This window comes from Mangifera indica, unplaced genomic scaffold (assembly GCF_011075055.1).
Source record: "Mangifera indica cultivar Alphonso unplaced genomic scaffold, CATAS_Mindica_2.1 Un_0015, whole genome shotgun sequence".
NCBI lineage: Eukaryota > Viridiplantae > Streptophyta > Magnoliopsida > Sapindales > Anacardiaceae > Mangifera > Mangifera indica.
Window position 1 is genome coordinate 93,683 of NW_025401107.1, and position 72,089 is coordinate 165,771.

At 32.9% G+C, this 72,089-nt stretch overlaps 2 protein-coding genes across 5 annotated transcripts; both read right to left on the reverse strand.

The window, feature by feature from the left end:
* Positions 1–611: 611 nt before the first annotated feature.
* On the reverse strand, positions 612–17,878 carry LOC123205775 (vacuolar protein sorting-associated protein 53 A-like). 4 transcript variants are annotated; one of them, XM_044622811.1, is made up of 25 exons: positions 17,510–17,876; positions 17,254–17,317; positions 16,952–17,046; positions 15,759–15,815; positions 15,422–15,572; positions 15,021–15,091; positions 13,566–13,690; positions 12,966–13,126; positions 12,735–12,876; positions 11,932–11,995; positions 10,910–11,095; positions 10,766–10,807; positions 10,202–10,306; positions 10,070–10,129; positions 6,582–6,659; positions 5,076–5,183; positions 4,907–4,972; positions 4,436–4,513; positions 4,225–4,358; positions 4,047–4,140; positions 3,569–3,646; positions 2,750–2,812; positions 2,191–2,259; positions 2,011–2,106; positions 612–1,139 (listed from the first exon to the last, which is right to left on the reverse strand). In XM_044622811.1, exons 2-25 carry the CDS (start codon positions 17,300–17,302, stop codon positions 843–845), a joined length of 2,469 nt encoding a protein of 822 aa, XP_044478746.1. In that variant the 5' UTR covers positions 17,303–17,317; positions 17,510–17,876; the 3' UTR covers positions 612–842. The 4 variants fall into 4 exon arrangements, with proteins under 4 accessions (XP_044478746.1, XP_044478745.1, XP_044478747.1 ...); XM_044622810.1 differs by having other exon boundaries at positions 17,254–17,331; positions 17,510–17,875; XM_044622812.1 differs by lacking the exon at positions 17,254–17,317 and having other exon boundaries at positions 17,510–17,875.
* Positions 17,879–37,887: 20,009 nt separating this feature from the next.
* On the reverse strand, positions 37,888–40,578 carry LOC123205764 (MAP7 domain-containing protein 2-like). The gene is made up of 2 exons (XM_044622793.1): positions 40,107–40,578; positions 37,888–38,299 (listed from the first exon to the last, which is right to left on the reverse strand). The coding sequence occupies exons 1-2, from the start codon at positions 40,515–40,517 to the stop codon at positions 38,129–38,131; spliced, it is 582 nt and encodes a 193-aa protein (XP_044478728.1). The 5' UTR covers positions 40,518–40,578; the 3' UTR covers positions 37,888–38,128.
* Between the last annotated feature and the right edge of the window lie 31,511 nt (positions 40,579–72,089).

Sequence of the window (72,089 nt, forward strand, 5' to 3'; positions counted from 1 at the left end):
CCATCATTACCCAAATTTAGTCAACCAGCTAGTTGAATCCCACAAACAATATTGGATTGTCAGATGGTCAAACAAAAGAAAGTTGCAGCTGCTCAAGTCTTGATTCGATAGTTGGGTCTTCCAAAAGTCGAATCACTATAGGAGTCTACAAAGGAGACGAGGAGTCGCTTCCCTAAAATGGATCAAATATTACATATTTGATCCATTTTAACCCAAACAATGTCTTTGTACACCAGCTGTCATCTTAATGAAGCACACCGTTTTTAGAGGTGTGAACGTAGAACCAGGTATGAATCATATGAAAATTTTAATTGAATAATTTTTGCATTAAAGCTTACGTGAACAAGCTATTATTTAGGATTCTAGAATTCATTTTACATATATATATATATATATATTCTATTTAACGAGAAAAGATGTGAATTTGAGTACTTAATTTTTATCTTCTTCTCTCTCTCTCTCATCTCCCAAATTTTTGTCTGCCTGTGGTTCTCTCACCAATTCGTATCATTTGCCCCTTTAGAGTTTTGCAGTTCTCAGATTTTGTTCCATTATTTTAAAAGCACATGGAGTATAAAAATGTTTACCAAAAAATAATCAACCCAGAAAAGTAAAAACAAATACAAAACACTTTAGCACCCATAAAAATTTTCAGAAATTCAAGCTTTAACATGTTTGTTTCAATCAGAAGCACTACAAGGGGATATACAAGTAAGCCTGCGTTGTCTGTGACAGGTGGTAAACACAGAGATGGAAATTATTAGCTATTGAGAGAATACATATATATTATCTACAAAAAAATCTGATTCAATTTTTTTCAAAAAATATTGCAACTGAGAATGTCATGTGTTAAAGAGTTTCCTGAAAGGTCCATCCTTCCTGTCTTTGGCAGCTTCAGTTAAAGCAAGGAACCGCTTGAATCCTGTTGTGGCCGCCCCTCGTCCAAGGGCAGCTGCTCTTGTCAGTACGTCTTCTCGCGAAGCAATAAAGCCAAGTGAAGCATTATTTGCAATCACAGAAGCTGCTGGAGCGGCTGGGACAGCCGAAGCAACTGATGGTGGAATAGAAGGTTGTGTAATTGCTGGTCCATGTTTGTTGAAGTCATCCAGTATAGTCTGCTGATCAGCCTTTTTAAGACCCTGTAAATGCCATACTCTGATTAAGCCCATAAATAAAAAGTTAATTGCATGCATCATGAAACATTTAAACTTGAACCATATCATACTACTATTATCTTGCCCATAAAGCATATATCCCCTTGGCAATACAAATGAGTAGAGAATCTTCGATAACACAGTTGGAAATTCTAATGAATACGTAAAATTATCTTCAAGACTGATCAAATACATCCTACTATGGCATTAGTATTGAATTCCATTGATTAATTCAAACTGGCAACTGTGAAACCACAAATCTTCAACATCTTCAAAAGTCAAAGGGCATTCTTAATAAAATCACTGCACTTATCAACTTCGAAGAAAATTCTTTTCTTTGAAAAAGAAAGAAAGAAAGAATGTTTTCAACTTATCATCTCTTTCAATAAATCTCAGTTAAATGGTCATTCTTGGATATAACTTTTTCAAGCTTCCAGTCAGTAAAACCATTCCCTTAGGAAAGAGTCACCCTCGCAGGTCTCTGATGGATTTGATAGAAACTGACTGACATGGAAAAGAACCTCTTGAAAATCACGCAGCGATCCTCTAAAAGGATTCACCATTTATTCACTAATATAAAAGATATCTAATCTAATTCAATTTTAACTACTATTTTATATGGTAATTTTATAACTTGTAAATAAGTACAATCCTCACTCCTATTTTGTACTTCTCCAAGGGTCACTAGTCTCTTTTCAGTCAAAATGGGTTGTTCCATTTAGCTAACCGTATGTAACATTTTTGCCTAAAATGAATAAAGATCCCTGCCTAAAAAATTAAATCATCCAATATCAAATCACAATTGTAGATGTTTGAGAGAAATAAATAAATAAGGCATGTGATAGTTGGCTATAACCTTAAGCTCTAAAATACGCTGAAATTCCATTGGTGTTCCCTCTGGTAGCAATGCACGATATGTATCTGCTACAGAATCTACTGGGGATAGTATTACCTGTAAATTGAAACCAAAATTTAAATTGAGAACAAAAATTTTAATCGGTCAGAAGACAAACCCATCATTAATTTGGTCACGAACCTTCAGAAGTGCTTCAGCTTTACTCATTTCACGGCTCACAAATTTTGAATAGTTAGCAGCACTTGATGACTGCCAAAAAACAGAACTGGGTAAGTTTAGATTTGTGTATAAATTAAAGAACAAAGCCCTGGCAATGATACTTTCATGGATTCGCAATGTAATCACAGCGAAAGCATATGATATAAAATGGTAATCTAAAACTAATTTTATTGTTAAAGTAATTTGGAACTGGTAAAATATGTTCTTTTTCATCTATTAGATTATACAACCCCCATATTTCAAATACCATGGCAATCAATTCAATCCTCATATTTGTCATTCAACTTGATTGAAAAGAACAATTCACATGTTCACTGAAGACCATATTTACTTTCTATTTTAAGTCGGTCCCTTCTTCAACTTGAATCAGTTACTCAGTCAAGAGGACAAACACCCATGTGTGTGGTGGGATGATGACAATGATGTTGGTGAACGTTCAACAGAGGAATACATAAATTTTCGTCTAGACTCTTCAATCGTATCATATAACTATAGATGTTTATTAAGAGCACCAACTCACCCGTCGAGCAAGCATAGGTATGTCTAGAAGAATGGTTTTTACAGCTTGTGTATCCAATAGCATCTGCAACAGGATTACAATTTATCATCAAGGCACATGAGTGAATCACAAAGATCAGAGCCTATAAATTATGCATTTTTAAGGCATGATTAGTGGCAAATCTTTTTACAAGTATCAGTCAAATGGCTATGACAATTCACCAAAGAAAAGAAATAAGTGTTGATACAATAAGAGGAAGCCTAATTCTCATGCTATGCAAAAAAGATTGATCCAGAAACTTTGCATTTATTTGTCATAAACGACAAATAAATACAATAATTGCAAGAAAAAGAAGCAATTCAGTAGCTTTGCTCTTTTAAAATACAAGTGATACCAAGTCTCACTCATTTGTACAGAGGTTATCAAGTAAAACTCTTAACACTGAAAACAAGGAAAAATAACTTAAGAAAAGAAAACTGATGCTAGGCAATCAACTACACTTCAATAATTCAGAACGATATACAACTGCAACATACCAAGAAATAAAGCTTTTTCAGCAAGAAAGAACATGCACACAAAATCATTTTAGTGCGTGAGAAGCACATAAAAATAATGCGAATGTCAAGGTGAATATCCTGTCACTTTTCATCCTCTACGCCTTGAGGAAGTAATTAAGGATCTACGAATCAAGGCACAACAGAGATTAAATACAAACCTCCCAAATCTTCAAGATAAAATTTCTTTTAAAGCCATGGTTGTACTATACCCTAGTCCATCTTCTAGCTAGAAAAATGCATAATTTGACATATAAAAATTATAGATGTTGAAAATGGTCAGTACCTGTTGGGCTCCAGTTTCTGATATGTGCTTGCATTTGAAAATATTGGCATAGAATCGTGGACCAAGAGATGAGGCCAGCTGCATAGATTAACAGAAAAAAAAAAACAAAATAGCAATGAGCTACTGTATAATTTTACAGAAAAATAAGTCGAAAAGATGTATGACATGGTATCATTTTGGCAGAACATTTGAGTATTTTATGACTTTCAGAAGAAAATAAAGTGCACCTTGCAGCTTTGAAAATGAATTAAGCTGAGACTGGTCATAATTTTAGATAAAGTACAACATTCAATTATGAAGTTTGGAAAAATAGATGGCAGTAAACAAAGTTTAGAAGATCAGCAAACATAGCAATTAAGTATAAAAAAGGGCATAGAAAATATAAATCAAATCTAATATACTCAAACATAACATTCCTTATCAACATTTCTTATCCTTATAAGGTCAAACAAATATTGGTAGTCCTCTGTAAAATCACCTTATCCAAGAAGAACTGAAAGTAAATGGGGGACAGAAGGCTTCCAAGTGCGGGAATGCTAGTGGTAAGGATCATATTTATACCATTAACATACCTGCAATAAAGTGGCATGGTTACACATGCAAATGTCAGAGTTTAAATTAATTAGTGTTCCAAGATTTTAGAAAAACTATCTTACTCGGATTGGTCACCCACACTCTCAAGGCTACCCCATGGCACGCGTGTCATTGCAGCCATCTCAGCATCAAACTTAGTTTCCAATCCTAGAACTAAGGTTACTAATGCTTTTGTTATAACTGCTGAAAATTCATCCTGCAAGATTTTTTGAGATTGTAAAGAAGCAAACAGTACAAAAGCATCAACCTGAACTTCATGAAGCAGGTTAATACCTGAACTTCAGACATATCAACCCCATCTGCCAACTGTGAATCAATTATTTTGGACACACTTTCAGCCAGTTCTCCAGACTGCCAAAACAGACCCGAGTTACTAAACGTTTTTTTAGATGCTTCCCTTGTTTATAGCCAAAGTGCTATGCAGGTACATAAATAAAAAGATATACTAAAATTATGCCAGCAAGTTATATCAAATCATCAACAAAGAACATAAGCATCATGGAAATTTAATATTTAAGAGAACATACATGCCAGCACCTCAAAAAGCATGGCTGAGAATACTTTGCCTTAATTCAACAAATGCAAATCAAAGGGAGATAATAAACAATATAAATTTTCATATCTGAACCCAGAACCTTTTTCTAATACCATACCAACAAAATTTTTATATGTCACAAAAGCTGGATTAAACATAAGTTCAAAACCAGTTACAAGAAGCACCAAGAAACAGAAAAACAAACTAACCGTTTTATGGCAATACTCAGCCGAGTTTACAATATAGCAAATCAATCTTTCATCCTTGTCAGAAGTCTGCTCAAAATAGTAAAAGAAAAAGCATACACAAATTAGTATTTGATACCAAAAATAGAAAAATCACCAAAAGGATTTTAGAAAAGAACTTAATCCCATGCACCTTTATCTGTCCATCCATACCAGTGGCTGCTGCAACAATTCCTGTACCACCCTTAGGAAGTCTTGCAAAGAGCTTTGCCGCATATGCTTTGAGTATTTTTTGGAATACCTAACACAGGAGATGCAATTATGGTTTTTCCTTTTGGTGTTGATAATATAAAGCTCATCTGCTGCAAGGTTGGTGGAGATCATGGAATTCTAAATTCCATTCCTATTGAAATGACATCCTCTTTCCCCTACAGCATTCCCATATACGTGTTCCATTTCCAAGAAAATTTAAGCATAAAAATTCTCTCAAGTACTATTAGTAAATTTATACTTTAGTTAAAACACCTCTGACTCTTTAAAGATGTGTGCTCATAGACACTTAATGGAGTAGAGAGAAGTTGTGGCATAACACTATCAAACACTGATATTCTTTTTCTTTTTTCTAATTGAAGAAACAAGATACAAGTTTTATTATTTGTCAAAATAACCAAAAAAAAAAAAAACCGGTGAACCAGCATCCACTAATGCCAAAGACCAGATCTTACAAAGAGAAAAAGAACACAGTGATCCCAATTTTAAGTTAAAACAAACTCCCAGTCTCCATGGATAAAGAATACAGTAGTATTCCAACATTGTTTAGAACTAAAAGACTACATCTGAAGGACAAATTTTATCCACCCGTCCACCAAAAAATTCCTCTAATTTTCTCAAACAAAATGACCACGAAAACAGCTACAACACAAATCATTCATATAACCAAAGCTTTTTCATCATCAATGAAAGCAGAATGACTTTCAATGAATAACTACGCACATGAGCCCAGAACAGACAAAGATATTATGGGTTCCATGAATATATTAAACCACAAATTTGAAGCAGTAGAACAAACATGAAACAAGAGGCTAGTGCTTTTCCCCTTTTTCTTGCACATTGCACATTATTTTTTCCTGTAGGAAATCATATAAATAGAAAGGAGCATAAAAGTTGATTAGATATCCACAAAGTATCAAATTACCCAAGGAGGGAGGCAAAAACTGTAGAATGAATATACCAAAACCATCCCATGAGTTTAGAAAACAAGGTTTCTACTTCCAGACAAACATATGCATCAGTCCAAATTTACTTTAAAAGTATAATCAACCAAGCAAGAGGTAGAAAACATTAGCTTTAATCAAGCAATATCTAACAAATTAACTAGCCATGTCTAACTGGCAATGGCACAGTTATGATCCAAATTGTGTACAACTTCAAACATGAGACATCGCAAATTGTAGGTCTAGTCCTCAGTGGAAGCAAAGAGCATTTGAAAAGGCTCCCTAAGCTTTGTTTAACTTTTTATGAGCACTAAATCCATTAAGATTTTCTCTTTCAAAGATGTAGCAATTCAAGATTATATTAAAATTCAACCTGAGGTTAAAATATTTTCTTATTTTGGTATAAATTATAATCTTACAACACATACAACAAATACAACACAAACATAATTTAAGAGATATAATGACAAGTTTAAAGAATGAACCTTGAACAAACTGAATAATGTGTTGCCTTTTGTAAGAGCACTGCACCGCTTTAAGCTTCTCTTGATTATAAGAAACAACTGCAATTGATGACCGAGGGCAACCAAAACATACAGTGAATATGATAATTGGGAAATCATATTGTATTACATCTTTTCCAATAAGAATAAGTTTTATTAATGCATCCAAAACAAACTGCATGAAAGGATCTTGAAAAATTACAGTTCAAATTCCCAATTTTACCAACTTGGCATTCAGTGTTATCCTAATATTTGCAAGTTATTTGCACCAAGGATGAACTAAAATTATTTAACACCAAAACACTTAACCACAGAGTTAATTGTCAGTAGTTAAAGGGATCTAGTTACTTAGGTTATTAACTATATCAAGACAGCACCAATTCTTTCTTGATATTATTCAGATATACAGAAAGAAAAAAGATCGGACCAGAAATCAACTGATACTAATAAATCACCCCAAGGTTTAAAGAAAAAAATAATCTTAGCAGAATACATGTTAAGCAGCCCCCAAAAAATATAGGTCAACCCAAATTTTGATTATGGTTAAGGTGAATAAAGAAGAATGATGCATCTATTAACTCGTTGAGATTGAAGGCCAAGTGCATACAGGTTACTATAGAGCAGGGTCAGGTTGGACTAAAGCAGTGCTAAGGTATAGATAGCATATTTAGCTGAATAATATGTATTAACAGATGCATTGGAAGCATTTGAATACACACACACACACATTTACATACATACATACATATATATATATATATAAAAGTTAAGACAACCTGATTTAATTAATTTTTTTTAATCTATCTATCTATAATGTATTTTATTTACTGTTCATCTTTCTTGCATAAAAATTCGTGACAACAAAGTATGTTTACCATTTTTGTGTAGTTGCATCCAAGAAAGGAAAAGGTGGGTAGGAGAAGAAACTGAAACACCCTTTTCAGTTAAGAAATTAAAATTTTGAATAAAATATTCATTTATTCTCTTTCCTTATGTATATTTTCTCTATTCTTTCCTAAAACGAAAACTTTCATTTCAAATCAAGACTCTTAATACAAAATTGCAAAAGAGAATCAATAATTGGCATATTCAAGATGAACTGTTGATTGTTAGATACTGATTACAGTTCTGTGTTAAAAAGTCCTAATTTCAAAAAGATTTTTTTTTTTCAAAGAGTGATGAAAAAATATAAAAAGAAAAGAGAATATATGAATATTTAATCCAAATTTTTAATTTTTCTGTATGAAAGGGTGGACCTGCATTCTCTCTCCCACCCACCATTTTCTATTTTTTCTCAACTGCAATTTCACAAAAAGGGTAAACGAATGAAGTCCTTACAATTTATATGCAAGAAAAAGAAATCGATACATAGAATACATATATGAATGTACCCCTATATTTATGGAAATTTTCAGGTCAAGACCATGTTCATTGGATTCACCTGTAAAATATTTTATTTCACTCAAATGATGATGAATTCAATGTCATTTAAGCACAATCCTAAAACATTTAATATCCTAATTTTCTGACTAGAAAATTACTGTGTGCGCACTTTTGTGCCCATGTGTTTTGTTTGTTTGCATGTGTGTGTATCATGTTGGTGACTTGATAGATGCCAACGTGAAAATCGTAATAAGGCCAATGGATTCATTGAAGAACTAAAATTGATCCAACAAAATATCCAAAAACTCTTAGCTAAATATCAAAGAAAGACGCGAGATAATAATTGAAAGTGGATCATTTCATAATTGGCTTCTAGAATATTAAATATATAATAAATTTAATGAAAACAAACTCTTTTTCCTCTATTTCTTTTTCTTCCTTCCACTCATGTCACTTGCTCTCCTTTCACTTCTCTCCATTTTTTTCAAACACCGTTTATAGGAAAAGGAAATTTGAATTTTATAGATTAAATGAAAGAAACCTAAGAAAAAGATTGTTAATTGACACAAAATTGTATCATATCATTTTGAGGAGGGTAGGTGTTGAATTGGGAATAAAATCATTTGGTAGTGATTGGGTTGGGATTAGAGCAGCCAAGGTTGATTCATAGAACACAGAGAGATCAATAGGCTCCAGTTAGTCATTGTGAAACTACATATAGGGGATCATGGGTTCTGATAATTAGATACAAGAATAAAAGTATGACCCATTGATATTGTTTGTTTGTTAAACAGTGAAATGAGAACAAAAACAAAGATATTGGATTAGTAACAAATGTCCAAAAACATTATTCACATAATAATTATCTCTTCTTTGTTGTTGTTGTGTTTTTTGGTTTCTGAAAGTAATTTGCTCCTATGATTTAAAGAGTTTGAAGAAAAAGAAAATGGGAGATTTGATGGACACAAGAAAGTGGTGAGAGGGTAAAGAAGAGAGGGCAAGATAAAAGAATTTGTTTGAATAAATTTAATATTAAGATACTGTTTTCAAACTAAATGTTGAATAATGATCCCACCTTCATTTAATATTCCATAAATTTCTGTGTTTTGCTTTGATATTTGGTTAAGCCTTTTCTTATAACTTGTTAGACTATTTTGATTCTTACAATCTGTCTGCATTTTTGCTTCTATTAGGTCATCAACATAGAAACATCTTGATATGCACAAAATTCTCTAGTTAGGCCCATGCTTAAAATCTTGTTGGATGGCACTTATTTTCACATATAAGAATATAATTGAGATTAAGTATAATCATGATATAACTATATGCATAGTTAGGATGCCTGATACTATATTATATAAAAGACCATTGGACTTTATCACTAGATGAAAATAATTGATTAAATATAAGAATCTAACAATGTTCAGCATGCATTAAACATGATCATGGTATAATTAACGTAAGAATGTCAGAGGAGATAGGCATCTAATTGATGATTGCATCCAGTAAGAGTCCTAACAAGTAAACAAACTTTAGATTGGCAAGAAACATTTTCCTCATCTCCCAACCTCCACCATACTCCCCACAACACTCTAGTACAATTAAAGATTGCATCCAGTAAGAGTCCTAACAAGTAAACAAACTTTAGATTGGCAAGAAAATTTTCATTGTCTCCCTACCTCCACCATACTCTCCACTCCTAAACTCTAGAACAATTAAATTCCTGGTGTGAATCAGAATAGATTCGATATTCTCTCACAAGAGTATATTTCATTATCAACAAGCTATTAGTGGCACAATATAAACTGATGCCAATTAATTTATATTTTTATCTTTACAGTAGGTCTCTAGTAAATTAGTCTGTGGAGTCCCACAAAATTATAATGCAAGGTTCACAATCAAATGGATTCAAGAGCCAGATCAAACAAGATTTTAACACACCAAACATATCAATAAATCAATTATGGAGGTGCACCAAGCTGAACTACTAAGCTAGAAAGAGAGCTTCACATGATGATCCACAGCTTGTAAGGACACACTGCACACATGCCAATAGAATAAACAAAAACCAATGATTAAATACTTACTTGCATGCTACTGCTCAGAACATTATTTTGACTTGCTTCTTCAATATCCCATGTTTCGTCCTATTACAAGATAATTATTGGAGATAAGCGCAAGAACTATCCAAAATGAAAAAAATGTCACATCCAAATTACCTGAACAAGCTTCTCCAGATTCTCCATCAGTGTCTTTTCTTCTAGTTCTACATAAACAATCATGTGCGGTTCAAAGCAAGAAGAGATAATCCCTCGGAAATTGAACTGCCAATGATGAGGAAAGATTAATTTAGGAGTTATCTGAATTTTCATAAGCTTCAAGCTTGAAACAAGAACAAAACATTCATAATACCACTTAGAGAAGAAAAATTTACAGTGGCAACATATCAGTAAGAACACCCACATCGGATTCATTACAAAGTGAGATATCTTCTCAATGACAAGAGCTAAAATTAACTACTAACATGACAAGAAGGCCAGAACTTCAAAGAAAAATGAATTAATTGGTGAAACCTGTCAACATAACCAAAATTTAAGGAGAACACCTTTTTTTTCTTTTTTGGCTAGAGGTAATAAAATTTTGTTCTATGAGGGAAAACAAAAAAAGACCCAGAAACACAGGCCTTTTTACTCTATTGCAGCATTTAGATTCAAAGATATGGCTCAAGCTCACAGTATATTTAAAAACTACATCATAATTATCCATCTAAAACAAGTACATACCCCAGCCCCTGGCACTGACAAATCTGTATTTCCATCCTTTTCCTGTCAATACAGAATCGAAAGGATCAATAAGTAAATAATACGGCATGGATCACTTACTGAGCAAACAGTTTTTCAAACCATATAGGAATATAGGATCCATACTTCAGTTTCACTTCCCTGATGAACAGCAAGCTTTTTTTCATACTTCTTTCGAATATCTGATGCCTTTTGACTGTTATCTTCTGCTCTACCTATTTCTTCAATGTCAGCACCAACCTCTCTGCTGATACTGCCTCCTCCAAATTTCTCAGCTAATTCATCCTCAAATTCTAGGGTTCGTTGTAGTGCCTATAAAATTTAATAATGCAAAAAAACACCATTAAGAAGAAAATTTGACCAGAAATAAAAGTGAAAGGCATCTATATAATACTGCTACATGTATGAAGATAAGTTATGCCTATATGTGAAAATATAAACCCAAGCTGGAAGAACTCCTCTTATACAGAAGACTGAAAAGGTGAAATAAGACATTCGAGAAAGCGAATCCCAGTAGCCACTGAAGATGCTCTATTATCAATCAATTATCTCTTTTTCCATAAATGTATCCTTCTTATATAGCATCAAGCTCTGTCTTCCAAGTAAAACTTGTTTTAATCTATGTCTCTTTGGTATAGCTCTTTAACACATCCTGCACCTAAGCTACGTGCAGTATGGAAGAGACTATCATCCAGGAAAGTAGTAGCCTCAAAAGACCAAGCTTCATCACAAGGATAGAATGGTTATATTCCCAAGGTATTCATTGAAGGATCCAGTTGGCTTGGCATTACATAGTTCCAGCTGTGCACAATCAAGAGACTGATATGCAATGAAAACATGGGTTGAATGCTCAAAATTAAAACCAAAACTTTTATCTAAAAAGTGTGCTTGTGACACTCGGTTGTAAGCACTACAAAGATGAAGTGGGTATAAAGCATACACCATTTTTACATTTAAAAAAGACAAGAAAATGTATGTTCAAGCTGAAACTAAAATCACAAAATGCCACAGAATGAAAAAACATGACACCAAGCATGCAAACTTACATGCAGATTTGAATATCCAACCACATGCAACATGGAAATATATTATATCAAAGAAATAATAGAGGACTTTCATTCACCATTCAGACAGAGTATGTGTAGTACCAACAATAATGTTCCAACATCTGGTTTTTCTTTCAGATTCTCTAGAATGTCTTCCAGCTGTTTCCTGAAATCAGAAAACCACCAAATCTAAAACTTCTACAGAACGTATAAGCTAACAGCTCTTTGATAACATATAGGTTAAAGCAGATTTTTAACAGCCTCCTCAAATTTCCATAGCCATATAGCATCAGCCCAAAGAAACAAGAATATGTCATGCCGAACCATTTTCAGTAGCTATGCCAATAAAATTTATCTGAAGATTGAAAACTCATCCCAAAATCAAGCATTATTAAGTGCTAGTGTCAGTTTCCAAAAAGACTTTTTTTTTTTTAATTTTGCAAAAAATATATCTGAGATTTGTAGATAGCAATTTTTTAAGAAAAAGCAAAAGCAATGTTGTAATGTAACAACAAAATTCAATATTAGCAGCAAAGGGAACCTTAAATTGTTCCAACCTTCCCTCCCCCTCCCTCTCAATGGACACACATGCACATAAAAATGTTTACCTTACTTATAAAAAGTAATTATACCATATAATTTGACAGAAAAGAAGTATTTTTTGAAACTATCACACTTTCCTGCCAAAGTCACACCAAAAAGAAGAAATAGAAAATTGTTCTGTTTTAGATTTTCTCCCATTTCCTCTATTCCTAGCATTACAAATTTTTGCTTCCAAATGTGATACAAAATCAACACAAATTCACATTGGTTTTTGGCTTTTATGACACATTTACAAATTGAAGAAGCAATCGATTGATGGTATGATTAAGAAGAATTAAGAATCAATGTCAAAGATGACATACCTTGTCTTCTTACAGAACTGAATACAGAGTCGATAAGAAACATGCCATGACAGAGGAAAAATCTTCCATATTTCCTCATTTGTCCTCATACGACGTTTGATCCATGCATATCTTCGTTCAGTTTTATCTAACTTAGCTAATTCTGTCAACACAGCAAGCATCAAGATTTCAAATTCTAGGACATCAAAATGGACCTTCACAAAGTATGAACACTGTGATAGTCTCACAAACCAGCCCCTTCAAAAATCTGTTCATATGAAGTTAGCTCCCGGCGACAAAAGTTATTTACCAACTCTTCCCTCACAGATGGCTCCAAGGCATCAACAACCAAGCAAGCATCAGATAACTGCTGCAGTAAATTACCTTCTTCTGTCTCTTTGCCAGTACCTAGGCTGAGATGAAAAGAGAAAACAAGTTGGAAAAAACTCCAAGAAAATAAATGTCAGAAAAGCTATCCAACATGAATATCAAAAAGAATTCTATGATAAGATGTCAGAAAAGCTGTCTATGTATCAAACATTAAGAGAATAAATGTCACTGACAAAAATTCAGCATAAGTTACTAACTTATATGTTAAGTCCGTCAGTGAAAGGCTAAAATATATAATGGGTCTTTTGCAGAAATAGCCAATTTTTTTAATTAAAAACTATAGATTTTGTATCATAGCTACTTTCAGATGAAGTAACAAAAGTGGACTAGTGTATCATCATGAGGACAAAAACCCTGAAGTGGGGTAACCACCCTATGCAGAAATAATAATTAAAATTAGCATTATAATAGACCACTTATATATTATGAGAAAGGGGAGCAAAAGATTAAAAGTTTGCATACCTTGAGAAATCAGAAAACACATGTGACTTAAGTATTTGTTTTATACTCTTAAACTTCTCCCTAAGCTCTGTGATCTTTGGGATATCCCTGTACGCTTCAAAATGACTACATAACTGGTTTACAGCCTGAAATGCATCACAACTAGCATTAGTAAGCATAATGCCTTCTCATAAAAATTAAAATAAAAAAGCAAAGCAGTTTTAAATTAAAATGCCAGAAAAAATATAATCCACAGAAAAATGAAATATGGTAAATAAGAGGATGTAGTAAAGAGCTAACCACAATATAGAAGAAACACCCAAAATAAAAAACTCAATTCCCTTTTAGCCCAAACTTCAGTCAGTAGAACAAGCTTCCTAAGGATTGGTTCATTCATCTTAAGCAATCTAGATCATATTCAGAGTAATGATGAAGGAGATAGGGTCAGTCAAAGAGGATCTCAGCAACCAAAAAAAAAAAATTAGAAGATGCTGATGGAAGTAATGGAAGGGACAACAACAGAAGATGCACCAAAAGTTTCCTAAGAAATACCTAATGATTAAAAAATGACGAAGGTTCAATTGTTTTGATTATATTGAGGAAAATGGTTTAAAAGAGACAGGGAAGGAGTGATCTCAACTCAAGAAAGATTCATAGGAACTGTGGACAAAAAAGATGGTAGTGGAGGAAAATAGAAAATAGAGGAAAAGTATGACAAAGACACTAATGACTCTGTCAAAGAACTAACAGAAAACAAAATTGCAGAAAAATATTGAGGCCTCACATCAGCTAATCTTGAAAGGATTAAAGTGTCAGGGTCTTGAAGTTCAATATGAATATAGTTGCTTGAATTATAGGATGGCTGAAAAAGATAAAAAGAAAGTGTGGTAATCAAGGAACTGATCACAAGGACTACCACAGATACCATCATTCTTCAAGAAACCGCAGGAGGGAAAAAACAGAATAGTCATTGTGGTATCCGGGGGGCAAGAGCGAGGTATTTCTCCCCGCAATAGAAAATTCAAGGGGTGAGATATGCCAAAATATTCAAAGGTTGTAGAATCAATCTTTGGGGAATCTGCTTCCAGTAAAATAATAATAAACAATGGCAAAGATTAATTCTAATGGCCCAAGTCTAATCAACAAGTAGATAATGCAAGCTTCAAGCTACACACAAGCATTCTTCACCTTCAAGGATTAAATATGGTTCTTTAAAGGCTAATAAGCTAGCCCAAACTATTGATGGTGATGCTATTGTTAGATAATATCCTTGTTGAGTCTTGATATATTGATTGTATTGTGTCTAGTATAATACTGCTGGTTCACATCACCTCAAATACTTTTAGTAGTATTTTATCATTTCTTATTCCAAAACAGGAAGCAAAAATACATCCAATGAGCAACATGAGAAGCAAAAGCAAATCATCTCTGACCTATAATGGGGCTTAAAAATTAAATAATTGACCCATTAAATACCTCCAGCTGTGCAGCTGCCTCCTTATATTGCCGTTTTGAAGCCATTACCTGAAGCTGCTCAACAGCAGACACTGACATAGCATGGAAAAGAGTGTATTGATTAAGTGACAGACGAAGAAGGCAATTTTAGCACTGAAAATTAATATCAAAGAGTAACGTAGATTGAAAGAACTTTAACTAAGCAATGCTCACACTTTCAGACACATATCCAACATCAAAGATATTTTCATTATAGATATGTTAAATTTATAATAGATTAACATTCTCAGGTAGCAAAAGCCAGTTTTCATTCTAGATTAAAATTTTTGACAACCTCTATCTTGATGACATTTCACAATAAGAACACAGAAAAAATTTCACTATAAAGGGATAAAGGTATAAAGGTAACATAATCAACTAACCTAACATCGTAAGGCGATGAAGAGCTGTAATTGTAGTTGTAATATGCTTCTTTGCGAAGTCCAACTTCTTAATGTCACGGCATATTTCTTGAACCATCGTTTCACTCTGTTCAGCTTTAGTTTTTATTTCACGGATCTTATACATGAGTTCCTGTATTAACACCAAAAAGCTCAAATCAAAAGATCCCACATGCAATAATAGAGGCTTCAGTTTTTGAAAGCTAAAGCTAGTAAAAGGAGAGACAAATGCAACAGTTAAACTTTTCTTTGAGTGACCATATTGTATAACTATAGACATATTCTATAGTAGTTTTAACTTTATACAAAAGGAACTGACCTCCACGGCATGCGTAGCAGCAGCAAGATCTTCCTTAGCTTTGGTTCCTGAGTTACTCTGAAACCACAGTAGCAAATCCACAAAGAACTATTAATAATAATATTATATAATCCTTTTGGATGCATGAGTTTAAGGTGATTGTATGACACTCTCCAATTACTCCATTTGGTAGAAATTCAAAAATAAAGGACCATCAATAGTTTTGGGAGTTTGCATAAAGGTGGAGAAGGCTCAGAGTAACAGATTAAGTCATACTTCAATTAGGGTTTAAACACACTGTCTAGCAATAAGGTTGAGACATACTGGCACCAGAAGTGAAAAGAAAAATTAATAATATCCACTAAACTATACGAAGGAAAAGAGCCAATAATTGAGCTTGCTTTACCAAAAGAAGGTGACAAGAGAGAAATAAAATGAAGCAACAATCACCGACTTATAGCAGCCTACCCCAAATATGAGTTTGCCTATTCCTAAAATGTATATGCAATTTGAGTATTAAATAGAAGAAATGCAAAGAGAAAACTTTCAAAACAGTAGTAACTTACCCTACCCTCAATCAAATAAGTTCACTAGTTCTCTTAAATGCCAAACTTGTTTATTTCCAATTGACTCTTAGAAGAATTTAGCTTAAATAATAATGTGAACACTATTCCCAATAAATGAACTTACACATTGCAAACAATTAAATGAAAGTGCTAGGTTTTCAAGCTCCATTTTATGATTTCAAGAGCTTCTCCACTGTAATCCACTCTTGATTTTCAACCATTATGAAGTTGTTTTTCAAAACATAGAATCTAGCAGGAATTATTTTTGCATTCAAGGCAATGTTTTGAGTTCTGTAGTTGCAAACTTTTTTTTACTAGGCTCAAAGCTTCCCCCAGATTAAAAAATAAAGAACAGATAAATACTAATTAAACATAATATAATAGCACATTAGATTTGGGTATCCTCAAAATAATCCAATCATAAAGTATTTAGCATAAGATCTACAAAGCTTCTGACATAATTAATAATCTTGTAGAAAACATAACTAGATAGGTGGAAATAATGTGAGAACATTAAAAAAATCTATTCCACAGAAAAACAACCACTCAAAGATCATGGCGTGTAACAAACCCAAACAGGTTACAGTTAGACTTTCATAAACTTGACCATGCACCTCACTAGGAAACAGACAAGTAAGAAATCTTGACCTGTTGGCGAACAGCAGCTAATATTCCTGCATCCACACGGCGAATCTCACTATGTATCTTTTGCATAAGCGGCTCAACACCAGACAATGAAGCCTCTGAATATTGACCACATCTCACAAAGTTAATACGATAAACACTGAACAAGGCAATATGCAAATAAACTCTTTTGACCAATCGGGATTCACATATCTTTAAAGTTTCACTGAAAATTAATCAAACATTGCATTTTAAACTAAAAGAAATCTTCATAAAATGGACACTGCCACTGTATCAAGCATTCAAGCATGGGGACAAAGCAGAACCTGTGGGAAACATCTGGTTGATGTAATCCAGCGCACTTGATTTGTCCATGGCTACTAAAAATCACTGGAAGTACAGATCTAAATAAAAGAATATCAAAAATAAAAAAAATATAACCAATTTATTAAACACAATTTATTCGAATTTCACGATCCTGCATTGCGTCAAGGTATTAAACCAAGAGTGAGATCGTGACATTGAACCGAGATTCAAAATTGATTTTATAAAGTTTGCATAATTAAATTGACCACACGGTACCTCTTTCAAAAACTTTTTTATCCCCTGTAAGTGGCAGACGGTGGCTTCCAGCGAGGCTTCACGACGAAAGCAGAGCTGACGGTTGCTTTTGCAAAGTGAGTTGAAGTTCTTCGATTTTTCTTCCGTGTAATGAGCAATAAAATGGAAAATTCTAGGTTGGGATCAGATTTCGTGAGTTGTAATGACGATTAGGAGATAAGTAAAAAAATCCGCTGCTCCTTCGAATTCTGCAACTGAATGTTCTTCATATTCCACTCCCAGTAAAAATTTGGGTTTTAAAAAGGGGTTAAACTTATAGTAATTTGGCACTGTAACCGTCCTTCACCTCTGTAGAACATGAGGAAGAGAATATTGAGACAATACATTAATGGAAGAGGATATAAGTCTTAAAAATCTATTCATCGTGGCTTTCACAAAATAAAATAGATAAATCTATTCTACGTGCAATGGTGGAGCAAACTTTACCCTTAAGTTCTCTAAGGGGCACAGGAGGGATTTTGGACATGTATGTATCGTACATGGCTAGATATGTTTAAAGATGAATAGTTAATTAGCATAGAAGCCTTTTAAGCTATCAACATATATTTTTAGTTATAAAAAGTAAAAACAAAATTATGATAGATTATATATCCAAATAAGATAATATCTTAACTATTGATCAAACTATTAAATCAAGAATGTTACAATTTATAAAAGCATAATCAAATCCAAAAGACAAATTAGATTATTAAGAACATATTGTGGGCTTATTGCATAGACCATAGCGCTAGTTGAGTTGAGATTGTACCTTTGATGAAATTCACCTATAATAACAATTATCATGCGATAATTAAGATGACATCTTATAAATCACTCTATTGTAAAAGGTGTAGGCCACCTCTCCATTGGGTTGATTTGGATGAAAGAACCAAACTGGAGCAAAGATAACTAAAAAAATAGAAGAGTTGCAAGAGTTATACTAACAAGAAGAGAAAAATCTTGAGTTTGTTGTAAGGGATAAGGTATTCATTAGAGAAGCTCCATATAGACGTGTGATAAGGTTTGGTACGAAAGGAAAGTTGGCCCCCAAATTTATCCATTCTTTTGAGATTTTAGAGTGAATCAATAAAACAGCTTATAGACTTGCATTATTGGCAAACGTGAATCATATTCATAATGCGTTTTATGTCTCATTGCTATGCAAATATGTGGGAGATCCAACCCATATTTTGAGGACGAATGAGATTAAGCTAACAAAAAAACCTTGTGTTTAAAGAGCAACTGGTGCAAATTTCCCAAAAAAAAAAAAGTTAAGGTGATCCTAAACAAGCGGATATCTCTTATGAAAGTCCTCTAGAGGAATTTGAAAGTTGAAGAGGTTACTTGGAATGTAGCACCCATAGGTATATCTTAAGGGCATTATGGTCTTTTTACATATATTTATGGTTATATATGACTATGGTTTCAGTTTGATTTGAGAATGAGTTAATTATTGGAATTTTAATGGGATGTATGATTGTACATGAAGGGTATACATTCGTGCATCATGTGATACATCAATAGGATGGATAAAGTGTCATGTTGGAAATTTTGAAGTGGTACAAGACTGTACATATCAAGTATGCATGCCCATGCATGACTTTACAGAAGTTCAATTTAAAAAGGCACATTTACGCTGACTTTGGGATATTTATTATCCTTTATTTAATGCACATTTATCTTGAGAGGGAAGATTTAGGAGCTGATTTTTCAGTGACCATGTGACATCTTCAGTGAGATATTTTGGCAAGAGAAAGAGTAAGAAAGGAGGAGATAAGAGAAGGTGTTGATCAGCCTTGAATCTTCAAGCTTGGAAGAACAAGTAGGATGATTGTTTTATTTTTGTGCATTATGTTTAGATATGATCTTAAGGATGATGTGATGCTCTATAAAAGGAATCAATATATTAGGTTTATTTTTTAAGGCTTGTATTTAGGGTATATAATGATTGTGAAAGGATTATTGATATGTTTACATGTTAATAATGATATATATGTAGTGTTTGGTTTGGTCTATACATGAAAGTCTTATTTTTATACTATATAGGGCATTAGAAATTGGTATGTTAGATGAGTCAACATTAGTATTCGATTAGAAATCAATCAGGTGTGAAATTAGTCTGAAATTACATTTCCAAATGTCATGTGCAACTGTACCAAGTTCAGACATGACCGTGACATGCTTGAAATAGTTTTATTTTAGGTCATATACAGTAGGGGGTGCATATGGACCGGGTTGAGCCTGAATGTCCTTGGCTCAATTTCATAGCTCAAATTAATGGTTTGAATTGGTAGTTCAGTTTAGCTTGAATCAATGGTTCGAATGTATGACTTGAATTTATGGCTCAAGTTCGAGGTTTATTGACAAAACGATATCGTTTTATCTAAATAATATTCAAAATTTCTTATTCAAGCCATAAATTTGAGTCACAAATTTGAGCTACTGATTCAAGCTATGAATTCAAGTCGAACCAAAATGAACACCTCTTAGCTAGAGTTTGATTCAATTTAAAAAATAAGCCAACTTTTTTAGCTTGAATTTGAATCAAATGAACTTAAGCTGAGCTAAATTGGCTTTCGAGACAAAGTCGACTTGAATCATATCAAAGCCTAATATACGGTCATGCATGCCCGCATATGTGAAACTTTAGTTTATGTAGACAATTTTTTTGCAACCGTGTAGAGGACATACACCGTTAACCAATGACTCATAGATTAGGACACAAAGTGCACTTGTACGACTAGTGTGCACAACTGTTTATCAGGTAGAATTATAATAATAACCTTAGGAAATATGAAGGTTGGAAAAGCTAAGTATTTATGAATAAAGCAGGTTGTACATTTGTGCACCAAACTGTGCATATCTGTGCATGCCTTTAAGTTAAGCCATGGTGAGGAATGAATGACGAGTCAAGTGGTGCACACAACCATGCATGGTCGCATGTAGTGTGTACATAGAAAGGTTGATGTATCCCCATACACTTGATATTGTACACCCATACATGAGGTATAATGAATAGTATAGTAAAAGAAAATATGTTAATGTTTAATGAGTTGCCCTGAAGGATGGTACGAGCTCTTAGGGTATGTAATAATACCTAACGTGCTCAAGAGAGATAATAAATAAGGCACGAGATATATATGAGTGTGAAAGATAAGGCGAGCTTGAGTTGATTTAGTAGCTTGAGATACATGCATGCTAGCCTATGACTAAAGGTTATTAGGGTTGTTACAAGGGGGTATTGAGAGTTTATACTTCATACACCACCTATAATAAGGCATATTCATAATAGGACATGTCTACAATAAGGCATATCCATTGTAGGACATTATAAATATAGTAAGACACCTTTGTTTATAGTAGAGCCTAGTTACAATTGACAGTCCATAGAAATATAGATGAATAGATTACTTACATGATCAATGTGTCAAATCCCTATATATATCTAAATTGATTGGCATAGTATATAGTTTTAAGATGAGATAGTGTTTTCACTTAAACAAGTAAAAGATGTTATTATTGCCCCAATTTAAAATCCAAAATTATTATTTGGTGATCAAATGAGACTTAGACAGTTTTAAGAGATATGTTATGTAGCTTAGAGGTTCTTACAATATCAAATAAAGATGGTAGCACCCATATCATTATAATAGGAGTTTAAAGATAAACTCTTGATAACTAAGTTACACTAGGTCAAGCCAAGGGTATTTTGGAGATTTAATAAAATTTAATAGAGTCTTTTACTTACTAAGTGATTTTGCACTCACTCTCTCATTTTTATGTTTTATTGGTACAAGTGATCATGATGGTTATAAGGGGAGTTGTAGTCAGTAGGCTTGAGGCTATATGAGGGCATTTGTGTCATTTCTTAGTTCATGTATTTTGTTTTTAGTAATTTTATAAATAGAGGTATATCTATAATTTGTTCATTGTTGGCTTTAGATGTAAATACTTAAGTGAATATATGCTCAAATAGGCTAAGTAGCTTTTTTCCTTCGAAAGGTAGTACTTCTTAAGAAGGTGTTACATGCAAAGTTGAGCAAGATATGAGAAATCACCATCCTGAATTATTTAAGTTGAATTTCAAGGACAAAATTTCAAATGTGGAGAGAACTATAACATCTTCAAATATGTTTTAGGGCCATTTTAGTCATTTCCTTTTATTATATTTGAAAATGGCTAAGTATAGAATAGAAGTGTGTTTTTGGCCTAATGAATTATTGTGCATGGAGTATGTGTGCTCGTTCACCAGCCCACCACATGGACAAATCAAGAGAATTGTCATATTGGTGAATTAAACGAATGCACGATCTTGTATCATTTGAGTGCATAACCATGACACCCATTAGAATTAGAGTCTAATTAAAGTTATGAAATTGAAACCTTTGGTCTTATCATATGACATTACTTTTTGGCATGAGTGAGAGACTTCCAATGATCAAGAAAAAGGATGAAAGTGGCTACAACTTTTTTTGGCTAAGAAATATGTAAGTAATGGTTACTTTCTTATCGTAGTCTTGAATTTTGCATGTTAAGGGTTGGAATGATGATAAATTGTTCTTGAAATCTTGTCATTATCATAATTGAAAAGATGAGTAAGATAGTAAAACAAAATTTTTGATGAATGATGTTTAATGATATGTTAATATGAAATAATGATAAGTCTGTTATATTATTATGTGTGATAATATTCAATTATGATTAAGTAAAACATGATTTTAGGCTTAGATCTTTTCTTATGATTTTCATTTGTATGTTTGGTCAATCAAGTTATAACGAATGTGAAAGAAAACCTGTAACCAATAAAAAGTAGTGAATACTAGAAGGATAATTGTAATATGATGGTAGTTTATTGAACTTGTGAAAAGTATGGTACACTTTCATGTTTGTATAATTGTTGAAATTAGGAGGAATTGGAAAAGATAGGCAACCCTTGACCAAATGGCATGAAATTTATACCTAAAATGTTATGCACAACCATTTTAGGGTTAGTCACAACTGTGCATAAGTATAAAATTTCATGCTATTAAATAGGTGTATGCCTGTGCACAAGATTGTGCATGGTTGTACACCAATTCCTAGAAATATAAAATCATTAGTGGATGAACATGCAACAAATTAGCATGACTATCCATGATCTTAATGAAAAATTTAGTACATCATGCACATTCATGCTTTGAAGGGATGCACGACCTTGAATGACTCAGAAACAATGATAGTACCTTAAGGTTGACATGGAGAGAAGATGAAAAAGATAACAATGTAATGATGATGCACAATTATGCATTTGAAAGAGGCACACCTATACACTAAAGAATAATACATGTATATCCAAGATATATGGTCGTGAACATTCATGCTATGAATAATTATACGCTCATACATAGTTTGAAGCACGATTGTGCATGGAAGAAACTTTGAATGTTATGATTGATTTATGGACCATCATGCATATGACCATTCCAGGGGAATTAAAAAGAAGGTAAGGCACTTTGAGGTGTCATGAGGTACCTAAGAAACAGAAAACTAGATCGGGCATGAGGAAAGAATAAACACACCAAGGTGAGATTAGAAGAGTTATATAATTAAAAATGTGATTTTAAATTATTGAGTATTGTCAGGGATTTAGATCAATCTTGTGAAATATGAGAGGAGTCGATACTCACAAAACATAAAGTTCACAATACGAGATAATAGGTTGATATGGAGAAGTACTCGTGACTTAGGCTTATACTCATAAATAGGGTGAGAAATAGTTCATTGATTGGTGTCCATAGTTAGAATTGTCATGATTGCGAGTTTGTCAATTGGTTTAGGACTTATCAAGATATAAATAGTCTATTGATTAAGGTCCACAAATTGATAAGTCAAGACCACAAATCTATTGATTGGCAACCATGTAAGACAACTAAAACTTAGATAGTTGTAGAGATAAGTCACATTATTAAGGTATTAATTCGCTCATTCAATTAAATTCTAAACAACCTTTGAATTATAATGGAAGGAAAACTTCGGATGCATGTGAAAAATGGAAAGGGGAAATATTTGATTGATTAATGTAAGCTAGATTACTCTTGCTTACTGAGTGTTGGTCACTCACGCCTTTCTTTTAATTTTGTAGATAAGGGACATAGAAGTGATGACAATGAAACAGTTGATTAGTGATGGAGCAACATGTGATAGATAGGCTTATTGATAAGATTACATAATTTAATTTTATTTATGATAATGGATTAATGTTGGATTTTCTTTTTCGTACATATACAATGTTTATTGTTTGGTTTTGAGTTTGATACTTGAGATTTATTATTATTGATTTATGTGATTATTAACAAATGTTTTAGGTTATTCAGTAAATGGGTTTTAATGAGCATGTATTTATTTATTGTTATTACATGTGGTTGGTTAAGTGTAAGTAACATTTTTCCTTGAAGGACAGGACCATCGGAGTGGGATGTGACATCCTTCATCATATTGTATTTTATTTTAGTAAAATCAAATGAATATTGTAACACCCATAGGTGCATTTAAAGGTATTTATGTCTTTTTCTTTTGTTGAAGGGCTTGTATGATGATATACTATAGGGGTGCATTAAAGGGGCAAAATGGTCATTTGATGCAGGTGCATGAAATTGGCTAACTATTAGAGGAGGTACGACTATATATGTTGGATATGCATGCTCATACATCCAATAAATGAGGAACAATAATTGATAATGTGATGTATGCCTATACATAAGGTGGCGTACAACCATACATGGTGTCTAAATAGTGCTCTTCTTTACAACCACCATTATTTAATGCAACTATCATCTCAAGATTCGAAAACACCAATATTAAAAATCATACATTAATTATATACTTAACATAGAATCTCTCTACTTATTTGGATTCCAATGTTTGTAGGTTCGTTGTTGACCAAATCTTCTTCCTTCATTGCTCATCGAAAAGTTCACCGATTACCAGAGTTTTTGTTGTTATAGGAACCCTCTTTATCTTAATACTTGGATAAGAATGAATATCAAATTATGGGATAAAGATCCCTAAGACTCAATAACGTGCCTTATTTATCAACTTTTTTCACAATGGATTGCACAAGCGTGAATTATAGGCAAACACAACCATATGTCCTTTTAAAAATTCTAACTTGACACATTATCCATTATGCAAACATAACATTGGAGAACAGGTATGCACCCTTTATGCACCACTATTTATCAACTTAAAAACTTAAACAAAAATACTTAAATCAATTCCTAACTTATGCCAAATTCATATGTAATCATAAATACATATAAAAAAAAAATTTGCTGTTGAGACATACTTGCGAGTGCTACAATTTGCTTGATTTTTAGCTCTTGGCTTCAAGACATACCTATACAAGATATTCTATTAAGTACTTTTTGGTATCCAAATTGTTTTGGGTTTATTACCCCTTTTAGAACCTAGACCTTTCTAATTTTGAATGGTTGGACATTCCTAATTTGACATTTTCTAATTTTATGCCTAATAAAAGAAAAATACTTTCGATTTAAATGTAATGTATGAAGTTTCTTTAGTGGTCATCCTTGTTTAGATAACTTTTTTGATATACAAGCATCTCATTTGACCTTTTTGTTCTAATTTTAAAATTTTTTGAAATTTCATTTATCTAGATACCTTCTTCTTATGGTCTTCATTTTCACTTTCATGCTCTTAAGTTCTTCTAATGCTAGATTATTTTCATTTGAGACTATTTTTAACTCTTTCTTGATTATATTATGATCATATGTAAGTGTCTTAAATTTATTTTTAATGCATGTCAATTGTTTCTTTTGTGATTTGTTCTTAAAATACATGCATTCATATTTTTCCATTAATGAATCAAATATTTCTTGCAATTCAATAAAAGAGTAAAAGTTAAAGTTACATAACTTTTCCCTTTAGTCACTTATTGCCATGAAACAAATGTATTCCCTTTCTTCTTTTGGCACACATTCCTCACTTAAAATTTACATTATTGCTCCAAGTTATGACAAGAACATTTTTCTTAAGCTTTTTCTCCTTGTTATTCCTTTAACTCTTTTAAAGTTAAGAAATCTTATCGAATGTGATCGGTTTTCTTACATTCATAGGACATGATCCCATTATTCCCCTTATCATATCCTCTTTATTTCTAGGCCTTATGAAGTTCTTTCCTTTGTTCTTTTTTAACTGTGAAAAGAACTTGTTAAATTTCCAAACAATAAGACTTACATTTTCCTCATCCTTTGAGGAGTCTCCATAACCTTTTTGATTAATCACGTTCAAGGTTATGTCTTTCTTAGCCTTGGTCTCTTATCCTTTGGGCCTTTTCTTCATCTCATAAGTCAAAAGACTTCCAATAAGCTTATCCATGACTATCTTACTAAGGTCTTTTGAATTTTCAATGGTCATTACCTTTATGGTCTATGAATTGGTAATAATCTATGAACCTTTTTCACAAGCTTGATTGTCTCAAAACTCTTTTTAAGTCCCTTCAAATCATTCACAAGCTTTGAGAATCCCTTATACATGTTGGTGGTGTTCTTCTTCGACTTCATCTTGAATGATTCATACTGTCTAAACAACATATCTATTTTGGACTTGTAACAGTCATCTTTAGATACATATCCACAAAGAGAATATAGATCCAAAGAGATGTGTTGACTTAAAACTTATTCTAACATTCTTACAACAAAACAATCATACTTAATGTCATGATACTTAAACTTGAAATACATGTAAAAAGATGTTTACACAAAAAACTAGATTTTTTTATACTCATAAAATTATAAAACTCATACATCAATATGAAAACATATCAATATCTAAGAACTAAAATGTGTTTGCACAAAAAAATAACATAAGTTGGAAATTGAAATAGTATTTGTTAGGGTAATGCCTTAAAAGCCAATCATCACCTTTGTAACTGATGTAATATTTGACATTTCAATTAATGAATATGCCTTTTTATTATCTTTTATTGTTTTATAAATTAGATAGTTGCCTTAAAAATAGTTGAACTTTAATGAGGGGATTAGTGTATGACCTTTGATCATGAGAAACCTATATGCACATTAAATGATTGTTTCTCAAACATTCGTAGCTCTAATATTACCATGATCAAGAGCATTGGTAATAAAGATAAAGTTATCATAGTGTTGAATGATTTTATTGAAAGATGATGACAAATTTCACATGTCAAAGTTGTTTGATGACAACTTGGTGTAACACATAAGTGCATGTTATAGATATATTCATAGGATAGACTGTCAAGAGGATTCTATATGAATGATTGTTTTAATGTCTATAGAATAAATCCTCTTAGTGAACAAAGCTATGTGATCTTTAAACTTGATGAGGTCATTGGACTATATTATGCAAGGATCGATATGGTTTAACACTAACCTAATATAGTCAATTAAGAGAATTGTCAAAAATGTTGTGATTGGCTATATCAAAATATGTATAAAGACTATGGTGAATAAATAGAATGATTTATTACTCTTGAGCACAAGAGTTGATATTTCAGTTAGGATCTTCTAACAAATGATAATGACCATTTAAACTTATAACTATAGTGGGATTAAGTTGGTGTTTGATCCAATATGTAACACCTATAGGTATACTTAAGGGTATTTTTTTCTTTCTGCTTGGTTTTTTTATTTTGGAGGATTGAAATTATGTATTTATTGTATATGAGCTGGAATGGACATGCATTATGCTTGTTCATGTGTTATAAAGTGTAGATTCATCATTTTGCATTGATTTTGTGAAAATGGCTAAGTGTATAAAGATGAACGAGTGTTCATGGTGGTATGCATACCCGTTCATTTGTTTGTCAAATTTGAAATTAAATAAGGACCAATTTCATGGTTATTTTGAGATTTGTATTTAGGTGGGAAACGTTGTGAATGACCGTTCCTGCGAGGTGAGTAGCCTTTCATGACGTTATCTTGTAGCACTAATGGGCCTAATAGAAATTTAGTCATTTCTTTGTGTTTGATTGTGTTAAATTACAATAAGTTATCAGTGGGAATGGTCGTGCACCGCAAGGGTAACATCTATATGTGCCTTAAAAAAGCAGAATAGTCATTTTATGTTCAGCATGTGAAAATGGCTAAGTTTAGAAAGGTGCAAACCCGTGTATGTTAGGTACGCAATCATGCATTGTCAGGAAATTTGAATTCTTAGATAAGATTAATTTTGTGGCAATTTCAAAAATTCCCTTAGTTGAGTGAAGCCATACATGGTCATGTATAAGAAATAAATGTTTGTGTCGTGTGTGACAATGAAAATAAAAAGAGGCGTAAGGCTTGATATGCATATTTTACAACTGTATTCTTTTTAGAGCCAAAGAAGTTGCCATCAAGAAGAGAAAGAGAGTGACTAAAGGAGTTTGATTAGAGTTTGGACATCGAAATCTCCACAACCATGTGAAGATTAGCGATTTGTTGGATGACAAGTACGTAGTTAGCTTTTCTTCCTCTTGTCATGTGTTATTGGTTGTGTTATATCAACCATGACTTTGTGACATTGGTTTTTATGCATAAAAGTATGTAATGATGTTAGTTATATGATTGGATAAATACATGTATCTCTAGAATTATGCATGGTGGATTTCATATGTACATAGACAAAGAGTATGAGACTATAGTTGATGATTATGATTTTACAATTTGCAACTATAGTGTGTTTGATGATTATATTGTAGTAAAAACATTATTAGAGGTTTGTTCAAACCCTAGTTAGTAAAAACTCATATTATTCACGTTTAATTTGCGTTTCCATTTAATTGGCATATTAAATACATTGAAAAGAATTTTTGAACTCAAAACCTATTAAATACGTATTTTACACCCTTCTCATATTAAACATGAATTTTTGTTTGTATTTTACGTTTGCCTTTTTTTTGAATTTTTGGCTAAGGTTAGAAAACAAAATTGCCCTTTCCATTTTCAATTATTTACAATAATTTTACAACCATTTAAAAAAAAAAAAACAATTTGTTTATTCTTTATCCCAAATTTTCCATTCTCCTTCTCTTGTAAAAAGATTCATGCTCCACGAAAACATTCAACCACTTAAACCATCTTATTTAATTTAAAATTTGTTGTTGTCAAAGGGTAGAGAAATTCTAAGTTCGAACCAAGTTATATTCTTTTCTTTCAGGCATTTATCTTCATTGGTGGCTTTGTTTTTAGGTGTATAAAACAAGTTTTTTGGTATATAAGACAAGTTTTTCCTATTTGACATTATAATATTTTGGTTCACATGTGTTGTTGTCTTTTCTTATTTCTTCATGATCTTCCTTTTTTCATTCTAAAGGCTCTATATATGTGGTACAATAGATGAGCCACCTTTAATTTCACTACATGGTCATGTTTGTTCTTCAAAACTAACCAACTTGTCTTTTGAAAGTTGTGAACTTTTTACTAATTATTATTTTTGGTTCTATTTCTAACATGAGAAAATAATTTTGATGTCAAATTGGATTTTACTTAAGTATCTTCAATTAAATGTTTTTATAGATGCACTAACAACTTGTGCATGAATTTTCACTAATCTTAGTGTTATTCTTGGTTGTTTGTGTGTTTAGTTAAAAGCTTATATTTACATGTTTTGATGATAAACCTTTTAAAATGCATAACACTATACTCTTTGGGCAATTTTATCTATCATATAGGCCTATTTGACATCAATTTGGAATTAATTTATGTTAGATTTGTAATGATTTTAATATTATGGGCATGTATCTTGTGTTTGAGTTTCAATAAGGTCTTTATTGAAAGTCTTCAGATAATAATTTGAATTTCGATTATGTATGATATTATGTTAGATTTAATAGTTAATTAGATACTTTATATTTAAATTGTTATATTAATTTTCATTAGAAGATTCGTAAAAAGTATTAAAATTATTATTGATATTACCATATTTTTATAAACATATTATTGATGATGTGTCATATTAAACCCTATATACATATTTTGTATTTTTTGTATGCAAATTTTATGGGTTCTTTTTACAAACATATTTTTTACTATTCACTGTATCATACCTATATAATCCTCATACCATTTTTTTTTCCATTCTTATATTTACTAACTAGGGTTGAGACAATTATAAATGATTTAGAGACTAGGAATTGTGTGTTGTTGATTAGAAAAGCATTGAATCAGTAGGAAGTGTTTTCTAGGTTGTGATATACGGTCGTATGGGATAGTCCACATGGTCGTGTATCATTTGCATGAAAAAAAATAAATTAGTGCAACACATGCTCGCCTTGAGGAGAACCCCATATGACTGTGGTGTAAGACACACAATCATGTATGGCTTCCTCAAAAGTGGACACTTGTATTAAGAAAAGACAGACCCATGTATGTGTATTAAGGGATACATAGGGATGCAAGAGAAAGACACACCCCTATGTGTGTGATTTGAGGAACATAAGGGTGTAGGGTCTGAACACATTTGTGTATACATTGAGAAAAGGAAAAAAAACTATTTTACCTATAAATTATGTTAACAGAAGAGAAAAGAAAAAGAATAGAAAGGTTTCAACAACCCCAGTTAAGATAAATACCCATAGTTAATTGAATGAAAGATAACACAGACCTCAACCAAGTTGAGTCCAGATTGAAAATAGTGAAAGCTAAGAAAAGTGATGTACATTTAGATAGTCACTAGTTGTGTGCAAAAGTGGTGAGAGAGGTGTAAGTAATAGGGTTACACGAGAGATAGATACTTATGACAATCATCATGCATTTGATTAGGTATGCATGGTAAGGGTTAATGACACTTCAATTAGTTCTTTATGTGGTCAACAAAATGCATCACATACGTGCCCATGGTAAAGGGCATCCAAGAATAGTTTTTAAGTTAGCAGTCATATAGTTATACGTATATGGTAAGGGAACAACTACAACCAGTTTTTCTATATGACCAGGGTATCATAGCTAGTTAGCTTGATAGTTAGCCAACATGTGCACGAGGCATAATAGTTAATTGACATCAAATATGTCAATTGCTTTCGTAAGGGCATTAGATACGCCAAGGCTAGTTTAGGCCTTAGTGAACTTTGTAAGATGGTTTATGTATATAAGGCACGAGGGTGCCGAGGATTGACAGATAGACAAAGAAGAGTGCTAGAAAACATCAACTTTTAACCATATTGAAATTCAGTAACAAAACGCTAGTTTTAGTTTTATGTTTTGTGCAAAATGTCAAGAAATCACCTACTTATTCGATGTTTTCAGTTTTCACTCACATGTTCATTTTTTATGGTTTTGCAGGTAAAAGTGAGTAACAGGGCATGCAAGAGAGTTAGTGCTCCAACCGAGTAGTTGTATAGGGGTAAAGGGCAAAATCACCTTTTTCAGATTTTATGTTATTTATGTTTTATGATTTTAGATTTTAGATTTTGTGGATTGTATTTATGCACTATTTGAATTATGGGATTTCATACACTAATTTATTATGTTGATGGTTATTCAAGTTACAAGTTATAGTATTTAGTTAAGCTTTTTTTGCATGCATTTAAGTTTAAGCATTTAATATCATGCTATAATTTTTGTTGATTTGTATGAGAAGTCAAGTTGTGCATATCACTATAGGTCATATTTCATGTGGAGGTATGTATCTGGATAAAAATAAAAAGATTTTGTAGTTGTTTGGCTCATTATTAGTGTTTTCACAATTCTAGATCGCAAGTTAAAATTTTGAGGGAAATTTTAGAGCAAATAAGGATGTGGGAGAGATAGTCTTACCACATAAGGATCATTGCTATATTGGAAGTGAGGTAAGTAGATGATCTTCCCTTCTTAATAGGGTTCAATGATTTGAAGAGCATGATTATAGTTGTGTCATTATGCTATGATTTGAGGATTCTGTATGTATATCTATTAGAGTCATGCTTGTTACAATGTAATCTATGTATTGAACTACTAGAAATGATTTATATATGTACCTACTATGAGTATATAATATATAGTGCATGGATTTTCATGATCTATATTAAAGGCTAAATATTTTGAATTTATGGTTATTAAGAAAGCATGCTAAGATACTTAGAGATTGATTTAAAGGAATACCCATGTAAAATTGCATTGTTGTGTTAAAAATTTGCGAAAATCATAGTGTTAAAAATTTACAAACAATGATTTAAAGGCAATTTCCTTGTTTGCTTTAGGAAAATGCGTTATGCAGTGAAACCCATGAACATCCATTTGGTATAGGATCCATGTCTATTCATGGCATGCCAAGATGAACGATTTGTATATGAGTGACTGAGCATGCTTGGAGAAGGGAATTAACATTGCTAATCAACTTAGTCAAAGGTATAGATGAACGATTATTCAAGTGAAGGTTGATGCCCATTCACAGGCTAAGTGGAATGAACATGGAGAAAGGGTAGTCAACACCCATTTGTGTATGGAGGAAATGAGTATTTTACCCTTGTGATGTGTGCTAGAGAGAGGATAGATATAGAAATACCCTAACAATGGCAAAAAAGAATGTTATGGGTATTTGGGGGTGCCAGACTAAAGCGGATCCAAGTAAAAAACATAAAATCATGTATACTCTTTTTAATCACATAGCTATATGCAATACAGTAATGAAACATTAAGACTATTTTTTTTTTTTTTTTGCAATTGATACTTATAAGATTTTATGCACTCGACGTTAGGTGTCTTAGCATCTTGTGTCTCAACATTTGGCATACTTGTGTAATATAGAAGAGGTCTATGGTCTGAATCTTCATGTGATTAAGCTATCCTTAACCTAAAGCCAAGGTCAACAAGTCTACTAAGTGCATTTTTATGATAAACATCTAAGATTTTATATGTTTTCACTAGGCGTCTAGGATGTTAATGTACATTGTTATCCCAGATGACATTACCAATGAAGTTACAACGTGGGATGCAAAAATAATTTGAATAGAAATTTGGGATGTTAGGAAAATATCTAAGAATATCACATTGGGATTCAATATTGAAATACAATGATTATGGTTTATGTTGTGTGCAAAGTATCGAAAGATCACCTACTTACTGAGTATTTATTACTCATCTTGTTCCTTGTAATAGTTTTGCAAGTAGATATGTTGAGCAATGGGGCGACAAAAGAACCAGCGGATCAGCTTAAGACATTGCATAAGGCAAGGGATAGTTCAATCTTTTTGTCATATGGACACTTGTTATACATCTGTGAATATTCATTGTTTATTATATAACTTATCTATTAACAGTTATGCATTATAATTATGTTTATGTGGATTGCTAGACACTTATGATGTGTTATTAAGTATTTATAATATTGATGTATTATTGTATTTATGAGTTCACACCTTTTAGCACGTTTGTTATAAAGTGTGCTTTATGCTTTAATTTTTGTTGGATAAATACCAGGTCGAGAGCCTAATATGAATTTGGTCACTATCAACCTAGTGGAGAGCCTTTATGTCACACATAAAAGAAGTTGATCAAACTCTTGCGGTATAAGATTATTCGAATTAGATTTAGTTCAAATTTTGGCTAGAGGATTTTTAGCCCTAGAAGGACTTTAGGCCATAAGTATATTTTATGGTACATAAGGACCAAAGTGTAATAATTCTAAAGTCTTTAAACGTGTATGTGAAGAATACATAGGGTTGGATATATCCAATTGGATTAATCCAAGCCCGACCTAAAATTCCTATTGACATAATCGTAACGGATAAAGATTTTTTTCTTATCCTTATCCATGCTTGTGATTTCAATTTATTACTAAAATCACAATTATGCATCATTATGTTGATTAATAGTAATCTAACCTATCTATAACGTATATTAAACCAAATCCAAGTCATCATGATTGTGCATCCTTCTATTTAGGGTCATGTGTTCAAAAACTCTATATACGAGTATGCATCCTAAAATGCATGTATATTCATCCCTTTTTTACATAGGTTCATAATTGTGCACTCATGTACGACTACCTCGTCATTTTCCTCAACCATGTATAACTATTCACCTCTATGTACACAGTTGTGGATCATCGCGTGCCCTACAATTTCTAGTAGTTTCAAAGAACAAACTCTATCCCCTAGTGCAAGTAACATTAGTCTTTTCCTTATAAATTGTTTCTATGATCCTAAAATACTTGTTTACATGCTAAACATAAAAATCATATACCATCACATCAACACTTTACACATTTTACTCCTAGTTAGCATTTATATGCCTATATAACATGTTTATCATATGATTTTCTTTCATTAAACTATCAAAGATAATCTTTAAAACATGAATTACATGCATCGCATATCTAATAGTGTAAACTAAGGGTGATGGAATCACACTTACAGCTTTTTTAGTGATGTTGGTCTTTAAGTGTTTCTAAGGAATATTCAACAACTCCAATCTCTTTCCTCTTTCCTAAAAACCTTTGATCACTGAAAACTTACACATTACCCACGGTATCTCTTTCTACTCTAAAAATGTATAAAGTGCAAAAATACTTTTTCAGCCACAGTTCAACCATTATTATTGGTCAAATAACATCATTCACAATTGTGCAGTGTCCCTTCATGGATGTTTAGATGGTTTCTTGATGAAAATCACATCCAATGATCTTTGGAAATATGCAAATCCAAAATTCAAATACCATATACAATCATACATCTTTTTATGTGCCAGTGCTTATGGTGACCAATTAGCACTATTCCATCCTTATCAGTTGTAGAAACGTGCACTGCCTTTATGCACGATCATACATCCTTGAATACTTAAATAGTTTCATATGCCATGCAGAACATGACCTTTTTGGCTTTCTTTGCTCATGCATAAGCATGTACTTTTGTGCACGATCGTATAGGAGACTTTACTATAGCATTTATGCATCAATTAAACTAAAATATGAAATGGCCAAAGTATCCTTGTGGGTATGACAAGACTCTTCCACTTGACTTGTGCTTTTGTAAGTTTAAAGGATGGTCTGAACTTTTTTAGATGATTTAGAAGTTGAACTTTATTAATTCTATTGAATCCAAAGCAAAAAAATAGAATGTTAATGGCTTTTACTTTTAAGCTTGCTTAATGATTTTTTGTAATTTATAATATTTGGAGTCTTATTCTAATTTTCCATTGGTTGTAATTGACCCCAAATACAATATTAATCTAGTTGTGCATTTCCATTCACTAAAACAAGGTTAACTGTGTTTGCCATTCTAAATAATCCTAACTCTAAAAATTGTTAGATTTATAGTTTAGAATCCAAGCTTTGATACCAATTGAAACACTTTAATAGCTCAAAATATTCTTAGAACTAGGGTGAATATGAAATTAAAGTGTAAATTAATTGCAAGCAAAATAAATATAAACACAAAGTAAAAGAGATAAGGATATAAATGCTTAAGATTTATAGTGATTAGGGGCTTTTCAACCCGAGCATTCTAGTGCAACACTTCTTCAAGCTATCAACTTGAAGTTCCACAATAAAAGTGAATGCTTTTTACACTAGTTATATGAGATTGCACCCAAATACAATAGTTGAATCAAGAAGTGATTGAATACAAGAGTTTATGTGTATGATGCCTTTACAAGTCTGATTTATGAGATTGCACCCAAGTACAATAGTTGAATCAGGAAGTGATTGAATACAAGAGTTTGTGTGCATAATGCCTTTACAATTCTGATTACAACAAGTTTAGAATAATTAACCTCATAAGAATATGAATTTAGACCTTAAAGAGAGAATATAGAGGGCTTTTCAAGAGAGAAAAGGATATAGCTAGATTATGTATCTTCTCTAACATTTTCCAACTCAAAATAACTTGTTTATATAGACCTTAAGAGTTGGAAATGCTAATTTAGCCATTAAACAATTTGAAGTAATTGTTGACATCTGAAAATGAAATTTTTCTTGTGAAATGCTTAGATGAACAAGCATTCAGTATGGGTGCATAGTCATCCTTGACCATAAGATCCACTTTTCAAATAAAGTCAACCTTGGTTAGTGTCTCAACAATAAACTATTCATATGCGCCATTCGAATGCATGATCATACATATTTCATGCACGGTCATTCATTGTATTGTATAAAGAATCATGTGAAAATTCCAAAGCATATGGTTCCTTCATGAATGACATGCATATACCTTGAATGGTTGTTCATTGAATGTTGACTTTATTCAAGTTTGACTTGGACAAAGATGCACAATTTGGCCACAAATGTTACCTCATCTCTTTAGTCCTTTATAGAGTTGTGAAAGGTCGTGTGTGATATTCATGCATGGTCACTCATTAAAAATGTTGATAATTCCTACTTTGACTCTTTTTAAACACAAATGGGTTAAGCGTGCATGAGATGTCTTGCTTGTTCATGGCATTATAAAGGTCATGCAAGGTCGTGCATCCAAGATGTATGGTCATGCATTGCGTATTTGAAGAGAGTCTAAAAATCAAAAGCCTAAACGGTCGAGCATTATGGGTCACCATTTTTCACGAATGAGCCAAAATAAAACTATGCATGACTGTTCGTCAATGGTGCGTAGTCGTGTATTCATTTGTGTTGTGCATTTTTCAACTTTGATCCAAATTGGTCATGACCTAAGTCACGCTTTGGAAAAATTAACACATTTTAACTTGTTTTTCTATTCATCAAGACACTTTGGGGTTCAATAGGTTTACTTCAATTTTACATTGATTTATCATAAATTTAAAAATTCTCTCAAGCTATTCTGAAGGTGCATCTTAGAGGATTCAACTTCATCCACTTTTTTTTTTGAAAGACTTCGACTGTGTCATTAAGGTGAATAATATAGTCTTTGACAAACTTGGAATTCACCAACATATCATCCATATAAACTTTCATGGTTTTGTTGACCATCCACATTCTTAAGACCAAAGACCATCACTTTATAGCAATATAATATACGATTTGTGATGAAAGAAGTGTGCCCTTCATTTGATCTAAACATGGGAATCAAATTGTAGTCTAAACAAGCATTCAAGAAGCTCAACAGTTTGTGTCATGACATTACATTTGCTAGTTGATCAATTTGCGAGAGCAGGAAGCTATCATTTCAACTATGTTCAAATATGTGTACATTTACTTAGTAGGATAAAAAATCCCTCATAAGTCATGATTAACTAACTTGCCATATTTTTTGTTTGCCACCAATTTAATCCATTCCGTTGCCCTCCCTGATTGTCCATTGCTCTAAAATCAACCCAACAATGGTTTATATAATTTAATAAATAAAAATTTTAATAATTAAAAAATAAATTGTGTTAAAATTTTCTATTTCACCCGAAATTTCCTACATATTGTGTATTTTAGCGCATATGGTTGAAAATGTTAATTACCCCATAAATATAAAATATTCATAAATCCTCTGATACAATATATAATGTAAAATAATTTTTGCATGACCCATGCACATGGCACATAGTATAATATCAATAAGCCTCTCATGTGCCTCGAATAGTAAAATTTCAATAAGACCCTTACATGATGGAATATCAAAAAGCCCTCTCATGTGTGTCACACTATATAATATCAATAAGCCCCTCATGTGAATCGAATAATAAAATTTCGATAAGGCCCTTACATGATAGACTATCAAAAAGCCCTGTCCATATCTCACACATAATAGATTTCAATCACCGAGGCTCAAGAATTTCAATCCAAACTTTAAATATCAAACCAACATACCAAACAACAATAGACAATTATGGTATAATTATAAGTTTAAACTAATCATTCATTAATAGACCCAAATGTAATGAAAATCTTTCCCTTGATTTTGGGCTTTAATGATTGAAATGTGAGTGAGAGAGAATGAAAATGAATTTTTTAAGTTGTTTGCAAGTTTTTTTTTTTTCTCAATTAAAAAATTTGAGGTTTTATTTAAAAGGTTTGGAGTGTGCGCTTTTTTATATTTAAATTTGAGTTTTAGTTATGCATACTTGTAATGAACTCCAACTCAAGAATAAATGATAATATATATAAAAATATTTAATCATTAGTTATAAATCACTAAATTACATAGTGATATATCATCATCGAAACCATTCATTATAAATCCATATACTTATATTATTTACTTGTATTTGCCTAGCCCTGGGAGTAGTGACTAGTTTTGTATACACCTTCAAATGGGTTATTTTAATTGTTTTTCGTAATCGTCACCTTCAATTTTGAGAAAACTTTAGTGAAAAAGGTGGGTTGAGTAGGTATTAAAATGCTGCATGATACTTGACTATGTATAAATCAAAGCGGCTACTAGACGATGCTCGTCATTTTATCTTCAAAGAGTCACTCACAAATCTCTGGACTGAGACACCACTTTAAAAAAAAAAAAAATGAGACGCAAATTGGTTTAGTTTGTTGTAATTTCTAGGATAATTAATAATAAAACCAAGAATCTTCAATGATACAAGGATAAACGGTATAAAAATGAGATCAGATGGATAAACATGGATTACAAAGACAGTGAAGCTACCTTCAAGTTCTGTCTTCATATGTCCCAAAAATTTCTTCAAAATACACTAATGACAATTATTTCAACGCCATATTTAGATATCAAAGAGCTAAACCAGATGAAAGGATGAAAAATTAGAAGGGTCTGGTCTCGGTCACAGCTTCCACAAGCTTCTTCTCCAATTGATCTTCGTCAATCCACACAGAGCTTTGTCGATGTATGAGCTCAATCTTCTCTTTCTTCTTCTCTACCCTTGCTTTTTCTTTCATTCTCCAGTTTTCAAGCTTCTCAGCTCTTTCCTTTAACTGCATTCAATATAAAAGAAATAAAATTAAGGCATATGACACATGTATGGCCTATCAATGTGGCATGATGAAACAAGTACCATGTCACAAATATAAGCAATGTTAACAGAAACAAAAAATCAGTTTATATCAAGTATAACAACAGATAACTGACCAGATGCCATAATCAAATCTGACTTAATATTACTCGAGTTAAAAATCAAAGTTTTTCCTCACATAGTGGGCCACTATGTTATTATGTGATTTTAAATTAAAAATAAAGTAACACTTAATTACATGGTAACACATTATCATTGGTATACAAAATAGTACTCATTAATCAACCACTTATGAACTAAAACAATTCAAGTAATACAATTTTTTCTAATTTTCTTAAAGCATCTTTTTTTTTTTTTTTCAAAAGGTTTGAACTAATAGCATGAACATAACACCAAGTACATTCTTTGAAGTATGAAACTCTAATATATATATAAAAGAATGATTAGATGCGTGAATGTTTTCTAGCTCAAAATTTTTCTCATGTGAATTTCATAAGCTTATTTTGCATAATTTTACTAGAAAGATATACCAATCTGCTGATATGTAAGATGCCAAAACCTGTGAATCAAGAAGCAACACCATCATTCTTATCATGTTATAAGGTCAGACTGAGGTTGTAACTATCTACAAAGTCAACTAATTCAAACTAAAACAAACCACAATAATAAAGTAACAGAATACTTTGGAAACAATGTAAGAATGCTCGCAAGCAAGAAAATGCGAAGTCAATAAAAACCAATACTTTACATCTGATAATGAACATACAAAGACTTATAAATCCAAAGAGAAATATAACCATTTGTTCAAGTATGTATAGGTTCATAGATAAGAATTTCTACAAATAAAATACTGGCAAACTCCAATAGTTCTGATATTCATAAAAATCCATATTTTTAAAAACCTGATTATCATCATAAAACTTCCCAAAAATCAACAAGGAGCTCCCCACAAAATTTACACATAAAAGATCTCTAACTCATCTAAATTTTTTCCAAACAAAACTTGAAAGAACATGTTAACATGTGCGATTAAAAAAAAAATGAAACACACTAAAAAAAGTAAAAATATAGCTTAGAAATTTGCTTCATGCTGATTGACACATATATTACTTTTACATAAAAGGAGTATGAGACAGTAACAAGCAGCTACTTTTAACCATGATTCCAATTATTCTACAACAAACTTGGATCGCTTTAACAATTCATGATTAATTTCAGTATAATTATGTAATTGTTCAATAGCAGCATAAGCATTCAAATTTCATCAACAACATAATATACACAGGCAATCAAAAAATATACAAATACTTATCAATCCAAAAAGTAAAAAGCCGTTTGTTCAACCATTTGTAGGTTAATGTTAGGAATTTCTAAAAATACAGTACCCCAAAACTCCAGCAACTACAAATTTGCAAAACTTACAATTATTTTAAGTCTAATTATTATCATTTCCCTGAAATCAGCAGAGACCTATCCTCGAAATTTACACAGAAATATCTCTTACCTATCCAATTTTTCCGAAACCAACATCTGCACTCAGTTTCAAACAAAAGCTTGAAAGAAATTATTCGCATGTGCAATTAAGAGCTACATGAAATGCACTAAAAAAATTCTAAATTAAATTAATGGACTTTAACCCCAGATTTGCATCTTTCAAATCATATGGTATTAGCAAAATTATTTTTATTTTATTTTATGAAATTAATATAAGAACTATATTAGCAAAAGTTCTTAAAATTTCCAAAAAAAATGAACAACTAGATACATACAAGGACTTGGCGAAATTCTTCTAGAGCAATCCTTCTTTCTTCGGCTCGAACCTTAGCCGCCTCCGCTTTCAACTTCTTACGCTCCTCATTAGCCAATCGAATAGCTTCTTTTTTCGCTTCGTCTTTTCTCTGCTTTTCGAGTCTCAGCATCTCCATCTCTTCGATATAGGCTTTGCGGGTCTCTTTAACTTGTTTCGCATACTGTCTTCTCAAGAGAGCCAGTTTCCTTTCGGCCTCTTTTGGGTCTTTAAGGGCTTCCCAACTGCCGAGAAAGGAGTTTGGGCCCAAGAATTGGCGGGTCTGTTGATGGTTGTTGCGATGGCTGGGTTGAGACGGTGGTGGGGGCACAGTGGTGGAGGAGAAAGAGCGCGTCAGAGAACGGCGGAGAGAGCGGGTGACGGTGGAGGCCATTCAAGAGTTGAGTGCTCCAGCCAATCCAAGAGGGCTTCAAGGTTTAGGGAAATTAATTCAATTTAGCGTAAATTATTGTTTCACCCAAGGTTTAAGGTAATCACAACTTCCCACCCGTAAATCATTTTGTTCTAAACTTTCATTCAAATCGAAAATTGCAAATCCTTTAGGGGGCGTTTGGTTTGGGTAATATTGGATTACTAAAATAAAAAAATTACCTTAAAGATAAATTACTTAGAAGATTTCTGGGTATAAATGATTACTATGTTTGATAAAATTTGATAGGTATAAATAATTATTGTGTTTGGTTAAAGGTAATAAAAAATTATTAGTAAATTATTTTACTTAAATACCCTTGAATATAATTATTTTTAAATATTTTTTATATTATTTGTCACATTAATTAAAAATAAATTTATTTTTATCTCAAAAGATTAATAAATAATAATTTTTCTATAATAAACTCAAGATTACTCCAGTAATCTTTAAATACCTAAGGTGAAAGTGGTAATCAGATTACCACCTATATTATCTGTCACATCAGCATTAGTAATAGAAAATTACTGTAATCTTTTATTACTGACAAACCAAACAAGAGAATAAAAGATAGATTACCAAGGTAATCTTAAATTCCTTTAACCAAACGCACTCTTAAAAAATAAATAATGATAAAAAGGTATAAAAGTTATAAATAGTGTTATATGTATAATTTTTATGTATAAATAATAATATATTATCATGTGATTTGATAGTAAAAAATTAAAGATAAAATAGTACTCAATCATATGATAACACATCGTTATTTATGTATAAAAATTATACACATAATATTATTAAAAAATTATTTCAGCATCTTAATTTTTTTAAAAAAGGGTAATGATCAAATTTAGTCAAATTACTTTGACTTAGTTTGATAGGTTATCCTTAATCTAGATCGAGCAACAACAGTATAATTATGGAACAATAAGTAAGGGTAATCAAATCAAGTCAATGTATGTCCCTTCCCTTAAAAAAAATGTTTTGATTTATTATCTTAAGTGAGGTTGATTGATTGCAAATCGATTGATACATCAATTTTTTACAAAAACAATATTTGTGAACATTAAGATTCGGTGTTAATTAATAAAGAGAGAGATAAAATATTAGTGGGTAAACAAATCTATATTTGTATTATACTCAGGTTGGATATTGTTTATGCTATTAGCACAGTAAACTCAATTCATGCACATTTCTAATGAGATCATATAGGTAGATTCAGACAAGATTTGTCCATGTTATCTTGAATAACCATCTCAATGTTGATGGTCACATCCAATAGAAAGTTCATGTTGATATTTTACTATTGTTGGTGGTGACCACGTACATGAAACAATAAAGGCCGAAAGACAATTATCCACTTAAGGTTTAATAAAATGATGAATTTTTATTCATTAATTTTAAAAAAGCCAATTATTCATTTATTATTTGACTATGTGTACCTATGTGTACCTAATTTTAAAATGATGGTAGTGATACCACTCAAGTATATGATCTTCGACGCCGTGTGACCCGCTTGCAACAATCTGGAGGTTCTCTTGAGAAATATTATAACAACCTCCAAGGTTTGTGGCGTGAGATTGATTTTCGACGTTCAAATCCAATGAAATGTGTTGTAGATATTCAACGTTATAATGACCTTCTTCAAGAAGAGAGAGTGTATATTTTTTTGGATGGCCTTGATGACCGACTTGACAAAATCCGAGCTGATGTACTACAAACACAACCTTTTCTTGCAGTGGAACAGACATATGCACAGGTTCACCGAGAATCTATTAGACAAATGGTCATGATCACTAGTAACAATAATGAAACTCTAGGGGCTGTTCTGGTCTCCAAGAGTAGTAAATTTGGACAATCTACTTCAACCTCTATAGGCTTTCTTTTTGTGAGTAATGGAAAATCTGGTATGACCTCTAAGTCACGGATCACTTCTGATGAAACCAAGTGTTCTCATTACGGTAATTTAAAGCATACCCGTAAGAACTGCTTCAAACTGTATGGCTATCCAAATTGGTGGCATGACCTCTAGACTCGAAAATGTCATGACAAGGCTGAAACTGAGGGTAAGGCTGCGGTGGTGACAATAGAGCCCCAACTCTCCTTCACACCACTTGTTGAATCATCATAAGGAGATATACTTATTTCAAATTCAGGTAACAATCTTTCGCATTAAGCTATTGATAGTAATGATTGGATACTTAACTCGGGGGCCACCGACTATATGACTTATGATGCCACTGATTTTTCAACAACTTCACCACCAAGATGTACTACAATTGCTAATGCCAATGGGGTCATATCTTCTGTCATAGGAGCAGGCATTGTGACTTTGTCACCTGCAATATCATTGCATAACACTTTACTCGTTCCTTCTCTCATTCATAAATTATTATCTATTAGCTAAATGTCTACTGATCTAAATTGTGTTGTACTCATTTATCCTACCTTTTTCCTTCTTCAGGATGGGATAATTGGGCATGGTACTAGGAGGAGGGGGGGGGCTCTACTACATGGATGATATTAGTATGGGTCGAGCATATCATGTACATCATCAAAGGAACACCAAAGAACAACAGATTTGGTTGTGACATCACCGATTGGGACACCCATCTTTTGGTTACATGAAACATCTATTTCCTGATTTATTTACAAATATTCAGCCTTGTAATTTTCAATGTGACACCTGCATTTTAGCCAAGAGTCATAGAACTATCTATCCTTTAAGTATGAATAAAAGTAAAGTTCCATTTGCTTTAATTCATTCTGATGTGTGGGGATTTTCTCTGGTGACTACAGTATCTGGTTTTCGCTGGTTTGTAATTTTTGTTGTTGATTGTACACACATGACATGGTTGTATCTACTGAAACATAAAGATGAAGTGTTGATTGTATTGCAAGCTTTCCATGTAATGATCTAGACTAAATTCTTAGCTAAAATTCAGATTCTCAGGTCTGATAATGGTGGGGAATATATGAATCAACGATTTCGAGAGTATTTTCATCTTCATGGATTACTTCATGAGACCTTATGTCCACAGACCCCTCAGCAAAATGGCATTGTCGAGAGAAAGAATCGACACATACTCGAAATAGCTCATGCTCTGTTACTTGGAGCATATGTACCTAACAGACATTGGGTAGATGTTGTTGCTACTGTTATACACCTCCTCAACCGAATGCCATCTTGAGTCTTAAATTTCAAGACACCATTACAAGCTCTCTTCTCACATGTATCTCTGCCATCCGTGTTGACGATTCTAACTCGCACCTTTGGCTGTGTAGCATTTGTACATCTGTATAAAAATCAACGCATAAAACTTGATCCATGTGCAATTTGATGCTTATTCTTGGGATATGCCATACATAAAAAAGGATACCAATGTCATGATCCCGTCACTAAATGCACCTATGTTACAATGGATGTTACTTTTTTAGAATCTGAAACTTTCTACTCTCCTTTTGCATCTAATTCTTCCCTTCAAAGGAAAATTCAGGGTGAAGAACAAAATTGGTCTCTACTCAAATAGCTGGATAATATGTCTACAGAATTGGTAGACAATATGAAACACTCTATAACAGAATCGGTGGTTAATGAGGTACCTTGTCCAACTGATAACTCCAACAGAGACATCTACAATACCACTTCCAACTGAAATAGAGACCTTAACCCTCTCATACCTGAAGACCCATCTCTTGAGAATATTCGTAAGGTACACTCTCCTACTCCACCTTCAAACTCTAATGACATGAATACTTCTGCTGGTTACACTCTACCTTTTAGGCATAATCGTGGCAAACCACCAAATAGATATTCTCCAAATATTGAGGATCGAAGGTCACAGTATCCAATTGCCAATTATGTCTCAACAAAAAGGCTCTATAAGCCCTTCAAAACTTTTATACAGGAGCTGTCCTCGAATCATGTTCCTACTAGTGTTCAAAAAGCTTTGACAAATCCAAAATGGACTCAAGCCATAAATGATGAAATGAAGGCACTGGTAAAGAACAAAACATGGACTCTTGTTAGCTTGCCTAAAGGGAAAAGAACAGTAAGGTGTAAATGGGTATTTTCCATTAAATACAAGGCGGATGGGTCGATCGAGAGATACAAAGCCAAGTTGGTCGCGAAAGGTTATACACAGACATATGGTGTTGATTATCGAGAGACCTTCTCACTAGTAGCCAAATTAAATACGATAAGAGTTTTATTATCTCTTGCAGCAAACCTTGATTGACCATTACACCAGCTTGATGTAAAGAATGCCTTTCTCCATGGTGATCTTGAAGAAGAAGTGTACATTGACATCCCACAGGGTTATACATCGAATTCCAAAAACAAAGTTGTGTATAAACTCCAACAAGCACTGTATGGACTGAAACAATCACCACAGGCATGGTTTGGGCGATTTAGTTTGGCAATGAAAAAATATGGCTTTCAACAGAGCAATTCAGACCATACACTATTTTTAAAGTACCAACGAGGAAAGGTAACAAACTTGATAATCTATGTAAATGACATGATTATCATAGGAAATGATCTAGACGAGATAGCAACACTTCAAAAGTAATTAGCAACTGAGTTTGAAATGAAGAATTTAGGGGGGCTCAAATATTTTCTAGGAATTGAAGTTGCTAGATTAGGACAAGGTATATTTCTATCTCAATAGAAATATACCTTAGATTTGTTATCTGAAGTGGGATTATTAGAGTGTAAACCGGCAGACACACCGATTATTCAAAACCATAAACTTGGAGAATATCCAAACCAAGTACCTACTGATAAAGAGAAATACCAAAGGCTGGTTGGTAAACTTCTTTATCTCTCACATACTCGTCCATATATCGTTTATGCTGTAAGCATAGTGAGTCAATTCATGCATTGCCCAAGCGAAGATCATATGAATGCTGTAATTTGAATTCTTCGATACTTGAAGTCCTCACTTGGAAAAGGACTTATGTTTTCAAAGAATAATCACCTGAAGATTGAAGGCTACAAGACGTATATTAGGCAGGGAATATCACAGATAGAAAATCCACCTCAGGGTACTTTACATTTGTTGGTGGAAATCTTGTGACATGGAGAAGTAAAAAACAAAAGTGGTGACATTATCACGTGCTGAAGCTGAGTTTCGGGGAATGGCTAAAGGTCTTTGTGAGCTCTTCTGGCTCAGAAGATTAATGATTGAAATTGGTTTTTCCCCAGCCTCTGAGATGGATCTGATTTGTGACAACAAGGCTGCCATAGATATTTCTCATAATCTTGTCCAACATGATCGGACAAAACATGTGGAGGTAGACCGACATTTCATCAAACAAAATCTCAAAGATAAGATTATTCGATTTCCTTTTGTTAAATACGAAGATCAGTTGGCAGATATACTTACAAAAGCTGTGTCAAGCAAAAAATTCTACAGCTCACTAGACAAGTTGGGCATCCAAGATTTGCACGCACTAACGTGAGGGGAAGTGTTGACGTGAGCTGTCAAACTAAAGAAATTACAGGATAAATCTTTAATGTAAATCTCTTGATTGATAATCCTTTGATTCAAGGGTCAAGCCTTATCATAGCCATAGTTTATGTATAGCCAAAAATAGACTAGAATCTGTATATATATGTGTACTCATTCTCTATAAAAAAGATATAGAGTGGAGATATATATTAAAAAAGTAAGGTTTTTCTTCTACAAAATTTGTCAGGGCCGAATTTCATGTGATAGCAAAAGCTAAAATTTCTCTCTTTGTGTTGTTAAATTTGTGTTATTTTATTGATAATATTAATGTTGACTCAGTTTGTTAAAGAGAAGATTTTCACCGTAAACTTACTTTGACGTCACGAAAAAAGTGATATGTTTGTATGGTTTGTTTGTAAAAGCTAATGCTACAAATTCAATAACCATGGTGGAGTTGATTATGTAAGTTTGTTTTTTGCAACCCTAAGAAATTGTACCACCTCTAACTCTAAGCATAAAAATCAACCCACTTGTCAAAGCATGATCCTCTTTGTCGAAAACCCAACTTGTATTTGAGTAACCTTTCAAAACAGAAGGATACCCTTCATAGCTTATGATAACTTATGCCATAGTTTATTTTTGGCCAAAGGACTATTTCCCACCCAAGGTACGCTGCATTTTCAAGTTTCCCCCTATTAACTTTGATAATACCAAATACCTACCCATGAGCAATTAAAATTAACGGAACCCTAACTCCTTGAAATTTTATCTCTTTTTGCCCCCTTCAACTTTAAAACTAAAAGTTTTCCCCAACCTAAGTTTTAAAAAATGACAGTTTCACCCTAAGGTTTCGTTTTGAAATCTCCGATGTCATCTTCTGCTCCATTGCCGACGACCTCTCCCTCCCAAAGCATCATCTCCTTTCGGCGGTCTCTTTCCTTCCGTTTGGATGTTCGATCGACATCAGAAAAGCCTTGGAAGACGAACTTCATCTTCCCAGACGAAGTTGTCGTCTTCGTCTGGGAAGACGATCAACTTCCCAAAAGAAGACCTCTGGAGAGGATGCTTCGGGAAGGAGAGGTCGCCAGCAATGAAGCCGAAGATTTCAAAACGAAACCTTAGAGTGAAACTACCATTTTTTAAAACTTAGGCTGGGGGAAATTTTTAGTTTTTAAAGTTTAGGGGGGCAAAAAGAGATTATATTTTAGTTTATTTTTAATATTATAGAGAAAATAACGATTTTACCCTTATCACCGTTAATTTTAACTGCTCATAGGTAGGTATTTAGTATTATTAAAGATAAATGGTGGAAACTTGAGATTGCAGCATACCTTGGGTGGGAAATAGTCCTTTGGCCTTTTTTTTTCTGTAATATTTAACACCATGACAATGCAGGCTACTTTGATTATTAGTGTACCTACTAAGCTTTCCTACAACAAAATTTATGTTTGACCTAGTGCAAGTCAATGTAATGAGATTGAGAAAATGTAGTACTTTCTGTATCTCTTACAGTTTTGATTCCTGGGATGACATTAGCCTCTCTCATGTCTTTCATGGTAAAACTATTCCACAGACAAACAGAATATGATACCTTTGTTAGCATTGAACTTGTTATATACATATTTATCTAAGTTTTTTGATCATGTATCCATTAACAAGTGCAACATCATCAAATTTTAGATGTCATTTTGGTACTTGATTTAGTCCACACAAAGATTTAACTTTCTGTTTAAACTAATCAAAAGCAATCCACCTTTAATTGTAAAATGAAATCTTCGTTCACCCAAAAGATACAAAAACAATATTTCTAAAAATATAGGAATAAAATAACAACAGAAGTTTAAAAATTAAGCCTGAAAGCAAAGACAAACAGTATGATCCTACAGCTAATGATCCTACATCTACTTCATTTTGTACACGTACGTCCACCTCTTCTTTGGCGAGCTTCTTATTCTGTCTTTGTTTCTGCATATTAGTACAAATGTAAAATTCACATGTATTATCAATGATCCAAGATGTCAAAGTAGACAGATTAATGTCAATCATGTACATACCTAAAGTAGCAGCCTTAGACATTTTCTTCTTGCTCGATAAAAAGACTTTGCAGTATTTTTTCCAATGACCAGGCTTACCACAGTAAAAGCGAACCGCCTTCCCATTCTTGCTAACAGCACCGTGGCTTCTAAAGCATTACCCAAAGGCTTGGACTTGAGCTTAGATTTGGCATTAGTCTTAACCTTAGCCTTGCCTACGCTAGCGTCAATTGGAAACACTGGTGTAGCCTTCTTAATATATTGCTCCGCAATTGTGAGCATGTTCAGTAATTTAAAAAGGGAATTCTCCATTCCATTCATAATATAATTTATTCTGAAATGAGAATAAGAGTCAGGCAAGGATTGCAAGATAAGGTCCACAACCAACTCATTATCCATGCCAAATCCCAAAGCTTTTAAACTCTCTATATACACAATCATCTTGAGTACATGAGGACTAACTTGGGCTCCCTCAGCCATTTTGCATGTAAACAACTGTTTGGGGATCTCGTACCTCTTGAGACGACCTTGCACTTGAAACAACTTTTGGGATGGAAGAGCATGGTATAGACATCCATATGCTCGGGTTGCCTCTACAGCTCATAGGTCATTGATGCTAGCATGATGCAAGCATCAAGATGTCTTTGGTAAGCACCACGCTCATCCTGAGTGACACCAGGACCAGACTCTGCTGGCAAGACTTGCTCAATGGTTTATAACTTCCTCACATAATGCAGTACAATTCAGAGATTTCGATATTAGTCTATGAAATTAGTGCCATCCAACCTATTATCCTTCTCAATTATCAATTGCAGGAATGGGTTGTTTGAACTTGTTTTAACATTTAGATCCTGCATGAGTAAAATTGGATTACATTATTATCACATTTATAAATTTATTTAATATTGTCTTTTATTAAATAAATGTCCTTCCTATTCTTTAAACCAGTAGCCATTTACCATTAGATGAACATTTTTGTTGGACCTAATGGACCAAGATCCCGCCTATTTAAATAGGATGAGTGAATAAGAATAAAATAAAATGGGTTGTGCTAAAGCAATTTTTCACCGACATCTCTAGGGTTCTTGCGCAGAGTCAGAGTTGAAAAACCTGCTCTGATACCATGAAAACAAAAATAAAACACAATGGGTAATTACTATTTTCTATTCATAGACTTTAGAATATACATGGGCCTCATTATATAGGAGATTTACATATAATAAGACATTTACATAACATTAAACTCCTCTAAATCCTATATTTAAAGAGCAATGCTATGTGTACCCGTTTTTGGTACACAATTCATGTACACAGTGATGTGTCATTATGTAATTAGGTAATTTTAAAATATGTGTCATCATATGATAAAGAAACATCCAATTACGTAATAACATCTCATCTGTGTACATAAATTATGTATCAAAAATAGGTACACATAGTTTTATTGATATTTAAAATATGTTACAATTATCTCTTTTTATAATTACAAAATAAAATCAGTTAACTAATAGCTAATAATCTTGTCCTTATCACACCCGGATCTCTTTCCTTTTAAGAGCATGTTTAACAATTTTTTACAAGCCTAGACTAAAACCGTACCTTTTTATCTTTTACAACTGCTGTTGAAGGTTTTTTAGTTACAGGATCTTCTGGAGACAATCCGAGATTCCTTTTCCTTTCTACCTGTGAAGATATAATTAAACTGAATCATCAATTATAACAAACAAATACAAAAGTAAAATAAAAAAGTTTATGAGATAAGATTATTAGTAAGGGCAATAGAAGATTTTGCATTTGCAATTTCTCCATTAAGTTGGCAGAATCCTTGTCTTCTTCTAATTTTTGACCATTTTTTTCCCTGGCACTTTTTTCCTCCTCTTTCTCAGCTTTCCAAAAGGCCAACAAACAAGCTAGACCAAAAAAATTGTTTCATCCAAAAGATAGTAAATGAATGTCTAAAGAAACATTTAATGTTATTCACCATAAGACAAACCACTTTTCATTTGAGGAAACATGAGGTCCCAATCTCCTTAACTGTACTAGTTTCTCCAGAAATTTTTATGTCGGCTAAAGTGATGGAAGATGAAGATAGTGATTCACACAGAAAGAAGATGAACATAGATAAGAAATCAGGGGAAGAAAACATACAATACACGTGTTTAATTGCCAAATCATCATCTGCTTATTCATTCTCCTGCCCTAAGTAGGCGCCAACAAGATTATTACAAATTGTAAAACGTCACCGTTAGCATTACAAAATAAAGTCTATCCTATGACACCATATTGCTTACTCCTACAATGCTATTTCTAACTCAGCTGGTCTCCACTTCCCTTCTCTTCCATTTATAACCAATTTTTGCACACTCTAATTAGGTCGTTATGCAACAAGTTCCCCCTTCCTAGCTTCCTTGTCCTCAAGGGGGAAGACTGAAAACCGATGACGAATCTCATCAGCGAACACCCATGTAGCCGTCTTCGGAAGCTCTCCTTGCCATTGAATTAATAGCTTGGTAGCAATGACATTGCCCTTACAAACCAATTTCTTGTTAGGAATGGCATGACGAACACGAATTAGTTGCTGAAGTTAGGGTGGAAGGAAAGGTAAAGCTTCCACTCTGGAATAGACAAGACGCAAGAGGGAAACATGGAAGACATTATGAATTAAAGCGTCAACAGGTAATTGCACCTTATAAGCCACTTTGTCGATAACCTCTAATACGGGAAAAGGGTCATAATACTTGGGCTGAAGTTTCAGAGCTCCCTAGTGCATCAACACCTGCCGATAAGGTTGGAGTTTAATGTACACCATGTTAGCTACTTGATATTGTTGGTTTCTATGCTTGCCATCAACCACAGACTTCATACGATGTTGGGAATGACACAAGTTATGCTGCAATACTTGAATGGTGGTCTCCCTCATTCGTAGCATGGTGTCCACCTCGGCTAATGATTGTTAGAGAATTGAGGCTCTTTGTGTCATTTTACATAATAGTTACAAAATATAAGTCAAAGCAGTAGATATGTTTTCAAAGCAGTAGATATGTTTTTGGTAAAAATGCTTGATGATCCTTAATTTTAGGACTTTTGTTGATTTTTGGTTGTACAAATTAAGCTTGTTGATGTCATGTACTGCTCTTGGATGTATGTATAACTCACTCACGAAAATTAAATTCAGATTTGAAGTCCATCAGCTCATCTTTTTCTCTTTCTTTTTTTCTCTGTTTTTCCTCTGTTTTCCATACATTTTCTGAATTTGAAAAATTCCAGATTTCTTTGAGTTTTATGAAACTCTTGTTTAATTCCTACTGCAATATCATGTTATCAGAGCATGTTTAATGATCTTAAGGGGCTGTATTAGAAGAAGAAGAAGAAAAAAAAAAACCTTCACCTCATAACTCCTTCATCTAAGCTCACAATGGCCTCATCCTCTTCTAATCTTTTACCACCTCTTTATAATGGTGACTATTATCATATTTGGGCTGTCAAAATGAAAGCTTTTCTAAAAGGAGTAGGTCTTTGGCAGTACGTTGAAGAGGAGAAGCTGTCTCCTCAACTGGGACCCAATCCCACTTTAAATCAGTTCAGAATGCATGAAAAAGAGATGACTAAGGCTCCCAGAGCTCTTTCCATAATACACCAAGTAGTCACAGATATTATTTTTACAAAAGTAGTGGATTGTGAGACTGCTAAACAAGCTTGGGATAGACTTAGAGAATACTCTCTTGGAAATGAGAGATCAAGGCAAATGCATGTCTTAAATCTCAAGAGAGAATTTGAGACTTTGAAAATGAGGGAAACTGAAACAATAAAGGAGTATGCTAATAGAGTGATGAAGGTAGTCAACCAAATAAGATTGATTGGAGAGACACTTACTGATCAAAGAGTTGTGGAAAAGATTTTAGTGAGTATTCCAGAGAGGTATGAATAAAAAATTTCCTCTCTTGAAGACTCTAAAAATCTCTCTGAACTTACTTTAATAGAAGTGGTAAATGCCTTTAAAGCCCTAGACCAAAGAAGAGCTTTAAGACAAGAAGAATCAATAGAATGAGCTTTTAATGTAAAACACCAGGAGAAAACTCTCGGCAGTGGCTTGGGTAGAAAGCAAGGCCTGGAGAAAAAGGAGGAAAAAAGGGAGAAAGGAAAACAGTGGGAAAAGAAAACAAAGTTTGCTTCTTGTCCTTACTGCAAGAAAAAAAATCATACTCCAAATTTTTGTTGGTTTAGGCCTAATGCAAAATGTAAGGTCTGCAATCAACAACGTCATGTGGAAAAAGTTTACAAGAGCAAAAAAGATCAACAAGGACAACAAGTCAGAGTAGCAGAGAAGCTTGAGGAATCAAGTGAAAATTTGTTTGTTGCCTCTTATTATGCAAAAAACAACAAAAAAGGTGAATGGCTGATTGACAGTGGGTGCACTAATCATATGACTTTTGATATTGATGTCTTCAAGGAGTTAAACAAATTCTACTTTTCAAAAGTAAGGATTGGAAATAGTGAGCTGGTCAATGTTCAAGGCAAAGGTATTGCTGTTATTGAAACTTCACAAGGTACAAAACTTATTCAAGATGTTCTTTATGTACCTGATATAAACCATAATCTGTTAAGTGTAGGACAAATGCTAGAGAAAGGATATTCTCTTCATTTTTTAGATCATGCCTGCACTATAAATGATCCTATGGGAAATAAAGTAATAGCAGTAAACATGATAGATAAAAACTTTGCCATAAACTGGAATCAAACCAGTTTAAATGCCTTTCACCATCTAGAAAGTGATTCAACATTATGGCATAAGAGGTTTGGTCATTTTAGCTATTCTACCTTGAAGAATATGCAAAATAGTGATCTTGTGTTGAACTTGCCTCCTTTTGAAATTCCAGAACATGTATGTGATGTATGTCATCTTGGGAAGCAAACAAAATTACCTTTTTCAAAAGGCAAATGGAGGGCCAGTGAGAAACTTCAGTTGATTCATACTGATTTGTATGGACCTATGAGTGTGCAATCATTGAATGATAACCTATACTTTATGTTTTTCATAGATGACTTCTCTAGATACTGTTGGATTTATTTTATGAAACATAAATCAAAAGCCTTAGAAGTATTCAAAGAATTTAAAGCTGCTGTTGAAAAACAAACAGGAAACAAAATTAAAATGCTGAGATCAGACAATAGTGGTGAGTTCACTTCAAATGCATTTGCTTTATTTTGTAAACAAGAAGGGATTGTGTATCAATTGACCACTCCTTACACTCCACAATAAAATGGTGTGAGTGAGAGGAAGAATAGGTCAGTGATGGACATGCCAAGATGTCTAATGATTGAAAAAGGGTTACTAAAAACCTCTTGGGCTGAAGCAGCAAATACATCAATTTACTTGCTGAACATGTTGCCCACTAAAGCCTTGAATAATGTAACTCCCTTTGAAGTTTGGCATGGTTTTAAACCATCAATTAATCATCTCAGAATATTTAAGAGTGTATGCTATACTCTTGTGCCAAGTGAGAAAAGGAGCAAGTTAGATAACAGATCAGAACAAGGGATTCTTGTAGGCTACAGTTTAGTTTCAAAAAGGTATAGAATCTATAATCCTAAGACTCAAAAGCTGCAAGTTAATAGAAATGTTAAAATTGATGAGCTAACTGCATGGAATTGGGAAAGAAATGAAGCTATTTAACTGATTCCACTCAAACTACTTCAACCAGCTCTCAATTTGAAAATGAGCATGATGATGATGGTGATGAGGAAGATGTATCAATTAGAGGAACTAGATCCCTTGTAGATATTTACAGCAGGTGCAATGTAGCCTTACTTGAGCCTTATTCTTATGAGGAAGCTGTAAAGAAATTTGAGTGGAGAAAAGCCATGCAAGAAGAAATCAACATGATTGAAAAGAATAAAACATGGGAGCTTGTGAAGAGACTTGAAAATCAAAAGGTCTTCGGTGTCAAATGGGTTTATAGAATTAAATCTAATCCTGATGGCATAATCAACAAGCACAAAGCAAGGTTAGTTGTAAAGGGATACCTGCAACAATATAGAGTTGACTTTATTAATACCTTTGCACCAATTGCAAGGTATGAAACAATTAGAATGTTGTTGGCATTGGCTGTAAAACTAAATTGGAAAGTTTACCATATGGATATGAAATCTGCATTCCTTAATGGAGTGTTGAATGAGAAATTTTTATTGAGCAACCAGAAGGTTTTAAAGCTTCAAGCAAGGAAGATAAGGTGTATAAATTGTACAAGGCTCTTTATGGCTTAAAATAGGCTCCTAGAGCCTGGTATAGTCGAATTCATGCATATTTGCTATAGCAGGGATTTAAATGCAGTGAAAATGAGGCAACTTTGTATGTAAAGATGATTGGAAAGGAAGTAAAGCTTATAGTCTCTCTTTATGTTGATGACCTCTTGATTACAGGAGGAGACTTGAACTTCATTGTTGAGTTTAAGGCTTGTATGAAATTTGAATTTGATATGTCAGATTTGGGAGAAATGAAGTACTTCCTTAGACATGAGATTGAGCAAAATGATCATGGCATTTTCTTATCACAAAAGAAGTATACTCTGGACTTGCTACAAAAGTTTAATTTAGACAGTTGCAGATAAGTGTTTACACCTCTTATTGTGAATGAAAAATTGGCCAACAATGATAGAGAAGACAAGGTTGATGCTTCTGTCTATAGAAGCTTGGTTGGAAGCTTGCTCTATTTGTCATCAACAAGACCTGATATTATGTTTGCTGCTTCCGTGTTATCAAGATTTATGTTTTCTCCTAACATATCACATTTTCGTGCAGCCAAAAAAGTTCTAAGATAAATAAAAGGGAGTGCAAATTGTGGTCTATGGTATTCGAAAAACCAAAGTGGAGTTGCATATTCAGGCAGTGATTGGGCAGGAAGTGTTGAAGACTCAAAAAGCACTTCAGGCTATTATTTTTCCTTTGGTAATGCTACCGTTTTCTCATGGAATTCCAAGAAGCAAGATGTAGTTGCACAATCCTCAGCTGAAGCTGAGTATATAGCTGCTGCAAATGCTACAAATCATGTTATATGGCTTAAGAAAATTCTAGCAGACATGGGACAATCACAGGGTGAGAGTGTTCCTCTGTTTGTGGATAATAAATCTGCCATTGCTATAGCACAGAATCCAGTTCAGCATAATGGAACAAAACACATGAATGTTAAGTTTCATGCACTGAGAGAAGCTGAAAAGGATGGATAAATTAGTCTTCATCATTACAGCTCAAAAGATCAATTGGCAGACATCTTTACCAAGGCACTCTCAAGACCTCAATTTGAATTCCTTAAAGCTAAACTGGGTGTTGTGGACAAAGACCTCAAAGGAGGAGTGTTAGAGAATTGAGGCTCTTTATGTCATTTTACATAATAGTTACAAAATATAAGTCAAAGCAGTAGATATGTGTAATACCCTCAGGTATGTTCCAGGGGTATTTATGTCTTTTGACTCTATTTAGAGATATTTCTCATTTTAAGTACATATATTTGTTTTACATGTATATGTGTGTTATTTTGTTCATGGTAGAAAGTTGCATGATATTTATAGTTTTTGCCACTGAGTTTATCTCACGTTTTGACTGCCTGATTGAATGAATTATGAGTTCTATTATAGCTTGTTGGAAATATCTTTGAATCCTCTTTCCAATGATATATAGCTTGTATGAATTAGAGATCATTTGGACTGTTAAAGATTGTATAAACCGAAAGGACTGCTTTATCAAATAAACAGGGGAGGCAGTTTTTGCCACTGAATTTATCTGCTGTTTTGACTGCCTGATTGAATGAATTTTGAGTGCTATTATAGCTTGTTGGAAAGATCTTTGAATCCTATTTTCAACGATATAAATTTTATATGAATTAGAAACCGTTTGGGCTGTTAAATTGTATGAAAAGAATGCTGCCCTGCTAAATGTCTGTTCTGTGAACAGTATTTCGTAATTTTATCACTGAGTTTAGCTCACGTTTTGACTGCCCTATGTATTGAATTATGAGTGCTATTATAGCTCGTTGGAAAGATCTTTGAATCCTATTTTCAACGATATATAGCTTGTATGAATTAGAAACCGTTTGAGATGTTAAATTGTATGAAAAAGAAGGCTGCCCTGTTAAATGACTGTTCTGTGAACAGTGTTTCATAATTCTAGGCAAGAAAGAAAGAAGGAAAGAAAGAAAGAAAGAAAGAAAGAAAAGGAAGAAGAAAGGAAAGAAAGGAAGGGAAAGGAAAGGAAAGGAAAGAAAAGAAGAAAAGAAAAAGAAAGAAAAACAAGAAAAAGAATTTGAGGCTCAAGATTTAGGGGTCGTCCCAAGAGTAATGTCTGGTGCGTTATGAATAAATTTAAATGGAAGCAAAATTAGTAAGATATAAGACCCGCATGCGTGCTATAAACTATGATGGGGCATTTTACACTACAACGCCCGTAGTAGAACACGTCCGTAGTAGGACATAGACCCCTAGTAGGGTCCGCTCGCAGTAGAGCATGCTCGCAGTAGAGCTCAATTCAGATTTAGAAATAGTGTAGTGAAAGAAAAAGAGCTTGAGCTTAGAAAAGTGCCAAATCCCTATAGTTAGCTTCCATAAAGTATCAAATAAACACCAGATGGGACAAAGTATGACCCAAATAGTAAAGAGTGAACTAAATTACCCCCTTAATCTCTTATCGAGGTTAAGATGTGAGGTTGAGTCTCAAAAGTGAGTTAGAACAGGAAAACAAAAGAGATAGTTTACTTGATTCTTTCCCCTTACTGAGTGTTCTTATCACTCACTCCCTTTTCTTTCCTGATTGCAGGTACAGGTGATCGAGGTAGCTGCGAGGCAGGGTCAGGTCAGTGTAGGTAGATCCGACTGGAGCAGGTTATCTCTGGTTTATATTACATGCATACAGTGGCATGTTCTTATCGACTTTTGACTTTTTGAGATTATGGTACAGTTACATATGATTACTCCCTGTTTTCAGATACTTTCAGATAAGTCTTCATATGAGTATATACATCTTTTATTCGCTTCCAAATTTTTAGTTTTCTTGGAATACTTCCTAAACACTTTTAATGATGCGTTTATTTTAAAGTATTTTTAAAAAGAAAAAAAAAATAGACGCTCCGAATATTAATTCGTAACATTTCTCCTTCGGTGGGTAGTACTTCTAGGGAGGGATGTTACAATATGTTTTCAAAGCAGTAAATATGTTTTTGGTAAAAATGCTTGATGATCCTTAATTTTAGGACTTTTGTTGATTTTTGGTTATACAAATTAAGCTTGCTGATGTCATGTACTGCTCTTGGATGTATGTATAACTCACTTACGAAAATTAAATTCAGATTTGAAGTCTATCAGCTCATCTTTTTCTCTTTCTTTCTTTCTCTGTTTTTCCTCTGCTTTCCATACGTTTTCTGAATCTGAAAAGTTCCGAATTTCTTTGAGTTTTATGAAACTCTTGTTTAATTCCTACTGCAATATCAATGATGAATCCTTGGGAAAATAAAGGATATGAATAGGAGTAAGACAGTCGTATAACACCTCAAAAGGACTCGTGTTAATGCTAGCGTGATGGTTAGTATTATACCAGTATTCAGCAAAAGATAACTAGTGAAACCAGGTATGTGGGAGGTCCCCAACCATGGATCAGAGGTAACTTTCCAAACACCTGTTGACTACTTTGGTTTGACCATCCTTTGAAGATGGTAAGTTGTTGAATACTACAAACTGGTACCTTAGAGCTGAAAAAGCTCCTGCCAAAATCTACTAAGGAACACAACCCTTTTGTTGCTAGTAATTGTTTGAGGATTACCATGTAATTTGTAAACATGGTCAAGGAAAAGTTGAGCAACAGACTACACAAAAAAAAAAAAGATGAGAGAGCTCTATAAAGTGGGCATATTTGGTGAGTTTGTCGACCGCTTCTAGAATAGCATTGCGATCTTGGGACTTCGGTAAACCTTTCACAAAGTCTATAGTAATATCAACAAAAACTCCCTTAGGAATTGACGAGGGCTATAATAAACCAAGAGTAACCACATTTTCATATTTATGTTGTTGGTAGACAGTACATCCCTTAATGTAATTCCTCACACTTCTCCACATGCCTTTCCAATATACCACTGTCGCAAGCTTCTTCACCGTAGCTGCCAAACCAAAGTGGCCACCAATGGCCGAGTCATGGAATAAAAAAAGAAGCTCATGTTGTAGCTCAAGAATGTCACAACAACAACTTTTCCCTAACGCCACAGCTTCCCATTCTTCTATTCGTACTTGCAAAATGAAGATGGATTAGTAAACTTCGCCTTAATAATAGATTACAAATGGACATCTTCATACCGCCCTTGCTGAATGCGAGACATTAACTCCTCAGATAAAATTATAAAAGTCAAATTGTGAAGCTCACCATTAACATACTGAGAAAGAGAATCAGCCATTATATTCTCTTTTCCTTTTTTGTACTTAATTTCATAATAAAATTGCATTAAATTAGCCACCCAAGTTGCTATGATAGAGTAATGAGTTTTTTCCCAAAGAGGTACTTAAGGCTTTGATGATCTGTACGAATGACGAAATGTTGATTATGACTATAGTGTTTCCACTTACAGATAACAAATAAGATAGCCAACATTTCCTTTCCATTAGCCAACAACATTTGATTTTTGGGAGACAATGGCTTACTAATGAAAGTAATGGGATGACCTCCCTACATGAGAACAATGCCAATTCCTTCACTTGATGCATCAGTTTCAATGAGAAACTCTTTAGCCAAATTTGGAAGGCTTAGAACAAGGGTTGTGGTAAGAAATTTATTAAGCTACTTAAAAGATTTCTGAGCTGTTGCATCTTAAGAAAAGTTGTCCTTTATGCGATCTATAAGAGGCTTGGCTATAGCCCCATAGTTCTTGATGAAATGTTAGTAGTAGCCTACTAGACCAAGGAAACCCTTCAATAGCTTCAAGGTTTTTGGTGCAAGCCATTCCTGGATAACACTGATTTTCAGAGGATTAGTTTGCACCCCTATTGAACTAATTATGTACTGAAGATACTTTATTTGAGACGCCCCAAAAATGAAGTTATTGTACTTTGCATTCAGTTGATTCATCTTGTAGGATAGTTTTCAAGTGCATCAAATAGTCATCTTTGCTAGAGCTATACATTAATATATAATCTTAAAAAACAAGTACAAATCTTCAAAGATAAGGCTTAAAGAGGCAGTTCATTATGCTTTGAAATATGGATGGTGCATTGGTGAGGCCAAAAGGCATCACTAAAAATTCATAATGGCTTTTATGAGTCTTGAAGGCTATTTTTTTTATTGAGGAAGGATTCATTCTAATATGCCAATAACCTGAACGCAAATCAATTTTTGAAAAGATGACAACTTTTCCAAGTTCATCCAACAATTCTTCAATCAAAGGGATGGGGTAGTGGTTATTCACGTTGGCTTGATTTAAGGCTCGATAGTCAATACATATACACCATGTTTCATCTTTTTTCTTAACCAGAACCACTGGACTTGCATAAGGACTTTTGTTGTCTTTGATCACCCCAAAGGCTAACATTTCCTTCACCATCTTCTCTATAGCATATTTCTAAATACCCTCATATTTGTATGACCAAAGATTCATCGGGAGCCCTCATTCAAGACTATTTTATGGTCCTGAAATCTCTCAAGTAGCAGCCCTTGGGGTTCCTCAAATACTCTACTATATTTAACCAATAGTTGTTGCAATACATCCCATTCTATTCCTCATTAGCTACATGTAATTCATATAGTTGTCTTTCCATATTGGCATCTGTAGACCAGAATAAGTGAAGAGAGGCAAACTGATATTGTTTGAGTAGTAACTTGGTCAATTGGTGTTCACCTATCAAACTTAAACCTATTTATTTTTCCCCTTGCAAATGAAATTGTTACTGCCCCACCAAAAATTGCATGGTTAGCTTCTAAAATCTAGATAATGTCTCCCAAGTTAGCCAACCACTGAACCCCTAATATGAGATCATAACTATCAATGGGCAAAGTATAGGCATCCACAAGGAAAGTCTGACCCTAAATCTTAACCTCAAACTTCTCATATAAAACAGTGTAATAGAGATCTTGCCTATTAGCAATAATGACTCTTACTTTTGCAACTGGTATAAATAGACATCCCAACCTACTTGCAGTTTGAGTTCCTAGGAAGTTGAGTACTTTCAGAATCCACTTAGATATACAACTGCTTCTTACCATGCATTCCTATCAATCTTATGGTTCTCGAACCCATCAAGCCCTAGAGAGCTTGCAAAGACTATATATTGGCTACATCTCTTCTTTGAAACCAATACAATATCTTTTTATTCATTGAAAGCTCTCATTCAGAGAGGTTTCAAGAGTGAAAGACCAATTACTCCAATGCATGTAATCTCAACAGTATTGTGAATTCAATGTTATAGATTCATAGTGTTACCAATTCAAATTTTATGACATTTTAGGTATTCCTATAACATAAAATTTAATTCAATATTTTGAAATTGTGTGCAAATCTTGTCGAATTAGTTTCAAATATTCCTATAACTTTAAAATTTAATTCAACATTTTATAATTTGTGTTTCAAATATTTTTATAATTCTAAAGTTTAATTCAGTATTTTATAATGTATACGTAGATCATATGAAATTATGATTGGTTGATTGATTTATTTTATTTAGTCTATATAAAATAAATTTTACAACTTGTGAATTCTTCAATTTCCCAATTATTTCTAGAATAGCAAAAAAGCTCAAAGTTTCTAATGCCGAACCCCTAAAAAAAAATCAAGAAAGAGTATAGTAACAAGTCAACAAATTGATTAGATAATAAGCCAATTAATTTCTTGGATCCAACTACATATTGTAAATACACTTCTGATATCTTGAATTAAATGCCTCTTCTATTCAATTGATTATCAACTTTATAAATATGGTGTCAGATAATTTATGTATTCTATAAACATTCACAAATCTATGTTTAAGATAGGCAAAACACCCATGTTGATGTTGTTGGTAATCTAAATTCGTCCATTTAACAGATCTAATATGTCTTCTGTTTGCAAATAAAATCTTCCCACTTCACTAATCCAATGATCCTGTTAACTTTAAAAAAAGCAAGAACACTATTTATTCTGATATTATTATATTTTGTAATACTTATTACATCATTATCCCAAAATGTGAACAATGAATAATATTATATATATTTATTTTAACTATACAAATGATTATATACTTTTATATATATATATTTTTACATAAATTTATGTTATTTTATATTTAATTTAAAATTATTTAAGTATGTGATAATATACATAAATATTTATTTATTTATGTACTCAAAATAAATATACATAATTTTATTAATATATATATATTCCTAGCACACATCATAAGTTTCTTTGAAATTATCTTACCATAAAATACGATTAGTTTTTTCTCGAATAGAAGTCAATTAAATAAATATTTGAAAAAAGAACCCACCTGGAATTATACAAATCCAAAGACGATTTCGTAGTCTTTACAAGTTGCAAGATGATGTAACATGATATATAAATATTACATAAATGACTGTGCATGGCCATTAATTTGTCCTCAATGTTGGATTGATATTAGTCATAGCTTTATGAGCATACTAACCCGGACTATTCCGCCAAAAATCAAGGTTTGTAGTGCATATATATATTTTGGATATATTAATAATATATTATTATATGATTAAATATTTTTAAATTAAAAATAAAATAATATTTAATTATATGATAATATATATTTATGTATTTAAATTATATAATAAAAATATATATACATAATATTATTTTTATAAAAATATATAGGCACGAAAATAAGTGAAAGAGATAGTTACATAAACTTAGGAGTGTTGGGGTTGTAAAAATTGAATGAAACTCTAGTGGGTTAGATTTTTAAATTTACCAAATCCTAATTTCATCAGGAATAGGATTAACCATCATATATACTTTCTGTTCTCTGGCTGTATCTTACTTCTCTCATTCTAAACCAAGAAGATGAAGAGATCCAATACACAAGCCTTTTTCCAAGACCCACATCATCAAACTTATGACCTTTTTCTACCCGTTCAATCTGATTTTCGAAAACCAAAATTTGATTGTGCTGCTTTTACAACCCGACTGAACCAACTGCTATGGATGGAAGATTTCTCAGTGGCTGAAGAAGATGCTCTCTTCAATGCTGCTGCCGACTTTCTGAATAAGGTTAATTTGCGTTTCAAGAATCATCAGGCTTTCTATGATTCTTTTTTGAATGCTTTAAGCGGAAACCAAATGGGCGATGAACTTTACGCTAAAATAGCTACAGTTTTGGGGGATCATCCAGATTTGATGGATGAGTTTCGCAGAAATTGTGAAATATTTAGCGTAAATAAGGGGCAGGAAGAGGAAAAAAACCCTGCTTCTAATAATTCCAATAAAGGCTCTGGGGTTGATTCTGTTCTCAAGAAAGGGCTTAGTTTGTTTGCAAACATCAAGAATAAGTTAAATGATTCAGATGAATACATGAATTTCTTGAGGAAGTTCCATGAATACAATACTGGAAGGATTGGAATTAAAGACTTGTTTCATTCACTTGATGAGTATCCTTGCATCATGGAACAATTTGGGGAGTTTTTAATTCAATGTGGTAACCAAGAAGATATATCAGAGAAGGCTGATCGTAGAAGGTTGAAGATTGAAATTAATAAGGTTAGTTCTAAGAGACTGAAGAAAGAGCATAAAAGGGTGAAGACTGAAAAGGGGAAAGAAGACAAGGAGAAGCATGAAGATTGGCATAAACCACTTAGAGATTTGGATTTTTCCGACTGTGAACAGGCTACTTTTAGCTACTGGCATTTGCCTAAAAACTTTATTGTTCCTAATTCTAGTGGCAGATCGGAGTTGGATGCTCAAGTGCTGAATGATGAGTGGATTTCTAGGGATCCAGGGAAAAAGAACTACAGAATCAGGCACCATAATGAGTATGAAAAAGCCCTCAACAAATGTGAAGATGATCGATTCGAGGCAGATGTTTTGTTGGATCGATTGAAGTCCACCATTAACAGAATTGAGGATTTATTGAAGGGTGACACCTTTGATATTAAACACGACTTGAGCACCTTACAACAGACTTGTGTAAAGAAGTTTTGTGTAGGCATAGACTTGGGCGAGAAAAATTCTAAGGTTGTGCTCAATTCTATACTTAATCGCCTGAAATTGCAATTGGAAGAGACTGAAAAAGAATACAGTCGTTGCAATAGGATCTGGGTGGGTGTCTATGCAGAATATATTCCAAGACTGCATTAGGATTTGTACTTTTCCTTTTTCGTTTGAGGCAATCTACCGGTTCCTCTTATATATGCAAAATTTAGTGATGAACAATTGTTTTAGTTTATTCTATTCATTAAGTGTAAACATGTGTAGATGGGTTATAGTTTTTCATAATAATATAAACTGGTTTTAGGTTGTTGCTTAATTCTTCCATGGGCTCACAACATTGATCATTCCTATGTTTGCCGATATCTATATGGTTAGCTGTAGATCTTATACATAGTAATATTCTCTTAAATTTCTTTATTATACGCTATGCTAGGCATGTAAAATCTGTGGATGGTGAAATTCTTTAATTAAAAATACTACCATGCTAAGCAAGAGAGAATTTAACACAAAAAGAGAAGGAAAACAAGAAAGAAAACACAACCGTTTACAGTTTACAAGTGAATGTGTGCAGCATACTCTAATTTTTACATTCTAGGTTATGCCTAGCCGATGGGCCTTTTGAGCTGTGTCACAAGCTAGGCCTTTAGATGCATGGGCCCAGATTATACTGTTCATGCCATTAAAAGAAAAACTTAAACAAATTTTTATACAGTATTCATAAATTGGGTAATCAAAATTTTCAATTTGATTAATTGGTAAAATCAAGTCGATTATTAAAAAGTTTTTATGTAAAATTTTGTTCGATGTTGGTTAGAAATTTTATTCAAACCAAAAATTTGATTTAGCTCACACATTCCGTTAACTGGTTGGGCCACATGGTTTTGCACACCCCCATCCATATAACCATCTGAATAAAGGTTGACTAAATTACCTTATAGATAAAGATAATTTCTTATCATTATCACAGAATCTCATGCGGCATAAAAAAATAATTTTTCTTCTCCAACCTAGTGGTTAATAGCCACACGCTTTAACCCACTGAACTATGCCAACTTGTTTTTAATAACGAACGAATGAGAGATATAATTCCCGCTATATTGACCAAAATCCAACTATTTTGGTGTTGGTGCTATTGCAGAATGAGAATTTTCAACTATTTATTCGTCATACTTCACCATTTCGTCATTGTTCATCACAATATTTCTTTGTTCATTCGGTGTTTACTCGTGTTTGAAATGTCTTTTAGTTTGAAAAATGAGAAGGAATGTCAGTTTTTATTATAGTTAGTAAAAACGCAAATAATTCATATTCTTGTTTAATTTGCATATTAAACATAGCATTATGAATTTTTAAACTCACAATATATTAAACGTATATTTTACACTTTTTTCGTATTAAATATGTATTAAACAACCTTTTTATTCGTTTTCCCTTTCTTTGAATTTTGAAAGAAATCTTAATTGACTTTATTTTGATATACAAGTCTAAAGTACAAAAGTGTCCCTCTAATTTTCAATTAATTATCGTAATGCCGACAAAAAAACCAATTTTTTAAAATTCCTAATCTCTTCAATCACCGTAACAGGTTTATATTCATAACAACAATAAAAAATTTTCCACATAATTTTTTTACTCTGTATCAATGGTTTTCTTTTTATTAGGCTCAACTTTTCATCTTTATTATTCTTTGAAATGGTAAACTTTCATTGTTTTTTTCTTTGCTTATTTGTAATTATGTCATGTTTGTAATTTCTTTAATGTTTGATATATGGATTGATTTGAGGTACGAATCTTTCATTAATCTTGTTGCATATTCACTTAATAGTATAGTGGTTGAATATGATATATTATATTATATTAGTTTTAATAGTCAATTAAATACTTTATATATGAATTGTTATATTGATTTTAACCAAAAGATCCAAGAAAAGTACTAAAAGTCTTATTATTATTGTCGTATTTATGAAAACGTATTATTGACTATGTGTTGTATTAAACTTAAAAATCTAATGTTAAATTCAAATATAACATATACGGATGACGTTATACTTACCTGAACTATAAAAAGAAAGTGATAACAGGGAATTCTGATGGGGTGATCCATCATCACCAACATCCTGTAACAATATTAACATTTTATATTGGTTAATCAAAGTATTTAACAAAGATTACAATATATATAGTCGACGATATATGTATCTCTATGTCGAAAGATATGTCAATATAGGATCTCCTCTCGATGTGACCTCATCAACCCTGGGGCACTATCATAATGTCGACACTAATGAGTTAACAAGGAATCGAAAATTGAATACTGAATTTAGATATAACATATACAGATAACATTATACTTACCTGAACTATTAAAGAAGGTGTTAATGGGGAAACCTCATGCAATGATCTCTCATCATCAACATCCAAAGTCAATATAAGATCTTCCTTCAATGGTCCCTCATAAAAAAACCGATGTTGTAACAATATCAACAATCATGAGTTAACAGATAATCAAAGTATTTCTGAAATATCATCTCCAATATACTCTAACAGTTTAATACTTGCCTTGATTGTAGGTGGAGATGTGAATGTGGGACCTCCTCGATGGTTTGTCATTATTGTCATGAGGAGATTATAACAACATATACAATTATTGTAAAATTTACATGTTTGCATATTTAATTAACATTTGTATCATTAACTTTTTTACCTGCATGATGGTATCTGTGTGGAGATGAGACCGTGTGTCCTCCATATGAGTCATCTTATCCAAGATAAGATTGCCTTATCAAGCCAATGCAACATCAAAGTAACGTATGGAGAAATGATGTCTAGTGATGTATGGATCGTCTAAAGTGAGCTCAATGGCAAGGGATATAACAAGAGGCTTTGGTGATATGCACTCAACGATAGGGGTCATAATAAGGGCATCGATAGGAGTGGGCTAGATGACAATAGGCTGAACAAAAGCCTTGATATAAGTTAGAGCAATGACCAAAGAAGCAAGATTAGGAGGAATAGAGGATGCTTCTCTTGATAAGAATGTTGATAAAGAACACTGTCCATCTGACAGTCCCATGTATCGAATGATGTCGTCAAACTAGTTTGTCACTTTCTCAACTGGAGTTAAAACTAACGAGAAATTAACATCATCTTGCAAATTTTGTTTAAGTAAACTTTGTTATACCAGGTTTATATTTTAATTAATAACAAATTATTACTTACTGCATCTCCGGTGAAGATAGTTGGGATAACATCCCATCCTGAAATGTCTTTTGTGTGCCACTTCAACATGTGTGCAAATCCTAAAACTGGCATGATATCCACCCATTTTTGTAGTGTGTCCAATGTCTTGTATATCCAAAACTATAATTTCAACTTAAATCTATTACTCTAAAAAATTACAATCGTATTAAATCGTTTATATTTTAATCACAATTTTTTTTTAAATTAATAAATGATACAATTACCTAGAAAGTTAACGAGAACCACATGATACTATATTGTTTCATAAGGTTTTCCTTCTTCTTTATAAGGTTGGAATCCGTACAAATTTGGGAGATATTGTTATAGATCAATCAATACATCATTTACCACACTTGTACTCCCTATGGGTCTGTATTGAATCCATCAAGATAATCAGCCAATCATAACATCTTTTGGGGGGGTTGCTTTCCTCAAGTAACTTGCTAATAACCCTGTGTGAAGATAATACAATAGGGCAAACTTTATTGCATTAGTGTCGTCCTCCCTCTAAGGCCTCTGTTGAAAAACACGACTTAGATCAACATATACAACTGACTTATACCTATGGAAATATGTATGTTGGATCCGATCTATGGCCTTCGATGAAGTATACATGTCAATATCCAATATTCGATTGAATCAAAGACCTGTCATAATGGTGAACTCGTATGGGCTAAACCTAACATTAACCTCATTAACTCTAAACTATAACTCATCACGTGAGTTTGCCCTATTTACCTCTCTTAGGATGAAAGAATGTACCAACACTCCATTGAATCGACTATCCTTAAGGTCAAGGAAGTGCCCAAAACAGGTAAGTTGAAACATTTTTAATTGGCTTTCTGTCAATATTTTTTTAATCATGTCTCCCACATCTCTACACCTACATGTAATAACTTGAGTTTTGAAGTGGTTTTCGATAAGAAATCTTATTTCACCATTTCCATAATCCCTTTTTTCTTTTTTGAGTGCTTTTGTAAAAAAAATTAAATTGCAATTATATCAGTTTTATATTAAAAATAAGTTAATTGTTAACATAGATGCAATATTCAGAAAAAAAGACCTCAAATTCGAATTCTACACATAAAAAAAACCCTAAAATGAAAAAAATTCAATTTGCCCCTTCATATGAAAAATATCATAAAACACCTATAATTTAAAATTTTCATTCTGCCCCAACCCCCAACAAGCGAATTTGTGTGGTGGGAAAACTTTAAAAACCACAATTTGCCCCTACCACGTGAATCCATATGTCAACCTATTTTGCAAATTTGCACTTTTGCCCTACCACACAATACATTGTTTAAAAACTCATACTTTCGCCCCCAAACATACGAACTTGTGTGGTTTATAATGTCTGAAAAATGCACAAAACCTCCTTGTCTCTAAGAAATCTTAATTTGTGTGGTGAACAAAAACTTTATGTGGTGACTGTTGATTTCGTTGGTGAGATTTCACCTCCCAAAGTTCGTTTTTCATATCCCATTTCATCAACAATCAACTCTACATCTAATCTAACACAAAAGCCCTAAGAAAATTAAGTCAAAACACTAACAAGTCAAACAATTTCATCAAATGTTTCAAATTGAAATCCTAAGTCTAAACACCTAAATACCGCATCCAACTGGTTAAAGTTTACACTAAAATGGATAAAAACATGACAAGGATTGTTTTTTACTAACCTTTTCATCCATTTTGGTGGTCGAAAAAGTCACCAAAATTTTATTATGAGATGGAGAGATTTGAAAATAAAATTAAAAATAAAAAAGATTTGAATTGGTTTATATAGAAAAAATAAAAAAAATTAAAAAACAAATAAAGCTAGACTTCTGCAAGCTTTTGCTATTTGTTTTTTAAAATTTTTAAAGAGTATTAGACCGACCCATGGGTCGAACCCATGGTGCTACTGTATCAGGCCGGACCCTTTGAGGCCTAGAGCAATTGACATGTTTATTCACAAGTCATTAATAATTGAGTTTTTGAGGGTGGTTAGAAGATATTAGTAGATTTGGTAGTTCATATCATCGGATTGTATTCTTATTATATTAATTAAAGTTTTGGATAACAAATTTTTAACTCTAACTTAACCCAAATTAAGATTGTGTCAAAAAATTTCAACTCTAACTCAAACCTTTAATGTTTGGGTTTCAAATTAACCTAAAATTTTTTATTAATTTCACTCTCTTAAGTGTTTTTAGAATCAAATCATCTAAAAATTATATGTTATGATCTTTAGAATATGTCAATAATCTTACAAACTAAATTACATTCTAATTATCCAATAATAAAATAAATTTTTAAATAAAAATCAAGAATAATATAAATAATTACAAGTATATAAAAATATAACTCTATGTAATTTATAAATATTTTAATTGTTGTTAATATTGTCTTTAAATAATTTTATAATTTATTCATAACAAATTTAGCTAAAGTAACATTTCTCTAAATATTTAAATTAGTTTGAGTTAGTACGAGTTACTTTTGTACCAACCTTAATACTATCTGATTTGTATAGGGAGAGAAAGCTATACAAAATTCTTTTTATCACAGCAAACTTGATGGCAGGATTATCAGCAAAAAAAATTAAGCAAAGGCAGAGGACGTCGCATAGGTACAGCTGGGCTACCAACACTCCATGGACTGTACAGCAAGCAAGGAGGCATTCCGGCTACCTAAGACAGCACCAAGAGCTGGGAAAGTTACAGAAAAATCACTGAGAGCACTGACCAGCAAGCAGGTTCTGGGCAACACAGCTTGAGTCTGGGAATTTTCCTTTAACTTGTCCTGCAAGGAGAATGACTGCATATTATTTTTCAGAGCATCCTGGGACAATGTTCTTGTACATGAGACTGCAGGAACCAGCAAAAAAGTTCCAGGAGGCAGTCTTGCAGCAGATCCAGTAGCAGCTCCTATAAATGACACCGCAGGAACAGCAGAAACAGGCCAGGAACAGAAAATTTTCCGGGTAGAAAAGAAGCAGCAGCTGGCTGGGGCAGACTGCGGGAACTTATCTCATAAATTCACTGAAGCATAAGGACAATCGCAATAACTGCAGCAGATGGGAAGCTGGGAAAGATTTCCGGGAGAAGAAAACTGCAGTGAAGCCAGAAGCAGATATCCCATCAAGTGGAAGTGTTGCCAGGAGGAGCAAGTTCTGGTTTGAGAAAAGTATCCTCCAAATGCCTGAGGAAGACCAGAAAAGGCGCACTCATTTCCCAGCCAGCCAATGCAGACTAAATTTCCAGCAACCACAAGACCAGTTTTGCAAATTCTTTGAAAATATTAGTAATTGCAAACTCTTGCACAATTTTCATTTTTTCTTAGCCAGCCACAAATGACACGACAATGGCTTTCTACTCATATTTTTCTAGCAAGATCACACAACATTGGCATAATTGCTCCTTCCTTGGGCCATATATCACATAACAATTGCTCACTCGTTAGATATTCTTGTCACAGATCACACAACCACTCGCCTACATGCTTATATGTTTTCCTATACTCCACACAGTCTATGACTTCATTATCAATAATCAATTTCATGGCTTGAACATATATTTCATGTCAGTTCACATTCTTATAGTATTTACTTAACATATGTCTTAGTTCACACACCATAAGGCTCTTATGTATACATATGCTTTAGTTCACACAACTTAAGGCTTTTGTACAATCATACTTCTTAGTTCACATAGTTTAAGGCTTTTATTTTTATTTATGTCTTAGTTCACACAATTTAAGACTTCTATTCTTACTTATGTTTTAATTCACACAACTTATTTTTTAATCCCTAAGAAATTAGGATAATATTATTTTATTTTTATATTTTGAAGCTTACTGGACAAGTAAATTTTAAACTCTAGCCCACTAGAGTTTCATAATATTGATAGAACTTTGGTTTCATGAATTCCAAGTCTCCTTTATTTATGCAACTCTCTCTTACTCTTATCTTCACTCCATTTTAGGACTTATCATTCCTGAATTTATAATCTTTAGGACTTATTGTTCTTGAAAGTTCCCTAAAGATAGACTTGTGAATGTTGATAGGATATGTAAATTATTTGACACTATATTTATAGAGTCAATAAGTTGAAGATTGTTAAAATGCTAATGTTCTTGTGTGTTCCAATTTTGTTGTGCAGAAGAGGCATTCAGTTCAAGTATGCTTCATATTAGTAAGATATCAAAAAAGTATTAGCTAGGGTATGCATAGTCGGTACCATAAAATCAGATTGAGTTTATAAAAAATTATGGTTTGTTTTATAAAATGGTTTGGTTTGGGTTAATAAATTTTAGAAAAATGTTTTATGATTTGGGTTGCAGTTTGCACAATTTCCAAAGTAACCAAATCATAAACTGTATTTTTTTAGAATATATATAGTCCAAATGATTATTCCCACCTAAGGTTTGATGAAATGACATATTCTCTGTTAGGTTAGTGCCTAGAACTAATCCCCATGTTGATAGAAATTCATTAATAAAGATCATATTTATAATTTCATATGGCTTTCTTTGTTTGTTATAACATATTAATTTATGTTTAGATAAATGTCCTAAGTATAGTTGAATCGTGACGATGGGATCAGTGCTCAACACTTAATCATGAGAATCATATGTGTATATTAAATGACTATTTTTAAAATGTTTGTTACTCTGATATTACTTTGACCAAGGGCTGAAAAAGGGGAAAGAAATAAGGCTAAGGCCAAACTAAATTCTGAGTCAAAATCAATATGTTAGAATACATTACACTCTCATAAGGGTGCAGTTGGCAAAAGTAAGTGAATTTGCTTTCGATGAGATGAGCCTGGCCACAGGAGCAAACGCTACAAAACCTTACCAAATAACAAAATAAGGAAGACCAAGTTTTCAACCTCAGATTTGATTGAGAATAGAACCTTTTCTTGAAATCTCATGTTATTTAACATAGGATTTAAAATTCTCTCATTTGACTGATGTGTATGAACCAAGGCATAGTGGATGCTCACAAGAGAAGAGATGGACCTACAAATTGGAATGTGGCATGTGCACACCACATTAGCTGTAGGATCTATGTATTTATTCTAGCCTATAGACAAGATGAAAAAAAATAAAAACTAGTTGTAATATTTATCATAAATAAAATTTTTACGAGATTTATAACTATGATTGTTTTAAGAATTCTCAATCATATAAATTAATTTTGATTGGACCAATAACTTGACGCACCAAGGACTTAGTCATGGCTAGTATTTTGAGTTACTCGATTTTTATCGAGTAATGAATACCAGTTATGTTTGTAAAGACAAAGATGATTGTGTCGATCTCTTACTAGCCTTATTAAGAGCTTTACTAAACTATTTAACAACGTCATGTTACATCAAAAGGCATAACAGACCAAGTCATAACTAGAATTTTGATTCATTCAATTGTTTTTTTTGAATGATGGGTACTAGTTATGTCTTCTAGACAAAGGCAACTAAGTCAAACTCTCACCATCCTTAGTGGGACCATTATTCAATTGTTAAATTTTGTCCAAACAATAAGAATTAACAATTAGTGCTGAACATAACAAATCTTGAGTATCATCTAATTTATTGAAAATTTTAATGAATATGATTTGTAGATCTTTGGAAATACAACTATGAATACC

Excerpts from the sequence above, each read along its gene's own strand:
- LOC123205764 (XM_044622793.1), bottom strand. The coding sequence starts at position 40,517 with ATGGCCTCCACCGTCACCCGCTCTCTCCGCCGTTCTCTGACGCGCTCT. Across the intron at positions 38,300-40,106 it reads AAGAATTTCGCCAAGTCCTT|TTAAAGGAAAGAGCTGAGAA; the intron begins GTATGTATCTAG and ends TATTGAATGCAG.
- LOC123205775 (XM_044622811.1), bottom strand. The coding sequence starts at position 17,302 with ATGGACAAATCAAGTGCGCTGGATTACATCAACCAGATGTTTCCCACA. Across the intron at positions 15,573-15,758 it reads CTGCTACGCATGCCGTGGAG|GAACTCATGTATAAGATCCG; the intron begins GTCAGTTCCTTT and ends GTGTTAATACAG. Across the intron at positions 11,096-11,931 it reads ATGTTGGAACATTATTGTTG|GCACTACAACGAACCCTAGA; the intron begins GTACTACACATA and ends TAAATTTTATAG.